Below are 72,089 nucleotides of genomic sequence, written 5' to 3'. Positions count from 1 at the left end.
TAATAAATCTATATGCAGACATTAACCACTTGTTAATATAATTTATACCTTTAAAGGGTAGCACTCACTTGCAGCTCTGTGAGTGTTCTTTGTTGGTAGTTTAAGGAATTACTATGGATGATGCTCATAAAACACCCCAAATGAGGCCAAGGCCTTAGTTTCCCTATAAAGTGTGAGTTTGTTTCACGTGGAAACGGATTAGCGATGTACGACAGTTGTCCTTGAACCCAGGATTTCAAAGTGTCCTCACCTTTTCCATGGTTCTACTGCGGGAGAGTAAGGAACAACCAACCCCAAGATTAAAGTGCCTTCACTGGGGCTCCTATCTGCTTACCCTCTTGGGTATTATAGATAGTTTAGGAACTGGTTCCTTATTTCAAGGGAAGACTGAATAGTAACACTAACACCAATAACAAATATGTACAGTGTAGTCTTCCAAAGGCTTATATACATGTACATATACATCTAAAGCCCTCTTCTAAAGGCTTTTGACCCATGAACCCATTTAATCTTTGCATCAACACTTTGAGGTAGGCAATATCATTTTTACCCACTCTACAGGTGAAGAAACTGAGTCCAAAGAAGTTTGTGACACCTCACAGATCCACTCATTTACCAACGGACAGATCTGGGTTTCCAAGGCAAATTGACTGGTTTTTACCATTTTCCCAAGTTTCCGTTGGGCAAGGTAAGTTCTGGAGAAATATGATGTTAGTTCACAATGCTGTCTTGTATGCTTAAAATTTGCTAAGACGAGTGTGGTTTTCTGATTATTTAACTTGATAGAAGGATATAGTTAGAAATTCTAGAGAAATGCATATTCCTCAAGCAACTGTTTTGAAACCTAATCATTTTGTTGTCTAACGGATACGCAGTGACTCATTGTTGAGTTTAAGTCACAATTTGATAGCAGACAATTTGAGATTAAAGTTGCTACCAAGTTGCCCTTAGAAAAGTGACTCCCATGAGAAATTTATGGTTTAGATTTCAGTCCTGTAAAAAATTGGATTTCTACCTGTTTTTAGAATAACTGACATGGCCAGTATTCATCAGCTGCCTGTAGAACCATGCACATCTGAGCTCAGGTCAACCTGGGCCTGGGGAAATCACTCCAGACTCTTGAGAAATATTTTTGTTTGTGGGTTCCTTTCATTCACATTTGATTCACAGAACATACATGTTTTCTTCTTCCCGAGGGAGGTAAACTATTTATCCCCTCTCAGGAAAAAATAGTGGCTGAGAAATCTTAATTCATCAAATATTTGCATCCTTAACAAATGCAAACATGGGAAGGCTTGCAAATAGCAACTGGCCAGAAATAATACACAGTCTTCACACTTGAGAACTTAGTCTAGAGATTCTTTGTTGTAAAGGCATTTATAGATGCACAATGAGGATTTTATTTACCCTGTATGAACCTTGGAAATTATTTAGGCAATGTTATATGTTCACTTTTGTCAGAAAACATCTTCCCTCTACAGATCGATCGATCGATCTAATTATATATAAATATATATAATTATATGAGATCGATCAATCGATCTAATTATATATAAATATATATAATTATATGTCATACTGTGTGTGATACATAGTATATTTTATATAATATCCAGAGTTCTCTTATAGAAATATTTCTACAATTCCTTTTTTCCCTTTCTTGGCTAAAAAAGATTTTAAATGCTTTTAAAAATAGACAACCTACCAATATTTTTAAAGAGATTTAAACATCACAGACTGGAATAATATGATATTGCCCACGGAGCAGTTTAAGGTGCTTGATTTATAAAGAAATAAGTATTGAAAAGGCACCAAGCCAGAGACTTTCCAGAGCGGACCGTCCCCCACTCCTGCTTCTTTTGTAAAGAGGGAGAAAATGAGGTCGATTGGTACCTTTTGATAAATTGCCTACAGTGAATCATGGTGAGGGATAAAGTGTTTCCGTTTTTGTTTTTCCTTGAAAGAGGTGGCATTTTAACTAGTAGGCGTAACTTCAAAGCATTTAAATATAAATAAAAGTGAATTTGCACATAGAAAGAGAGAAGAAAGGAAGAAGACACAAGCACCAAGGGAGTTTTTACATTAAAAAGAAAAATTCGCCTGGGTAAAATGACGGAAGACTGAAGTGTGGCTACAGTTCCTTAATGGGAAAAGCAGGTTTGAAGGAAAGTGGAAACAGGAGTCCAGAAATGGTCTCATCAGTGAAGTGAGGTGATCGCTGCTGAGAAATGAATCGGCAGGTGGATTTTAGCACTAAGGGGAAAACTTCCCATAAGCAGAAAATAAAACAAATTTGCCAGAAGTAAGCTTTTTAGAAATGTTTACCAAATGTACATTTAATAATACAAGCTGCATTGATTTTATTTTGTTCATTTGTATGGAAGAAAGGCTTTCACAGTGTGTTTGCTAATACAGAGCAATAACATAAAAGCTGATACGCTTTTAAACATGATCAGACTTGGGGGACCTGGGGGGGGGTCAGCCAGTTGAACTTCAGACTCTTGATTTAGGCTCAGGTCATGATCCCAGGGTCATGAGATCCAGCCCCATGTTGGGCTCTGCGCTAAGCATGGATCCTTTGAGATTCTCTCTTTCTGTCTCTCTGTCTCTCTCTCCCTCTCCCTCCCTACATCCCTCCCTCTGCCCCTCTCCCCAGCTCATGCATGGTCTCTCTTTCTCTCTAAAAATAAATAAATAAAAATAAATATAATCAAACTTGCTCTCCTCAAAGACTATATGCTCAAATCTGTGGCAGATCATGGACCTTCAGTATACAGATATTAAATTATTGTTTTTGGCAAAATAAGAGGAAAACAAGTTTCAGAAGATAATCATATGACAAAACATAATTTGGCCACTTGTAAATAAGCAGATCCTTATGTAATTTGAAGTATGAAATTAATTCCCATCCTAGACATGATAGCAATATCCTTTTCAGTGGCTATGTCTTATTTTATTAAAAAAAAAAACTATATATATATATAAATAAATATATATATATATTATATATATAAGTATATATATAAATATATAGAAATATATATTTCTATATATCTAGAATATATAGAAATCCTCAACATTTCTGGAATGGTCCTTGAGAGTACAAAAGACTGAGCAAGACTTTGGAGAAAACATTCCTGAATGTTAAATACTGAGGAGCTGGTGTACCAGTAGTCAGTTACCAAGTCGAATACTTTGCATTGACCCATGTCATAGGCATTTCACTTCTGTCCCTTCAGAACCTCAGAGAGGCAGCAGGTACACAGTTTATCCTCTTCCAAGTATTATTCCCAGGACTCTGGCCCCAGGGAGAGTGAGTTAAATGAGGTCCTGCCCTGGTGAGGCCAGCATTCCCTCAGGATAAAGAGACCACAAGCAATACAATGAATCCAAGACACCTAAAATACATGTCAAAGTGATTTAATATTTAAATTAAAGATTAGGATAATTTTAAGGAATTTTGTTCCATTCCTATTTTAAATAATACAAACCATGTTGTTGTCAACTCCCTCCCCGCAAAAAAACAAAACAAAACAAAAAAACCCAAAACAGGAGGTAACAAATCAAGGTGTTTGTAGTGTTTATAATGACTCCCTTGAATATCAATCAATCTTCTTTAAATTGATGAAAATCACATCACACTCCTACTTGGTTCAAACCATGAAGAATCGATAGGAGTGCCATGTTTTTGTAATTTATGTTCATATCTAATATTCTATCCTTAAGGAAAGAAATAACCTTTCCTAGCATTCTCTGCTTAAATCTTAAAATAAAACTTCCAATGGAATTAGCACAATTTGCACCCTGTAAGTTGGACACTTGCTAAGACTCAAGAAGCGGGACCAATTAGTTTAAATATCCCTGGCGCTAGTTTAACTTCCTCAAACTGAATGCAGGACCTGACAGGAGATTGAGACAATTGGTGAATAAAAACTGGCTAAAATAGTACTATTGGGAAAAAAAAAATCTTGTAAGAAAAACTGAAGATAAATGATACCTTTGTTTTTATTTTTCTATTTTAGAAAGAGGGTGAGAACGAGCAGGGGAAGGGCAGAGGGAAAGAAAGAGAATCTTAAGCAGGGGCCACACTCTGCATGGAGCAGACGGGGCTCAAATTCACAAACCGTGAGATGGTGACCTGAGCTGAGGTCAAGAGTTGGACGCTTAACCAACTGAGCCCCCCAGGCGCCCCATTTTTTTTTAATTTTTAAAAAGTGTTTATTTAAATTCCTGTTAGTTAACATACAGTATAATATTAGTTTCAGGCGTACAATACATGATTTGTTTTTAATGTTTATTTTTCAGAGAGAGAGAGTAAGCAGGGTACAGGCACAGAGAGAAGGGGACAGAGGGTCCCAATCAGGCTCTGTGCTGACAATACGGAGCCTAATACCGGGCTCAAACTCACAAACCTTGAGCTCCTGACCTGAGCTGAAATCGAGAGCCCGATGCTTAACACACTGGGCCACCCAAGCGTCCCTGAATGATACTTTTTGTAAATCGAGAGAAACGTAGGCTCCACTCAACTACAGACTTTTTCTATTGTTATTCCTTAAGATTAATTCCTCCTAATAGTAAGATTTCAAAAGCTGATGAAATTAACAAAGATTTAAAGTCCAAGTGTGTGGATTAAAAGCTCCAGGACCAATTTCCGTTCTAGCCCATGATTGAACTCCGTTCATTATGAACACCTATCTTCACTACTCTTAATAGGGAACATGAGTTCTCTTCCCTTTGATGGCTTTTTTTTTTAAACTTTTATAGCAAGCCTGAAAGCTTGGATATAAACCTCTGAAAAGGTTGGATATAATACTTGATGGATTTTTGGGACACTATGCTGTGTCTCAGTTTTTACTGAGAATTAAATCTAGGCCAGAAATAGTTGTCTTTCATATTTTTCAGATGGCAAGAAAGCAGGATCTAAATAACGTGTGTGGGTGATTTTTCTCAGCATATTCAACGTCCATGTATTGTGAAATATCTGTCCTATGCAATTTTAATTATCTTGCAACTAATTATATATATGAAATAATTTCTATTTAAAGCACAGTGCCTTACCAGGTCCTGTTAAACAGAGCGTAGGTCTCTTTCTTGCCTCCTTATGATACACATAATACTTAAGCCACAACTTCACCTCATGACACAATTTTGTAACCAGTTAATGCCTGTGGAGATCACTTATCTACCCCTTCATTTATGGTTTTCAGGAGTGAAACCTGGAGAACATAAATGTCTGTCTTTGTTACTCTTCTATTATTACCTGTCTTGTGAACCCTGCGAAGATCCTTCAAGTGTTCATCGTCACCAAGCTCTTGCCCAGGTCTTTGAAGGGCAGTAGTTGGTGACAAGGGCCCGTCGGGGATCATGGATGGCAGGGGAGTAATGAAAATGTTCATATTTTCATTCGGGTTCATAATGTATGTTTGGAAAGTGAGAAATGAAATTGTTTCCATACAAAATAACATTATTAACATCTTCTTGGTAGGTTGAGATACTGGCAAGATAGGCTTTAAGGGCTGCAAATCAACGATTTCCAGCTAGGGGTGCCGGGGTGTCTCAGTCAGTTGAGCATCTGACATCAGCTCAGGTCATGATCTCTTGATCCGTGGGTTTGAGCCCCACCTTGGGCTCCGTGCTGACAGCTCAGAGCCTGGAGCCTGCTTCCGATTCTGTGTCTCCCTCTCTCTCTGCCCCTCCCCTGCTCATGCTCTCTCTCTCTCCCAAAAACAAATAAACATAAATATTTTTAAAAATTATTTCCAGCTGGGAGGGGGAAAATATTTGATTTTTGTATTACCTGAAGGTGGTCTGGGTTACAAATAGCAGAGAAACGCTGATCTGGATGGTCTGTGCTTGGATATCATGATAAGGACTCTTCAATATTATGTTCAAATGAAGAAAAATGATTTACTCCAGAACTTTTTAATTTCTACTAGTGATACCATATATCATATTTTTTTTGCTTTGTTTTTCCTTCCATGGTAAATTTTCCTGAATATCTCCTGGTCCATTTTAAAAGCATGAATGTTCTCATTCTGTTTGCTCATATTCCTCCCCTTCCTCCTCCTCCCCATCCTCCTCCTCCTTCTTTTTCTTCCTCTTCTTCTACTAATGGAAGGGGTGTGTTTGGGATTAAGTAATGAATTCTTCTCTAATTTACCAAATGTATTTAATGTTTTAAATTGCACGTCTGTGTTTAATTCTGAGATATGATACAGAGAACAATTATATGTTGTTTCTGCCCTATAAGGGCTTTAATAATTTGGTGGGGTGACAGACAAGTAGTCACAGTAAAGGATGTGTAGTTTCGAGCTGAGTTCCGGTTCTCCGAGAGCGTAACGCAAACCCGACCCAGCCCTTGACCATGAGGTGCTGGGTGGTGGGGCGCTGCCTGGGATATCCCCTCTGAAAAGCCTTTCCTCTACCCATGACATTTGACCTGGAAGCGGAAAATAGCCAAACCTCTTAGCACAGAAACTTTGTTTGTAAATATAATGTGTAACTAAAGTATATATTCTTTCATTTCTAAACCAGAAATCATCACCAACTTACCATAGATACTCAGGTTTTGAAGTTTCAATTTAAATGAAGAGCCTGGAAATAATGCCTTAATTTCAGAACGGCAACTAGTGTAAACATTTGGAAATATCTAGACAGTAATATGAAAATACTTTTGATGTCAACGAGGAGTACAAAGTTATCGCTTCTTTGGTTTGCTGTCTACCTAACTGAAAGGAATACTGAATTTTAGGTAAAGCTTAGTGAAAATAAGTGCGTAATAATCTCCCCCCTTCAAGTTCACATGCCTCTTGAATTCTATCCACAGGCCTCTTCAGGTAAACAATCTGACACAGAAAACTTAATGATTCCTTTTAGCTGAGTTTACTTGCCTGTGGGACTTCCACAATTTCGAGTCAGTATCTAGACGGTTACCTTGTATGCAGCACTGGGATATTCTGAATAGTTTTATTCATCTTTATGTCTGTACTTGGAAGACTGATATCCAATATAGAGGTCCAATACCCATGCCATTAAAATTCCTACACAAAATATTTTTGTCCTGGGTGCCTGGATGGCTCAGTCAGTTAAGCATCTGACTCTTGATTTCGGCTCAGGCCATGATCTCACAGTTCCTGGGTTCAAGCCCTGTGTCAGGCTCTACACTGACAGTGCGGAGCCTGCTTGGGATTGTCTCTCTCCCCCCCTCTCTCTGTACCACCCCCCTTGTGCTCTCTCTCGCTCACTCACTCACTCTTTCTCAAAAGAAATACGTAGACTTAAAAAAAAACGTTTCCCCTAGACAAATTACAGAAACTTAGTTGCCACGATGATCAAATTGTAGAGGAGACATCCAGACTATATTTTATTGTAAACTTGGTGTAGTCAATTGAAAAATAACCTCGTTTCAAGAGTATTCTAAGACATCAGGTCCTCTGATAAAGAGAAGTCCTGTTTTATTACTGAAGACAATTCTTAGGTTATTTTAACCGTGTGACATGTCGACGTAACAAGTTAAAAGTATTCATTATTAGAACCGCATTTATTGAGATTCTGTAAAGCACCGAGTGCTACGTTAGATATTTTAAACCTCACAGAATGCCAGGCCAAGATGAAGGAGCTATTTTACAGAGGTGGACACTGAGGCTCGCAGTTTTCTGGCTCCCATGGTTGTTCTGACTCTTGGTGTGAAGGCGTTTAGTAGAAACCAGGCACTGAAATTAATTCTGTTCAGGGGCACCTGGGTGGCTCAGTCAGTTAAGTGTCCGACTCTTGATTTCGGCTCAGGTCATGATCTCACAGTTTGTGGGATCAAGCCCCATGTCAAGCTGTGTGCTGCCTGCTTGGGATTCTCTGTCTCCTTCTGTCTCTCCTGCTTCCCTCTCTTGCTCATGCTCTTCCCACCCCCCTTCTCTCTCTCTCTCTCTCTCTCTCTCTCTCTCTCTCTCTCAACAAAAAAGAAAAGAACATAAGCTGTAAAACAGCACTTGACAAGGTACAAAGCTCCTTCTCCCCTTTCTCCCTGTACTTTGGACACAAAGGCCTCCGGGTGGAGAAGATCCTTATGATGGTAGAGTCTTTCTTCAAGCACCTGGGGGATGTGCTGGTTCCATTTCAAGTTCCCTATAGTTAATGTCAACATTTTGTGAGTACTTGAAAGAACAGCTTTCAGAGAGAACTTTGTTGATTTACATTTATGTAAATTTAGTTGATGGACTTTGTGGTTGAGACCCTCCTCTGAATTGCCACTCTCTGTCTTCTCTCCTACATGAGAAGGCTGGATGTGGGGGACTAAGAATGGTGGCGGGAGGGTGGCTTCTCCCCCTCAGTCTGCCTTTCTCAGCCCCGCAGTACTCAAGCCCTCACGATAGACAGTTCTTTCTCTTTCCCTCTTTATTCATCCTGCCTGGTAGGATATCCCGTCAATTCTCTGGGATAAACATCAGTCACAACCTTGCCTGTGGGCCCCAAGTTGACATATGTTACTCCATAATTAACTTTTGCTCTTTTGGATGATACTTTCTTTAATCAAACATATTAACCCCCACCTCCAACTGTTCTTTGTTTGAGTAAATGTACCTATCAGTCTAGTCACAAAAATCATATAGTAGGAATCCTTTAATTTTTTTTTTTTTTTTATTGCTCTTTCCCCTCCAAATATCCATCCACAATCCTGGAAGTTCTGCCACCGAAAGATTTCTCAACACGTGAATTCTGTCCATCTCAGCTACCAGCAACGTACTCACTTCTCCTCAAATGCATGGATTTGAAGACATGTTAATACAACACCTACCCAATAGACCAGATATTGTTCTAGCCCCAAGAAATTCAACACTGAACAAAAGCGATGCCAACTCTCATGGGGTTTACAATAAACGTTTATCGATGACCTTCTATTTGTATCATGCATAACAATAATTCTATTGGAGGGAAAAACACTGCAGTGGTGTTTTGTTCTCAGTATCAAGTTCTGGTATTAATTATTGTCATTTCTTTGAATGTGAGAAGGTGGAACCAAAGTACTTTTCAGTTATCTCGCTGACTCTCACTGACTAGGTTTCAGGTAGGCTGTGATGAATTATTAGCACATGAAACAACCACGGTACAGACACTCACAGCTTTTGAACTATTCTTTAAGGAATTATAGCTCTTGACTTGATAATATTAGTGTTCTCTCTGCCCTCATTACTTGCATTATGTGTCATTTATGATAACCATCTTTGTAATATTCCTTTCTCTGTCGATTACAACATGATTATTTTAAAACAACTTGTATTGTTGCATATTCTCAAACTGTGATGTTAACAAAAAGGTTTTAGGTTTTCAAATGTCAGTCAACCTAGAAAATAGGCCAGATTTCACTGCTTGAGATCAGAAAAACGAGACAAAAAAGTAAGATAAAGTTTTCAAAAGTTGTCTAAGAAACTTAGACAAATATTTTACCAGAGTTTTTTGTTTTTTTTTTCTTTTTTTCTGGCAACTAGGTAATTTAACAACCATTAGGATTTTGACGAACGTGTTCTGGGTTTTTTTTGGACAAATTTCTGAAGCTAGTAAATTGGTAAGGTAAAAACTGTTATCATTCAAGACTATATATGCTCTAATATTTTGTTTTTTACTGAGTTTCAAAATACTTTGGTTAGTTCTGGAAATGATGGAGCAAGCAACAGATTAATTCTTAATAGATGATCAAGGAGAGTTCCAAAGCTTAATGTAATTGATATTGTTGAAATGAGGAAAATACCAGAAATTCAATTTTTTAGCTGTATATCACTATGTGAAGTATAATTTTAATCATCAACCTTCTCTTTGCACAGTCCTGATGAAGATTGTATTTTCCAAAATGCACAGGACCTTGACATGTATAGGATCATTAAAAGTTCTTCATATAGCAAGCATTTTTCATTTTTATTTGAACACGTATTTTCATAATCTCTCGTGTTACTATTTTCATTGATCAACTTCTTCATCTCACAGGGTTATCTTTTGGGGGTGATTTGCTACTTTAACAAAAAGTGTATCCGTTCTAACTGCATCAATTTACATGAAAATACCACTTTTCTAATTTGTAAAAGAGAAAAACGTGGTAGAACTTCAGCAACCCGTGTCCTAGGATGTCAATATCAAAACGTGAAACAGAACTCCTCTCCCTCCCTCAATTCCTAAGTATTATTTGTATTGTTATTCATCATCCATTGCTCTTAGATGCCTTCACCCAGTGCCTGGTGAGTATTGACAGCGTCATAATTATCTATCAAATTAGTGAAAACACCAGGCACTGAAGTTATTTACACTTCCAAAGAACTTGCATTTACTTTGCCAAATGCACAGGACACGATTGTAAGAGGGGGGTTGCGTATTATTTCATGACTTTTAAACCAAATCGCTAAAGCACAACGCGGTCAGCGATGTAAGTCACTTGATGGGACACGATATTTTCGTCTTTGTTTAGTCTTCTTGCTACAATCCTCGCGTGGTGCTCCACAAATTCAGGAGGCCCAAATAGGAACAGTTTTCTTTCTGATCAGTATTCATTTCTGCTCACGTTCTGTTTTTTGTTTTTTGGTTTTTTTTTATTCTCTTTACGAATTGTGTGTGTGTGTGTGTGTGTGTTGTTGTTGTTGTAATTTTAACCAACAGGAATTATGGTGTTAAGTTCTTGAGAGCTTTCTCTCCAGCAGCTACTTTACGGCCCTCCCTAATTTGGAGGACGCCACCCTGCTAGAAATGGTGAAAAGAAAGCTCTTTGGTGCTTCCTCCCCCTGCTGGCTGAGTTCCATATTACAGTCTGAGGTCCATCTGACACAGAAAGCTTTTAGGACCCACGGGTACTCCCAATTTTCTCTTGGTATTTGTTTACTTTCAAGTTCTTCCTTCATAAAAAAAAAAAAAAAAAAAAACAAAAACAAAAAAAAAAAAAAAAAAAAACAAAAAACGGGTTTAGTGCTATGGTCGCCTTGTTTGCCTCTCGATTCAAACAAACCTATAGTAAAATAGCATAATAATAGAAGTCTCAAAAAATGTGACGATGGAACGAGCAACAAGGGATTGTTAATTTTATTAACTTAATAATTACATTCTGATCATGTCAGAAAATGTCCACATTTTAGACATGTATGTTTATGTGTGCAGGAGTGGAACAGGATGCCTGGTGGCTGGTATTTGCTTCAAAATACCTTATCAAAGAACAGAGAAAAGAAAAAATTGATACTTGGATCAAAGGTACTATCACCAAATTTTGAAAAAAAAATTGATTCAGAGTAATCGGTATATGGGATTTCTTATACCAGTCACTCTAACTTTTTGCCTACCTGAGTTTATCTTTCAAATTAGAGTATAAAACATGTACTTCAGTGTGATTATTAGGAAACATCAACAGCTCTTCCCAAGTAGACATAAAATTCGTGTGCGTCTGGGACTAGAGAAGTAATTTAATTCTTCCCAAAGCTGGGAATATAAAACATACAAATAGCAGAGATATGGTCTTGGGTTTGAGGGTCATTTGGACATTTTGCTAGATTTAAAATGCCCCAGGCACCAGCCATTCCCTCAAAGTCGGTTCGCAGCTACATTGTGAAGCCAGATCAGAGCAAAAGGAACCTCTCTTAGGAGCGAAACAGGAAAGTGGGAACAGAACACAGGGCACCAGGCCTGCAGAGGACAGGGAAGGGGGTGCGGAGTGGCTACAACACCCGGGGAGCTCACATCAGACCCCAGGTCACAGCCAGGGGGCCCTGCTTCCTATTCACCTCACTCGTGTACAAATTTATAATTTGTTTCCATGTTACACATTATGGGGTTTAAATATACATTTCATCCCAAGACGTTCATTTAAACAAATCCAGAGCAATGCAGTCCCTCTTAGAGTGACTTACAAAGGCTCCTTGCAAAGGATTAGAAGTAGCATTTGCTTTCAAAGATGTGGAGGCTGGGATGCCTGGGTGGCTCAGTCAGTTAAGCATCAGACTGTGGCTCACGGCTCAGGTCATGATCTCATGGTTTCTGAGTTCGAGCCCCACATCTGGCTTTGTGCTGATAGTGTGGAGCCTGCTTGGGATTCTCTCTCTCTCTCTCTCTCTCTCTCTCTCTCTCTCTCTCTGTCTGTCTTCCCCTCCTCTGCTCATGCTCTCTCCCTTTCTCTCTCACAATAAATAAAAAAAAGAGAGAGTTTGAGAGAGAGAGGGGAGGGGCAGAGAGAGTGGGAGAGAAAGAATCCCAAGCAGGCTCCGCACTATCTAGCAGGGAGCCCGGCTCAGGGCTCCATCCCACGAACTGTGAGATCATGACCTGAGCAAAATCAAGAGTCAGACACTTAACTGACTGAGCCACCCAGGAGCCCCTCCATCATATTTTTGTCCGCATTATGTATATGTCTTAAGCATTGCCCTCAACTATTCTGCCTTGAATGGAGTCAAGCTCACAAAACACCTTTCTCAAGCCGCAGAGGCCTCTCTGTTAGATTTACTTAGACAAAGCCAGGTGTAAGCAGCCTCTTGTCGTCAGTAATAAGTACACTGATATAGAAACTGCTTTTCAGAGTAAACGCTGCACTTTTGTGAAGTGTCTTGTATATCTAAAAGCCTTGGATGTCTATAACTTGCAGAAGCTTAATTAGAGTTCTATTTGGAAGAACTGGAGGACATATTTTAATTAGATAGCTTTAAAAATATTTCTTATTCCAATCTTGCACTCACACAGGATTCCTCAGGTGCTGTGTTTCTAACTTGCATCTAAGTCAGAAAACAGGAGTGAATTCGAGAGCACTGACGTGACGGGTAATATGAAATGATAAATTCTGCTTCTTTGGGTGGTTACCATCAGCAGCAGCTGAAGAAAGAGAACGCAGGTATCTTCCTGTGAGTTAATAATGATTTCAAAATAAAGGAGTTTCAAAATCTTCTTTTTCAAAAAAAAATGTAATGTTTTATCTAATTTTGAGAGAGAGAGTGAGAGAAATAGAGTACGAGTGGGGGAGGGGCAGAGAGAGAGGAAGACACAGAATCGGAAGCAGGCTCCAGGCTCCGAGCTGTCAGCACAGAGCCTGACGCGGGGCTTGAACTCATGGACTGTGAGACCATGACCTGAGCCAAAGTCACACGTTTAACCTACTGAGCCACCCAGGTGCCCCTCTACTTCTTTTTAAAAAACTTATAAATGTAAAGGTCAAGAGATTCAGGTCAGGAAAATTGAGTTAATCCTTCAATTTTGCATAACTGAAAAGTTGCTGGGAAAATAAAACAGTAAATAACAGAAAATAAAATAAATAACTGAAAATAAGAACACTTTTTAAAAACTGAGGGAAAAAGTGCCATTGCTAAACAAGCTTAAGTTAGAAGTCAGCATTATTCATTTTTTAATTAACAGAAGAAATGACTCAAAGAAATTTCTGAGCTGACAAATACACGCGTGAAAATTTTGTGGTAAATTATTTTCATATGATGTCAGTAAGTCTTTCATGATGAAAGCAAGAGGGATTATTTCTAGGTGTTTGAAAATACAGTGTTCAAAACCTGTTCTGTGCATGTGGGTTGTGTGTATACATTTGGGTCAGAGCAGCGACTGATAACATCACTGGGGCTGAATGCCAGAGCAAAATATTCAGTATTTTGAATTTGAGGCAATTACTCCAGAAAGGAGATAAAATCAGAACTCCCTCATGATGGCAACTTTATTTCTGAGGCACAGATTAGTTTAATCCTCTTCTCTATTTTAAAAATATTCGAGGGGCAACTGGCTGGCTCAGTCGGTTAACGCTCAGGTCATGATCTCACAGTTCGTGAGTTCGAGCCCCGCGTCGGGCTCTGTGCTGACAGCTGGAAGCCTGGAGCCTGCTTCAGATTCTGTGTCTCCCTCTCTCTGTGCCCCTCCCCCTCTTGCACTCTGTCTGTCTCTCTCTCTCAAATATAAATAAACATTTTTAAATTTTTTTTTAAATTTAAAAAATTTTAAAAATTAGAAAAAACTAATGAAGAAAACTCTTTGTTTATTGCAAGAGGTATTTTTTTCTTTAAAAAAGAATAAAACAGACTTGCTAACTACAATCAGCCTGGTGTTAAGAGGATGATAGTCTTGAGAAACTTTTTCCTTTGGTGTTCTCCAATTAAACGCTGATACCTGCTTAATCATTTAATGTCGAGGAGGTCAAGATTTGTCTGACCAACACAGGAAGACGACTTTGAGGGTAGAGAGCTTCTAATGTTAAATCACAAAATCACAATCCTTTGAGGACGGAAATGGCTCCTAAGTAATGGGAATCTTTTTGTGAAAACTACAACATCGAAGGAGTAGCCTACGTTTTTATTTAAAGGTCTCCTTGTTAATGGATCCACTAAGAAAAGCTTTTCAATTATAAGCAAGTCATGGAGGGGCGCTTGGGTAGCTCAGTCGGTTAAGCAACAGACTTTGGCTCAGGTCATGATCTCACGGTTCCTGAGTTCGAGCCCCACATCCGGCTCTGTGCTGACCGCTGGGAGGCTGGAGCTGCTTCGGATTCTGTGTCTCCCTTGCTCTCTGCCCCTCCCCCACTCATGCTTTGTCTCTCTCTCCCTCTCTCTCTCTCAAAAATAAATCTCTCAAAAATAAATAAACATTAAAAAATTAAAAAAAAAAATAAGCAAGCCACGAAATATGCACATAAAAACACCACCAGGAAAAAATACCCGTTGAATTATGTGTTAGAGTTTGGGAGTCTGGGGTCTGGAGGGGATTCTTGGTTAAATTTCTATCCGTCCACCTCAGTGGCCATTTCCGCTGGCAGATCATTTCACTTCTCTGTGCCTGGGTGCCCTGCACTGTAATATGAGGATACGGGTGGTGGGATACTCCCCGGGTGTTGTGAGTATTAACTAAGTTAATATATGTGAAGTACTTAAAGATCTGGCACATAGTAAGTCCTCAGTAGCTGTGAAACCCACTTTTTAATGATGCGTTCCTGTACCAAGGGATATTTGTACCAAGGGTACCAAGTTACTTGTAATTTGTACCAGGTACCAAGTTATGTGATGTTGAGTTATGCCTGCATTGAGAGGTGTTGGCCCTTTTATACTGTAAATACAACTCTTCAGTTGCCTGTTGCCCTGACTGTCCACTTAGGGCAAGATTCTTCTCCCTTTTTGGCATTAGGCTTTTGTGGAAAGTGAGGAGTAGACCAGCCCCACCTCATCTGCAGGTGAAACCCTTGTTACACCATTTCTTGCCTTTTAGTTTTTCTCTGTACGATTCATCTAATGTTCGGTAGATTTTATTTAACTGTCAGGCACTTCACCTCAGAAATTGGTGTCCATTCGGTTTCTGTATCTCCAGGACCTCAGCCAACACTTGGGGAATGCATGTTTTTGTATGAATCACACAGGTTTTGTGAATGAGTAGAAGGCAATAAGAGATCTAAGGTATTAAAAGTCCCCAAAAGTTGGGGCCCCTGGGTGGCTCCGTATGTTAAGCATCTGACTATTGGTTTGAGCTCAGGCATGATATCTGTTGGTGAGTTCAAGCCCCGTGTCTGACCCTACGCTGATAGCTTTGGAGCCTGTTTGGAATTCTCTGTCTCCCTCTTTCTCTGCCCCTCTCCCCCCCACTCACCAAAATAAATAAATAACCATTTAAAACTGTTTGCCAGGGGTGCCTGGGTAGCACCGACTAGTCAGTTAAGCGTCTGACTTCAGCTCAGGTCATGATCTCACAGTTCATGTGTTCAAGCCCTGCGTCCGGCTCTGTGCTGACAGCTCAGAGCCTGGAGCCTGCTTCGGATTCTGTGTCTCCCTCGCTCTCTGCCCCTCCCGTACTCACACTCTGTGTCTCTCTCCTTCAAAAATAAATAAACATTCAAAATTGTTTTAAAAATTAAAAAAAAAATAGAAGTGCCCAAAAGTCAAGAAATCTTAAGAACTGAAGACTGTGCTGTCATTTTCCTCTATTAATTCAAGTTCTAGTAAATGTTTACTTATTTGTATGCTGATCACTGGACGAAGGGGTTGCAGACGTTTCGTTATCTGACCAGTGTTTATGACCACACGTGATGCTATGGAATCTATTACTAGTTTAATCTTTTCCTGAGCTGAGTATGAATTGATTTCTGTGAAAGTTTTCTTTCTTTTTAATATGTTCTGCACGTTGCGGGCAATAGTGTCGCAAAGCCAAAATCCTACCTCTTTGCCTCCTCAACTGGAGCGGGGAGTCGTGGCACCTCAGTGAGAACAGGGGAACAGAGGAGGGACCCCACCCAGCTCTGCAGGGAGAATGTCATCTTCAACAGGGAGCTGGGATACAGCCCATAGAGTCGCGTTGGGAAAAGCGTAGGGATCAGAATGCTAGTGCTCGGGGTTGCATGGTCAGTGTGTCTAAACCACTTAATCTGTTTCTCCATTTCCCCATCCATGGTGCCCCTGGAAATGGTGTAAGGAACAGAGAGTTAATAGATTTCATAAAAATCTATGGACTCAGTGGCCATGCAAAGGTAATTATTACCTTTATAAACATATTCTCATTCTCCATTTCTGCTGAGTCTCCTTTATTGCTTTTTTAAGGTCTATAGATTTATTTTGAGAGAGAGGGAGTGAGGGCCAGAGAGAGAGAGGGAAAGAGAGAATCCCAAGCAGGCTCTGCACTGTCAGCACAGAGCCCGATATGGGGCTCAATGTCACAAACCGTGAGATCTTGACCTGAGCTGAACTCAGGAGTCAGTTGCTTGACTGACTGAGCCCCGCAGGTGCCCCTGCTGAGTCTCCTTTACCATAAGAGCTTAGATCACGAATCTTGGTCTGCTGTTAAATTTGGCAAGCCTGGCCTTGTCTATATATGGGCTCACCTGTATGAAAATATGAAAGGGTCAGCTGAATCGAATTTCAGGAGAAAAAGAAACTTTCCCTGGATGGCAAGATCATCCCACCATCTGCTTGTGATGCCTTTTATTTGTTAACATGAGACCAAAGGTGCCTCTTGTTGTTTTTGGTTTTTTTTCTCTTTCCATAATGGAAGCTACAGCTAAAACCACAGATGTTTCTGGGCAAAAGTAACCCCGTATCTCAAGTTCTCCAAAAAGATACAGAAGTCTCAGCTCTTCTGAAGACAGCCAGCTGGGGAAGACCAAAACTGAAGACATCATGAGGATACGTATGGGAAGGAAAGAGTAATGAGCAACAGGAAATGGGGGGAGGGGGTAAAGGTGGGCCATCTAAAGGTGTTGCCTTATCAGGAAAAGTACCATGTGAGCCAACTCTTGGGGAGGCCACTGTCACGATTTTTGACCTCCTACAAAGGAGTTAATTCCCCCTCCTTCCCTGTGTTCTGCCCCTTTCCTGTGCGGCGCCCCACACACCGCCTGCCCCAACGTTCAGTAGAGGACACCCTTATATCAAAACCCTCATGTGCGTTCATGCGTTCCTTCAGACGGGATTTGAATGTCTGTGAAGTATCGGGTGCTGGCTAGGTGCTAGGGACCCCGAGACAAATTACACGGACAGGATTCCTGACCTCTTGGAGTTTCAAATCTGGCAGCAGAAACAGATGTTAGCATTCTTGGCCAACACCTCACGTGCTCGGACGCGGGTCCAAGCACTTGGTCTGCATGGACTCATTCTGTCTTCACAGGAGCCTTACGGAGCAAGTCACGTTCTTCTTATCATCACCCCCGCTTTACAGACGAGGAAAATGGGCCACAAAGGGTTTGTACAGCTCGTTCAGATTTATATTGCCAGTAAGCAGAGGGACCCAGGCAGGTTGTGCTCTTAAGCTGTTCTGTGGGGCCTCAGATTTCAAGAAATAATCAATAGAGCAGCCTCACAAATAGATATAATGTGGCATGTTTTCTGTTGTGGAAACAGGTGTCAGTAGCTCACTGTGGGTGAACAGTTACATTTTGATTTGAATATTTTATTTATTTTTAAATGTTTATATTTGAGAGAGAGAGAGAGAGAGTGCATGAGCAGGGTGGGGCAGAGAGAGAGGGAGACACAGAATCCAAAGCAGGCTCCAGGCTCTGAGGTGTCAGCACAGAGCCAGATGCGGGGCTCGAACTCACAAACCGTGAGATCATGACCTGAGCCAAAGTCCAAGGATTAAGTGACTGAGCCACCCAGGCTCCCTGATTGGAGTATTTTAAGACGCAGAGTAATTTTATGTTCTATATCATCAGATCTTTGCAAGCACCTTGTGGTATAGAAAAGGCAGATTTGTGAATTACAACACAGCTGGTAAAGCTAGAAATGCTGTTTCCTGACTCTAAATCTACTATCCTTCCTCTGGTGATTTTATTTTGTCTTGCCTTTAATTTCCAAACAGTACGCGCATTATGCCAGTACCAAATGAATTAAGTACAAAAGAAGTCTTGGGGATACCTAAGGATTAATCTTTATGAGAAACGCGACCGCAAGGCAGAGAAAGAATATGCATCAAACCTCAAAAAAGACTAGCTAAATATGTTAGCACTTATTACATTTGCGGATCTTGTCACGAGTGTCCTTTCTGAATATAAAAATAACAACCTATAAGATACCTTTAATGACTACTTTATAAAGGTAGATCATTGATACTCATGAAAAGAGAAAAAAAAATGAAAAGAAAAGAAAATCATCCTGCCCAGACTCCGATTGTTGACCTTACAACCAAAGCATACTAAACACTTCATTTCAAAAGCATATAAATCAGGTGGAGTGACAAGAAATTCTATAAAACTACCTGCTTTGCATAAACACCCAGGAACCACTCTGGTAGCTGTCCTGCTTTGTCAAATACAGAAAGCCCTTTCATTTCCCTCCCCCCGCCATGTATTTATTAAAGTAGACATTGAATTTTAGTTTTTCAAGTCTTTCAGAATTCTCCTGTTAGATACAGGTTGATAGCCCTCCGGAATTACTTCTTTTTTTTTTTTTTTCCACTGATTAAACGAATGCCAAAAAGTACTCCCGAGTAATATAGATCAGCAAAAATAATGAGCAAATTCTTTATGCCAGACCCTAAGGGTAAGAAGAAAAATACCACCCTTACCCACCAGGAGTTCACACCTAGGAAGAGACATAAATAAGCAAACATAATTTTGCTGCACTATGATGAGCGCTGGAGGCGGAAAGAACGAGGGTTTTAGGGGCACCTTGTTTGTCAGAGTCGAGTGGTCACGGGAGATAAAGGTGGCAGGAGAAAATGGCACGGACGACCTACAAGGGAGGTCGGGCTGACATGGGAGGATGAGTTCATATGATCAGCCAGGGGAGGACAAGGGTGGCTGAGGGTGTTGGGGGTTGAGATGGTCCAGGGTTTTAAGCGATGGCAAGTTCAACGCCAGGGCAAATAGCATGGTTTTCACGGGGAGATCTGTAGGTGTGCACGTCCGGAACAGACGACACGCGTCACACTAAAAATTCTTAGTCGTCTTCTCACAGGAAGTCGGGTGGAGGATAATTTGAAACATGAAAGTGAAATAGCAAGATGTTTATTTTTAAAGGATCACTCTGAAAGCATGGAAGATAAAGGCTGAGAGGAAGGACGACGAACTTGGAAAAGAAACACGCATCCATGAGGAGGCCTCTAGGTGCGCTCTCCTGAAACCTTGGCTCACATCAGAGTCAACAAAAAGGAAATACTTCTATCAGCCGGCAGTGCGCCGGGCACCCGTGCCCCAGAGTTAGTTCTCTCGGCTCTACCTCCTCACTGCACTGGTTTGTCTTTAGACCAGCTTCCCGTCTTGTTGCAAGCAGGTTGAGGGGTGTTGCCTTGACACTGAGAACCATGTGGAGTCGGATGCTCTGGGCTGACATCTTGTGCTTGTGCCCAAGCCAACTGTGGTAGAAGGAATGGCATTGCCACCCCTGGCTGTGACCAACTGGGATGTGCCTCTGCACCCAAGGATGAGGACAATTCTGTAGCGACGTGGCTTCAACGGACACTAGAAGCAAATTAAGATTGGGGCCAAGGGGCGGCTCAGTCGGTTAAGCGTCTGACCCTTGGTTTCAGCTCCGGTTGTGATCTCACGGTTGGTGAGTTCCAGCTCCGCATCAGGTTCTGACTGTGTGGAGCCTGCTTGGGGTTCTCTCTCTCTCTCCCTTTCCCTCTGCCCCAACCCTGCTTGCTCTGTCTTTCTCTCTCAAAATATATAAATTAACTTACAATTTTTAAAAATTGCACAAAAGCAAAGTAGGATTCTGTCAAAAAAGAGGGAAATGGGTGATGAATAGGAAATGGAGAATACCCCATGAAGTCTCTAAATTCATTTGTGTATATATGTATGCATATATGTAAATACATATGTACATAAATGCAGTCTGAAATTCTTAATTAATATATATATATACACCTATATATATGTATATATGTATATGCACAGATCTTCCTCTACTTACGAAGGGGTTATGTCCTAATAAATTCGTCATAAGTTGAAAATACCGTAAGTCAAGACACATTTTAATAAACCTGACCTTCTAGGCATCATAGCTTAGCCTCGCCCACCCTCAACCTGAATGTGCTCAGAACACTTAAACATTAGCCTACAGGTGTGCCAAACCATCTAACGCAAAGCCTAATTTATGATAATTTTCTATAATACATGCAATGTATTGGATACTGTACTGAAAATGAAAAACAGAATGGTTGTTTGGGTGCAGAACGGTTGTCAGTGTGTTGGTTGTTGACCTTTAGCGACTGTGTCCTTGCCGGGGATCCATGGCCATCCCCGCCCAGCTTCACAGGAGAAGATCTACCTACCCATATTGCAAACCACCTGCCCAGGAACAGATCCGAATTCAGAATTCCAAGTACGCTTTCTACTGAAGGCATAACTTTCATACCATCACAAAGTCAAGAAACTGTAAGTTGAACCACTGTTAATTAGGAACTGTCTGTATCTGCAGGCATGTGTGTATGTGTGTGTATGCTACACACATATGTATACATGCAGTTCACAGTTATTAGGACGACGCGTATAGTCCTGTCCTTATATACACTCTATAGAGTCATACATATGCTACATATAGTCATATTGTATATGTGTGTGCACATATACACATACTGAGTTTACACAGTTAGTTATGGTTTATATATAGTAACCAATCACTACAGTGATAGAGGGGAAGACCAGAGCCATTCAAACAATTTTCTTTTCTTTTCTTCTCTTCTCTTTTCTTTTCTTTTCTCTTTTTCTTTCTTTCTTTCTTCTTTCTTTCTTTCTTTCTTTCACAGCAAAACTCATCTGGTACAAAAGCAAACTCACTCCCCTCCGTCAAATCTGTCACGTTCACTCCACCTTGGTTACCCTTCAGTAGTTACCCCTCGAGGTTACAGTAACATTAATTCAAGTGCATCTCCCCGTCAGTACTGATTGTCATGAGCTCTAAGTAAGTACATAAATAAGTAAATAACAAATAAATAAGTAAATAAATAAAACCTACGACGAGAGAAGGAGAATATATGAGATCTCTTTAGGCAAGTTTACCAGCTGGTCTTCCTAATTCTTACTGTGGGATTTCAGCCAAGCTATGAGACTTTAGACTGTTCATTTTTATTATTGAAATGAAGAGGTTTGATAATGTTGTGCTGGGTTTTCTCACTCAGGAGACCTTAGGAGTCTGGTCCACGTAGGGCTAACCTTAGAAAAAGTTTCCATTATAACAAGCGAGTTTGGGAAGGAGTGGGAGAGGATGGAAAGTCAGGGTGGGAGAATGACTGGGGTTTGGGGAAGGGACAGAAGCCAGAGGCTCAGCAGGCTTACAAGTGACGTGGGGACCCAGGGGGAGCACGCTTCACTGTGGTCCTGGCTAAGGGTGTGAGCACAGCTAATTCCTGGTGCCTGGATGCCTGGAATGTTTGCTGTACCTTTTTCTCTTCCTGGAAGTGATGTGTTTCCCGATCCCTTGGCTAAAATAAATCTACTTTGCTCTTTGCCAGTGTATTCACAAAAGGCCACAGAGGGTCGTTTCTACAGATTTCAATATCTACATAATGAGATGAGCACAAAGAGATGAGGCCGAATCTGACCATAAATTGCGAAATGAACCACTGGGGTTAAGCAGCGAAATTAGCCGATGCAAAGGAAAAGCCGATGCCAAGCCAGTGTTATCTCCCCAGGGCCACAAGATGGCTTGTCAGTTTTACATTTGTACCCTGTAAACACAATGAACATATTTCCTGATTTATTTTAGTGGAGAATGGGTTCATGGGGAGAAAAGAAAAAAAAAGCCAAATACCTTTCTTGTGATATCCACTGAATCAGTGAACACGCTTTTTGAGTCTGATGAGGAAGATAGCATTGTCATTCACCTCAAGATAAATCTATTATATTTAAGACTGGAAAAAAAGAAAAAAAAAGCTGCCAACTTGAACGTGTTAAGATTTGGAATTTTATAAATTCTTTAAGAAATATGAAATTTATCTTGGCTGTGGATATGTATATTCGGAAACCTTGAAGTAGTGTGTCTAGAAAATTCATTTAGACATAAAGATTTCTCTTACTGAGCAGAGGCACCCCCGTGGAGAATAATGGAGTGGATCCACTCACATGTAACACTTTGAACCCTACTGAGAAGGAAAAGTACTTACTGACAATTTTATCTTGTAAATTAGCAGTTAACCATATGTATAGATTATAATTAAAAAGTAATAGAATTTAAGACTCTGGAAACGTTGGGTTCATTTAATCTATGCCTCTGCCTTTAGGTCAGAGCATGTATGGTTTGGCCAAAGCAAAGATCTCCAAGGACTTTCCTTGAGGATAATTAGTTATAACCTGAAGTAATTTACTTCTATGCTAAATCTAAATCACAGCATGTCTATACGAAACAAAAAATCCCTGATGTAGGAGCATAAGACCCTTGTCCCTTTACTATTAGGATCTGTCTCTACTCACAGAACACTTCATCCATCTGTTTTTGTTTATTTGCTTGTTTTGGTTTGTTTTTGCTCAACATACTTCCAACATCAAATGTGTGGTTTTTTCCCTACTTCAGGGAACAATTCTCCAAATCTCCACAGACAGCAGCAGGATGTCCTATCATTTAATTCAAGTCAGACACTTAACTACCTGGAGTTAGCATCAGATCCCACAAGGGCTCAATCCCACAAGGTTGCCCCCACATGAGATGCCGATTGAACATCTGGGCCACCTACTGACTGACCAGCTAGAAGTCTGGGATTCCTGTGACCTCCTTGGGTCTGATAATTTGCAAGAATGGGTCGCAGAACTCAGGGAAACGCTTTATTCACATTTACTGGTTTATTATAAAAGATCTAAATAAAAGCCAGATGAAGAGCCACATAGGCGAGGTCCAGAAGGGTTTCAAGTTCTTCTTGTCCCGGTGGAATTGGGGTGGGCCACACCACACCCTGTGGGCCCTTGACATGTCCACCAACCAGAAAGCTCTCTGACCTCATCGTTTAGAGTTTTTATGGAGGTCCCATTACATGGACATGATTGATCAAACCATTGGCCATTGGTGATTGACTCAGCCTCCAGGCCCTCTCCTCCCTCTAGAGATTGGATGTTCTAGCTGAAGGTTCCAACCTTCTAATCACATGGGTGACTCCTCTGGCCACCAACTCCTGTTTCGAAGGTCTATAGGGGTCTGTCCATGGAAGGTCACCTCTTAAGCATAAACTCAGGTATGGTTGACCGGCCACATGAATAACAAAAGGCACTCCTCTCCCTGTAATTACTCAGGAAATTCCACGGGTTTTAGAAGCTTTGTTCCAGGAATCACATGCTCTGTATGTAGATTTCAATTTCTCCACATCTTCACCACCGATTTTTATTTATTTTTATTATTACAGTCATCCTATTGAGACAGTATCTCTTCGGGGTTTTATTTGTATTTTACTAATGGCATGATGTTGGGCATCTTTTCTTTTTTTCTTTTTTTAAACTTTTTAAAAGTTTATTTATTTTTGGGGCACCTGGGTGGCTCAGTCGGTTAAGCGCCCGACTTCGGCTCAGGTCATGATCTCGTGGTCAGTGAGTTCAAGACCCGCATTGGGCTCTGTGCTGACAGCTCAGAGCCTGGAGCCTGTTTCAGATTCTGTGTCTCCCTCTCTCTGACCCTCCCCCGTTCATGCTCTGTCTCTGTCTCAAAAATAAACATTAAAAAAATTTTTTTAAAAAAGTTTATTTATTTTTGAGAAGGGGAAGGAGGGGCAAAGAGAGAGGGAGACACACAATCTGAAGCAGGCTCTAGGCTCTCAGCTATCAGCACAGAGCCCAAGATTGGGCTTGAACTCGAGGACGGGGAAATCATAACCTAACCCAAAATGGGATGCTTAACTGACTGAGCCACCCAGATGCCCCAGGCATCTTTTCATGTTTATTGGCCATTCTGTATATCTTATCTAGAGAAATATAGAGTCACATTGCTCATTTTTCAGTTTAGTTCTTTGTCTTTTTATTCCAAGGTATATTAATATGTTCTGGATACAAGTACCTTATCAGATATATGATTACAAATATATTCTCCAAATTTGTTATTGTGTGTTCACATCTTGATAGTGCCTTTTAAAACAACATTTATTGATAATGATGAAGTCTTTTTTTCTTTTTTACTCTTCCTATGTTTTCATAAATATTACCTAACACAATGTTAAGAAAATTGCCTCCTATGTTCTCTTCCCTAAGATTAAAAAAAAATTCATCTCTTGCATTTAGATTTTTATTTATTCATTTTTAATTTTTTTAATGTTTATTTAGTTTTGACAGAGAGAGAGAAAGAGAGAGAGAGAGAAAGTGTGAGTGGGGGAGGGACAGAGAGAGAAGGAGACACAGAATCTGAAGCAGGCGCCAGGCTCTGAGCTGTCAGCACAGAGCCCAACGTGGGGCTCAATCACGAACTGCGAGATCAGGACCTGAGCCAACGTCGGACGCTTAACAGACTGAGTCACCCAGGCGTCCCTAGATATTTTCTTTATTTTGAGTTATTTTTGTGTGCAGTAGAAGGTAGAGGTCCAACATCTTTTTTTTTTTTTTTTTTTTTTTTTTTTTTTTTTTTTTTTCTGTAGCCAACTAGCCCAGCATCATATGTGGAAAAAAGTCTATTCTTTTTCTACTGAAATATCATGGTAACCCTAATGAAAATAAATGACTGTGAACATCTTATTTCTGATTTCTTTTTTCTATTCCTTTGACCTCATGTCTGTCTTCTGCCAGTACTAAGCCATTTTGATTACTACGATTTTGTAGTCATTTTATAATAAGGAAGTAGTTTTCTTCCAACTTTGTTCTTTATTTACAAGACTGGCTCTTCTAGGTTTCTTGCATTTCCAACTGTAGGATTAAGCTTGTCAACTTCTGCAAAAATTGAAACTGGGATTTTATAGACATTGAATTAAATCTTCACATAACTGTGGGGTATATTGCCATTTTAACAATATTAAGTATTTTGTGTCATGAACATTGGATTTTTCCATTTATTTAGGTGTCTAATTTACTTCCACAATGTGTTATAGGTTTAAATACACAAGTTTTGACCTTTCTTTTAAGTTTATTTCTAAGCATTTTAATCTTTTTGATGCTATTATAAATGGGATTGTTCCTTAATTTCATTTTCAGGTTGATAATTGCTAGTGTATAGAAATATAAGTAATAACATTAGGACATATTAGGACAGATCCTCTGTCCTACAACTTTCTTAAACATGTTTGTTGTGTCTAATAGGACTTTGTAATTTTAAGGACTTTCTATATCCAAGATTTTCAGTTCCCAATAGAGATAGTATAACTCCTTCTTTTCCAGTCTAGATGCCTTTTATTTCTTTTTCATGCCTAATTGCCCTGACTAGAAACCTGGGTAAAATGTTGAACAGAAGTGACAAGAACAGAGATCTTTGTCTTTTTTTCTGATCTTAGGGGAAAAGCCTTCAGTCTTTCTCCATTTAGAATGAAGTTACCTATGAGTGTTTTATAAATGCCCTTTATCAAGTAGAGAAACTTTCCTTCTAATCCTATTCTGTTAAGTGATTTTATCATGGAAGGGTGTTGGATTTTGTCAATTTTTTTTGGAGCTTTGTAAGATTGCATTAATTTTCATGTTAACCAACATTGCACCCTTGCATAAAACTCACTAGTTGTGGTATATAATCCTTGATAGATACTGTTGGATTCAGTTTGCTAGTATTTGTTGAATATATATTTATAGGAAATATTAGTCTGTAAGTTTTCTTGTCATCCTTGGCCTGTTTTTTTTGTTTTTTTTTTTTAAGTTTATCTATTTGTTTGAGAGAGAGAGTGAGCAGGGAAGGGGCAGAGAGAGAGGGAGAGAGGGACAGAATGCCAAGCAGGCTTCAGCCGTCCGCACAGAGTTCTATAGGGGCTCCAACTCATGGAACCATGAGATCATGACCTGAGCTGAAATCAACAGTCATATGCTCAACCTACTGAACCATCCAGGCACCCCATGTTCCACCAATTGTTTAAAGAGGAATCCACGCAAATTCTTCACAAACTTCTTCATAAAATAGGATGAAAAACTTCCCAATTTGTTCTATGAGGACAGAATTACCCCAGTTAAAAAACAAACAAACAAACAAACAAAACAGGAGTGCCTAGGTAGCTCAGTTGATTGAGCATCTGACTTCGGCTCGGGGCATGATCTCACTGTTTGTGAGTTTGAGCCCTGCAACACGTTTGCTGCTATCAGCATGGAGCCCACTTCAGATCTTGGATCCCCCTCTCTCTCTGCCCCTCCCCTGCTTTCACTCTCTCTCTCAAAAATAAATAAAACCTTAAAGAAACTGGAGGAATTTACTAGCAAATCTATCCGGGCCTGGGGTTTTTCTTTGTGCTAAGTTTTTTGGTGAAAAATTGAATCATATTATTTGTTGAAGGTCTATTCAGATTTATGTCTTTCTTTCTTTCTTTCTTTCTTTCTTTCTTTCTTTCTTTCTTTCTTCCTTCCCTCCTTCCTTCCTTCCTTCCTTCCTTCCTTCCTTTTTTAGTTTCAAAAGCATCTTATTCTGCTCAGGAGGCAATAACAAATTACCATAGACTGGAGAGAGTTGACAAGAAACATTTACTTCTCATATTTTTGGAGGCTGGGCAGTCCAAGATCAAGTCACCAGCAGATCCAGTGTCTGGTGTGGACCTGCTTTCTGGCCTGTTGACGACTGTCTTCTTCTTTTTTTTTTTTTTAACGTTTATTTCTTTTTGAGACAGAGAGAGACAGAGCATGAAGAGGGGAGGGTCAGAGAGTGAGGGAGCCACAGAATCTGAAACAGGCTCCAGGCTTTGAGCTGTCAGCACAGAGCCTGACGCGGGGCTCGAACTCACAGACCGCGTGATCATGACCTGAGCTGAAGTCGGATGCTTAACCGGCTGAGCCACCCAGGCGTCCCACGACTGTCTTCTTATTGTATCTGCACGTTGGCAGAGAGTAGAGAGAGAGATGGCCAGCTCTCTTTTATCCTTTATAAGGACACTAATCCCATTCATGACGATTCCATCTTCATGACTTAATTATCTTCAAAAGACCCAGCTCTCAATATATCACACTGGGGGGTGAGAATTCCAACATACGAATTTTGGGAGGACAAACATTCAGTCAAGTAGTGTGTGTCTTTTTAGAAATCTGATCATTTAAGGACGACTGTGTGGCTTAGTCAATTAAGCATTGGGCTTTGGCTCAGGTCATGATTTCGAGGTCCATGGGTTCAAGTATCCTGTTGGGCTCTGTGCTCACAGCTCAGAGGCTGGAGCCCACTTTGTATTCTGTGTCTCCCTCTTTCTCTGCACCTCTGCTGTTTTAACTCAGTCTTTCTATCTCTCAAAAATAAATAAACATTAAAAAACAAAAATTTAAACAATAAGAAATCTTATAATTTAATCTGGAGTATCATATATGTTGGCATAGAGTTATTTATTTATTTATTTATTTATTTTCTGAAAGTCTGGTAATCATATCTCCTCTTTCACTCCTGGATTTTGTAATATGAGTTTTTATTCTTTATTTTCTTGGTCACGATAGGTAAAGTTTTGTTGGTTTTGTTAATCCTTTCAGAAATCCAATTCTTGGTGTTTTTTATTTTCTCTATTGTTACTCTATGCCATAGTTCATCCATTTATACTCTAATCTTTATTATTTCCTTTTTTCTTTTTTCTTTTGGTTTAATGTCCTTTCCTTCTAGTTTCTTAAAGTGTAATGTGTTGTTGATTTATTTTAGATCTTTCTTTTAATACAGGAATTTGCAGCTATAAATTTCCTTCTAAGCATGTTTATCTTTATTCACTGATTTTTTTTTTTTTTTTTTTTTTGAGTGAGCAAGACCAAGTGTGGGAGAGGGGCAGAGAAGAAAGAGAGAGAGAGAAACTTAAGCAGATTTCATGCCCAGCCCAGAGTCCAATGCAGTGTTCCATCTCACAACCGACTGTGAGATCATGACCTGAGCCGAAATCACGAGTCAGATGCTTAACATCCTCAGCCACCCAGGTGCTCCCTAGAATGTTGTTCAAGTTTTCTATTTCCTAGTGGATTTTCCCCCTGGATTTTTTATCTATTATTGAAATTGTGAAATTGAAGCCTAAAAATTTTTGCAAAATTATCCATTTCTCATTTAAGTTCTGTTTTGGCTGTATGTATTTTTCACCTCTGTTGTCAGGTATATATATGTTTACCATTGTTATGTCTCCCTGGTGTAATGAAAAATTTATGATTATTAAATATATTTCTTTTATTATTTTTATTTTACAAACAATTTTTTTATAATGTTACTACACCTACTCCTCTGGTTACTATTTGCAAGGCACATTTTTTTCCATAGTTATACTTTTAACCTATTTGTGCCCTTGAATGTAAAATGTATCTCTTTTAGATAGTTTAGAGTTGTTTTTTATCCATTGTATCAATTTTTATCTTTTGATTAGTCCATTTAATTTATTTATGCTTAATGTATTTCCTGATAAAGTAGGATTTATATTTTCTGTTTTCTTTGCCTTCAATGTGTCTTATGTATTTTGTTCCTCTATTCCTCCATAATAGATACATTCTTGTGTGCTGTTTTAATTTTCTAGTTGTTAATTTTAGGACACATTTTTAATTAACTTTCTTGTCCTCATCCAGAGGATTACAATTTGCATTTTTAAATAATCTTATTTATATTAATAGCAACTTTATTTAAGCAATATGCAAAAAATGTATCACCTGTGAAGAGCTAACCTTCCTATTTGACATTCCTGTGTCATATTTTTTGTTGTTGAAAAACAGACATTTTAAATAATGTAATGTGGCAACACTGTGCACTAAATCTGCCTATATTTAAATTATCGTCGCTGCTCTTTGATTATTTGGTGACTTTCCTGGTCTCATTCTGTAAAGTCTAATTTTTTCATATGATGTCTCTTAAGTCTCTGTTTTGTTAGCTTAATGGGAAGTGGATGATTGGACAGCTACATCAAAATTATGAATTGAAAATATTGAAGGGCACCTGGGTGGCTCAGTCGGTTAAGTGTCCGTCTTCAGCTCAGGTCACGATCTCATGGTTTGTGGGTTGGAGCCCCATGTCGGGTTCTGTGCTGACAGCTCAGAGTCTGGAGCCTGCTTCCGATTATGTGTCTCCCTCTCTCTCTGCCCCTCCCCCACTTGTGCTCTGTCTCTGTCTCTCTCTCAAAAATAAATAAACATTAAAATTTTTTTTTTAGAAAAAGAAAACAATGAAAATAAATCTGGGCTTTGGTATTTTTAAAATTATAAATATATTTGAAACCTTACTTAAAGATTAAAGTTTTGTTATTTCTTTTTTATTCATCTAATGGAAGTGTTTACAACTCTGCTTTAGCTTTCATTTTCAGCTTGTACAGAGACTCTTGGTCAGCCAGACATGAGACAATATGTTCTTAGGTCCTTCCTGGGCATACACAAGCCCTCTACATGCACGTTATCTCTTTGATTCCCAGGAATACATCATAACTTTTCAAACCCCTCAACGATCATCTGATTTCCAAAATAAAAATTTTTATTTTATTGCAAGCATTTTGTTTGCCATTTCGTGCAACTTTACTGTTAAGCAATCACCCCTGATTCCTTGTTCAACAGTTACCCTGGGCAGACGGTTTCTCACTGAGCAAACACTCAGTCAAATCAAATAAATACAAGCTCTATGAATGAGAATTTTCCTGGAAACTGCAAGGAAGGTCAAATAGTGAAAAAAATCTGGGATTGGGGCCTTTAGGGGAGATCCAAGCTCATTTTACCCCCTTTAGTGACTTACTCACTACTGGGTTTCTCAATTACTTTGGAACTAGGGAGAGGGATATAAAAATAGAGAAAATTAAAATGACACAAAGCCCATTGCTTTTACCAATATCTAGACATTTTTATTTAATAAATAATCTTCTAGTTTTTGCTGCCTTTGGTTGACCTCCAGAATTCTGAATAGTTGAATGTGACCATTTAGCCTGTGTTGTCATTGCTTTTATGAAGGAGTGGGATTTCAGAGGCCCTTACTCTGCCATTTCAGAAGGGCTCCCTATTATATTTTATTTATAGCTTTTATGTTGTTCAGCTGGGAACAGGTGTGAATGAGGTCAGACCCTGGGAAACAGTAGTCATCTATTGACTGTATCCTGACTATAAATTGGAATCCCCTGTAAGTCCTAAAAAAAGTACTGATTCTCTGGTCACACGTATTTGCCTTAGAGGGAGGCTCAGACTGTAAGGAAAACTTTTCAGGTAAATCTAATGTGCAACTAGGACTGAGAAAAATAGTTTCAGGTAAAGAGAACGAGGTTTGTAACATCTTAGACAATGGTTCTCCCCCCCCCACCCCCCGCCCCCCTGCTGCCCCCGGAAGGAGTAGAAGGTACTCTAGGGAAGTTCCTTCCATGGAGGGACCAAAAAGAGGAACTTACAATAAAAAGATATGTGGTTTAAAAGACTTAACTAGTCAAAGGGATATGATTTAGGTCCTGGGCCTAAATAGTTATAAACATAGGTTTTAAAACAGGAGATGATTTTAATTCTCTAGTTCTCTGAGTACTGTTTGGGATCCACATAGCTCTAAGGGAGGAAAGGAGAAAAAAAATTAATAAAACCAACTGTAATGATCACCCCCAAGGGAGCCCAGATCCCTTTTAAACCTTAACATACCTAAGTAAAACTAGAGCAGTACTCCACAATGAGGACAAAGGGCTCTAGCCCCGGATGGCCGGGATCTTCTCAAAATGGTCATGAAAGTGTGAAGATATTTGGGACAAGACCAGGAAGATAAACACAGAGTGTTCAAAACATCAGTAAGCTACATGATACCATTGCCGCTGTAGGAGATGGGGTATGGTGTGTGTTGAGGGATTTGAGGCATGTAATTCTAAAGGCATATACAGTAAGATGACATTTATATGATTTGGTGACTGACTGAAGGAAGGAGGTGACAAAAGTAAGGACTAGAGGGAAAAGTAAAACAAAAAGTTTAAGACTAGCTCAGAACCATGTAAAGATGTCTCTTCTGAAAAAGGAAATTCTTCCAGGCATTTGGGCAGGAGGAACAATTCAAAAAATTTTGAAAGGAAATTCAGGTTAGATTCAGACTTCAGGTAACAATTAACAGGAGAAGACAATGGAACAGTGTATAGAAAGAAAAAATAAAGGAACAGAAAAAGAAAGTGTGAACAAAGAGTCCTCTCAAAATGCTCGGGGTAGGCAGAAAAGATCAGCAAAATGTGATTGTATTAATTCTTAATATTTCTTGGAATGAAATGATATTGTGCTAGTTTGAATATCAAGGGAAGAAAGTCTACACATAGCATTTTATTTATTTTTTTTAAATTTTTTTAACGTTTTATTTATTTTTGAGACAGGGAGAGACGGAGCATGAACAGGGGAGGGTCAGAGAGAGGGAGACACAGAATCTGAAACAGGCTCCAGGCTCCGAGCTGTCAGCACAGAGCCCGACGCGGGGCTCGAACTCACGGACCGCGAGATCATGACCTGAGCCGAAGTCAGCCGCTTAACCGACTGAGCCACCCAGGCGCCCCTACACATAGCATTTTAAATAATGAAAGCAACCGGGGCGCCTGGGTGGCTCAGTCGGTTAAGCGTCCGACTTCGGTTCACGTCATGATCTCGCGGTCCGTGAGTTCAAGCCCCGCGTCGGGCTCTGTGCTGACAGCTCGGAGCCTGGAGCCTGTTTCAGATTCTGTGTCTCCCTCTCTCTGACCCTCCCCTGTTCATGCTCTGTCTCTCTCTGTGTCAAAAATAAATGTTAAAAAAAAATTAATAATGAAAGCAACCTGTGGGATAACTAAAAATAAGTGTAATTTCTAAACAAATCAGAGATGGGAAGGAAGAGGCCCTTCTAGGAAGTGTTAGTAACAAAATGCTCTCCTCTTTGACCATGTGAAATCATACCTGTTTTCTAAAGTGCTAAGATGTTGGGTGAAATACACACACTGCGGCTCATTCTTGTTAAAATTAGACTATAAACTTTCCAAATTGCCAGTAGGAAAATGTGTGCCCCTCAACACATGCATGGAAACAAAGAACAGAAATTACAATCTTTATAGGAGAAGTGACAAAATCAGGGAACATTAAAATCATATAAAGTGGCAAAATTAAATCAAGCACATCACCTTTATAAAGAAATATAAATGGGGGCACCTTGGATGGCTCAGTCAGTTAAGTGTCAGACTTCCGCTCAGGTCGTGATCTCACGGATTGTGAGTTCAAACCCCATGTCGGGCTCGGTGCTGACACCTCGGAGCCTGGAGCCTGCTTCGGATTCTGAGTCTCCCTCTCTTTCTGCCCCTTCCCAGCTTGGACTCTGTCTCTCTCTCATTCACAAATATCAATAAAAATGTCCCCCCAAAAAAAGAAATATAAATGGAAATATATACATGAATATAGATATTTGGATATTAGAAGGAAAAAGGGGGCGCTTGCATGGCTCAATCAGTTGAGCCTCTGACTCTTGGTTTCAGCCAAGTCATGATCCCAGGTTCACGGATCGAGCCCTGCGGCAGGGCCTGGAGCCTACTTGGGATTCTCTCTCTCCCGCTGCTCCTCTCCCCCACTCATGCTCTCTCTCTCTCTCTCCCTAAAATAAGTTTGTTTTAAAAAAGGAAAAATGGACCTGAAGTCATGTAAAATGTAAAGTCCAAAGATAAACAGCTTAGACAAAGTAACTTAAATGATTAAAAGGACAGGCAAAATAGTAGTGAATGAGAAACCCGTGATGCTGTTATCAGTCAGGACTAAGCTTAATTTAAAGGATACTTAGAAGACAAAGGGTATCGCCCTAAGTGTCAGGTCCTGACAAGAATAGGTGGCCTGTTCAAACTGAAGTAAGTCGAAAGGTGCTTGATGAGGGAAATAGGTGTTAAAATGTGGGCAGAGGGGCATCCAAGGACCAGTGTGTGTGTTACCTCAGTGCTAGCCGCAGCACAGCCCAATGCCCTCAGGTGTAAAATTTGAGAAGGGGGGCAGTTAGATCTATGGGGAGAGACCAGACGTGCAGCAGGCCCACCCACAGATACCTTGAACTTCCAGACTCACCACCATCCGGAGCGACCCTCTGAGACGGACCCTGGTGAGCTAACCCAAACTCGCCTTCTTCCCTCTCTCCGATCTCTGGCAAAACTCAAATGAATAACAGAAGGCGACAGAGCCCAGTGAAGTCACCCCCACAGACCACCCTCCAGTCACAGAGCCACGGAGGATGTACGAAGAGCAGAGCCAAGCAGTGGTTGTTCAGCACCACGGTAAAATAGAGTGCACCACGCAGGGAGGGTACAGCCGTCGTCAACGTTTATGCCCACGTCATGCTGACATTTGAGAAGGCAAAAGTAGGAAAGCTCAAGGATGGCAAAATCACGGTTGTATGAGAGAGACTTCCGATTCATCTGTAACACATCAAATAGATGAAGAACTAAGACAGGATATAGACAACTGAAATTGAATTATATTCGTTATTATACCCTGTTGACAGCATATTCCTTATTTCAAGCATCTGTAACATGTTTTACAACACAGAGAGGAAAATCATCTCTGTTGAATAGAGGCCAACCCTGCTTGGCTGCTGGTGGCATGGCTGTAAGCAACGGGTCACATGAAAATGGGCTTCCCAGAAGAAAAAGATGGGGGAAAATCCGTATGACCCACCACCTGGAACATGGGGGATTCTCACAAACGAACAGCTGTAGGTGAGTCAGTGAAAATCCGCAAGCATCTAGAGAGAAATACAGTCCTCTATGTTTGGAAATCCAATATCAAAATTGTGCCAAGCCCATGATGGCTCTACCAATTTACACAATTACTGAGGAGAAGCACCGAGGCAGATGTCGATACTTGGGGAAATCGTTCACACCTGAGAAATGAACATCTCTAATGTTTTTCTACATTAATTCAGATTACTTTATATATTAGCTCACCAGCTTGTGGGATGAAAGCTCAATGAGACGCACATCGAAAGAGTGATGATAAATGATACCAAATTAAAGCAAGACTTCGAAACGTTGGCTCTGTGGCTGATTTGCATGTGATGATATACACAAGCGTGTTAATTTGTTTTGATCCTGCAGCACCCGAGCATGTTTTCCGCCCGCAATATTCACACAAAACGCATGAAATGGAAGAAAAGCACTTCAGGTTCTTTTTTTTTTTTAATTCAGTAAATTCTGACAGCTACGAGTCCACTGTAATTACTTAAAAGATCTTTAATGAGTTTACAAAAGCATATTGAACAGGACTCCAGAATACTGTGGTTATTTTATAAACCTTTCAGCAGGTCTAACTTTATGAAAGGTTAGCACAGTGATTACCTTTAGCACTTTGCAATTTGCCATCCAATTTCACTGATATTATGTTGTCTCTGATGATCCCCACACAACCCAAGTTATTGTGATGTTACTGTCCTTATTGTACCTGAGGAAGCCGGGCTTGGCCAAATTAGGGACCTAGCCGGAGGGAAACAGCAGATAGGCAACTGGACATCAAGGCCCTCTTTTTTTTATTTTTAAGGCTCCTTTTTTAATTTCAAATACCCACCCTCTCCTACTAGGCGTAATTAACCAAATACGAGGACACCAGCTGTGGACAAAACATTGACATACAACAATAACAATGAAAAAACAACAACAACAACAAAAAAAAACACCTTACATCCCTAGAACACTATATAGTTTACTAAATGCACAGGCATACGTGCAGCATTTTATATTCATATCAATAACGTGGGAAAGAAGCTGGTGTTCTTGTGTAGACAGTTTTACAGGCTGGCGGGGGAGATAGCACCTTAACCTGACCTGGATGTAATCCACTCTGATTCTTCTTGTACCCTCAGTCTCACTCCTGCTGTCTCTTTATCCGTGTCTTTCCTCTTGATTGAGCATGATGAGGGACCGTAAGGTGAGCTGAGGGGACAAGCACAAGCTCACACCCCACACCTCGCCCAGGGTGGGACATGTGTGCTCCTCCTCAGGTGCTCCTGGCCACCCAAGAACAAAGGAGAGGAAAGGATAGAAATGGCTAACTGACAGAGACCACAGCCCTGCAGGACACGAGTCTCCATCAGTTTACAAATGTCTTAGTAAATTACAAGAGAAAGACCATCTTATCAGTAGCCTCACCTCCATGAAACCTACAGACTCCGTTTCCTGGAGCCCCAACATCACCCCTCCGTAGCGATATGGGGGGCAAAGGCAAGAAGGAAATGGCAGGTAAAATTAAATCTCCTCCTAACCTGCATCCCAACGACAAATACTTCTGGCAAATACAGAAAGAATATAACATTTTTCTGGGAACGCCCTACTGTCTTAATGTTAATGATTTGCCAGAGGGAAAAGCAACCTTAGCTTGACAATAGCTAGGCTTCCAGTAATCTGTGAGTCTTTAGCATATGAAAGTCTCTTTGGAAACTTCCCTTTTGACTTTACTGCCCCCAAGTCCGCAGTGTGTAACCAGCCATTCTGCACAACCCCAGTGCAGAGGTTCTGCCCAAGGTCCCGTCCCGTGCTTTAATAAAATCACCTTTTTGTACCAAAGACGTCTTCAAGAATTCATTCTTGGCCGTCAGCTCCGGACCCCACGAACACCCCATCACCCCAAAACCTCATGAGAGCTGACACTTTCTTTTGCACTGACTTCCTCTGCCACATTTTTGAGACTCAGATGAGGAGAGGGGACACGGATGCGTCATTGAGCATTGACACCGTCCCCAGCCCTGGTAAACCATAATTTCATTTATTTCATGAAATTTCCATATGTCACACATCTTGAGCGACTTGTGGTGGTGGTGGAGCGTTTAACTGAAGGAGTCAATTGCCCAGCATTTCCCGTATACTCTGGATTGTGCTTGGTGCCATGGGTGTGGCCGAAAAGTCGTTGCTATCCTTCAGGGCAATACTACCATATTAGTCTCCCCCGTGCTTCTCTGGTTATTTCCTGCAGATAAAATTTGCTTTATTAACAGGACCAAATTTAGTAAATTATTGACATGTTAAGAAAGATTAGGTGACACTGAAGTCTTTCCTAATTTTGGTTATGTAAAGAGTTAAGTATCAAAAAAGAGGTACCCACCCTAAACACAATGTCTATGCTAATAAGAATCATTCTTGATGGCTTTTAACGACTGCTAGCTCAATCCTTTGCTAATAGTCCATTGATAACTCTTTTGCAACTTGAGATGCTTTTTGTAAAATAAATTCCACTGGGCTAAATTGCTGTTTCATTTTTGAGCCCAATCTCAAAATATCTCCTTAGATCTGATAGGCTTTATGGGAGAGCATGGCATTTTTTATGCATTTACAATGAAAAATAGTTTGGATTAAATTTACATTAACTTTGCCCTTTTCAGCATTGCATAAATGTGCAAAATGCATTTAAAAGATAGTACTTAAAACTTGGGAGTTTGGAACCTTATTTTTAAATGTAAATATTTTGGCTCATTTTAGTCCCAATTGTTCTGACTTAGCTCGAGGTTTGTTTTTTTTTTTTTTTTTTTTTGGTTTTGTTTTGTTTTGTTTTGTTTTGTTTCCTTCAGGTCCCTGAAGTGAGGTCCGCAGTTCCCCAGTTCACTTGATTTGCAGACATTTGAACAGAGAAAGCTATCTGACTAAGCACGTAAAGTGTATTTTCCTCTCTGGCTCACATAGTGTAAGAAATGAAAATGATTTGCCTCTAGTTCTCTCTCCTGGCCCATTTCCCATCTCCTCCCCTGCCCCTTCCCCATCAGAAATAATTTGGAGAGGTTAGAAAGTAGGTTTAAAAAGTGGGAATTCAAAACAGGTTATTTCAGGAGGTACACACACTTGCGAATGTAGCCTAAAGCTCTCTTTGCTGGTACATCTCAGAACATAGCCTTTCTGTCCCCCTCATCGCTTGGAGTGCTGGGGGAGCCAGGCTAATGCTGCACATTTACGCATCGGGGGCTATTGCACAGGTAAGAAACACCCTTCCCTGGACACCCCCTTTCCAACGCTGAGCTATGAACCCCAATCCCTCCTGGTGGCTTTCCAGGCTCTTTTTCAGTCTTGCAGTGTCAGGACCCTTGGGTCAGCCCTGTCCGTTTCCACTGACTCCATGCCCCTGAACCCTTCCTCCCCCTCTTTCCTTATCCAGCTGCAATTCCTATCCCCTCCCATGAACCCTCGCTGACCCTTCCTCTGTAGCCATGGTCCTGGTTCCCACACTGTCATCTCTCTGCACCTAATCAGCAGGGCCCATATCCAGTTTTGCCCCCAACCATAGCCCCAGGCTCCCGCCCTCACACCCCATTCTAAAGTTGACCTTGGCTCACCTGACCACATGTGTCCACCTGTCTCCACCAGCACCTGCAGGACAGACTCGAAGCCTTGGAGACGACACCTGTGCTGTGGGTCATGACCCCTCCCGAGAGTCCAGCCTCATTCTTACCATGTCCCATGTCCTTCCATGCTTTCTCTAAAATGCGTTTCCCAATGAAGATGCTGCTTCCCCAGGGAGGTGTCTGATTTTTCTCCCTTCCCACACTTCTTATGCCCCTGATCTCAGAGACCCCGTAAGTTTTGCCCCTAATCCTCACTCCTGCTTGCAGATGGACCACCATCCCCACTCTTGCCTGCAAACACTTTCCCTCTGAAGTGCAACTACTCCTGTATTCCATGGTCACCCCCTGCTTCGCCTATTGAGAATCTGGCTTCTGGCTCTGAGTATGGCCGGGATATTGTCACTCTTGATGAATTCAGCAGCCACACACTGTCTCACACGGGCTTTCCATTCGCTGATGGATGGTCTCCCCAGACACGCTGGTGGTCCTTTCCCACCGGTCCTCTGAACAATACTGTCAGAGCTCCGCAACTGTCCTTCCCCCGACTGAGAGGATGACCTTCTCTGACCGCAACCTCCTACCTCTGATATCCCTTCTTCAAAGATGCCACTTTGAGCAAATATTTACTGTCACCAAGGCTTCTGATCCATTGGGCGATCAAGCTCTCTCTACCCCCTACCCAGCTCAACACTCACTCCCCCCATATCCAGCTTTGATACCCTGGTCTCTCATTCATATGGTTCCTCCCTGTTTACACACTTCCAACTTCTTTGTCTTCAGTCCATAATCCCTAAACTAAATCTGTTTTTGCCAATTCTGGTGCCATCAAAATACCTGGAAACTGTTGGAGAAAAAATACACAACGGTGTTGGTTGCTTTCGTTTTATATTCATGACTACACAGTTCACATGGTCCCTTGTTGTCTGTCAGTCCTGCCATGTGTTTCTAGTCAAATTCTTTGCCATAAATGTTTCATGCATCGCCTGTCTTCTAACTACCACACCTCCCTTTCTCCCCCGTCTGATGGCCTTACTTCTTATTTAACTGACAAAACAGAAGAACATTGTTAAGAGTCCCTGTCATACTTTTCCCTACCTTCTCCTCCAAAGTCAGCTTTTTCAAGGTCACTGGTGAATTACATGTTGCCAAGTTCAATGGAATTTGTGTCTCTGTTTTACTCTGCCTTTCACCATTTGACACAGGTAACGACCTGCTTTTTCTTTGAAACACATTTTTAAGTTGGCTCCTGGGACCATACCCGCTCGTGGTTTTCCTCCCACCTCACTGCCCACTCCTTAACATCCTTGATTACACCCCACATCTCTTCTTGTTCCCTAAACCCTGAATCGCCCTAGGGCTCATTTCTTGGTGCTCTTTTCTCTTCTCCCTCTGTGCTCCTGCACCTTTGAGCCCATAGTGGTTCTTAGGCTTTACATAGCATCTTCACATGGACCACTCCCGAATGTTACATCTCAAATCCCCATCCCTTTGCCCACCAGACATCTCCACTTGTACAGCTCATGGGCATCTGACTTGTCGAAAGCCAAGACATATGGGTTGGGTAGAGTGAACCACCTCCCCACCAGTGATGTGGGTGGGATTCAAGGCCTCCCCCGGACCTCTTTAACTGAACCAGAGCCCATGAAGCAACCAAATCTGGGCTTTGGCAACTCTTCGGCTCATCTGTCCAGTCTCTGTCTCTGTACTCCCCATCTTAACGTAACACTTCCCTCCATAATTGCCTTTTTTATACCATTTGACACCCCTCTGAGAGAGAGAGGTCATTTCCATTGTGTAGATGAGGAAACTGAAATCGAAAGGACTTCACTTATTTGCCTGATGCCATGCAGCTCATTAGTGAGAGGGAAGAAGGAGGATGTGGCCCAGATCTGACTGCCTGCAGGCCCGGGGTTCATCCCACCCCATTGCCCTAGGGTGCTTTGGGGAGGAAGAATAGCGTCCGTGGTGTAGACTTTGTCTCAGGGACACACAGTGCTAGATGTCAAGGTGGACACACCTACCCCAGGGATACCTTCCCTGGCTCTTTCCACACAACAGCCAAATGCTGTCATCCTCACCCTTAGTAATGAAGACTCCTGCCCCAGGCAGAGGACCCCCTCAGGTAGACCTGTGGATCTTGTGGAATGGCAGCTTGACCTTGGGAAAGAGATCGTCTCTTTGGGCTTCAGTGCACTCAATGGCAAAAGGATTGGGTGGATGTGTGAGGGTTCTCTCTGCACTTCTCAGCCCTTTGGCTAACCTCAGAGGCCTGAGGCTGTTCTTGCGCGCATGCTGATGAATGTATGCACTGTCTGTCCTTAGGAAGCCCCAGAAGGTCCTGCAGAATCCTGCCCCCACCCTCTCTCTGACCTCATCTCCTGCCACTCTGGCCCTTGCCTCAGCTTTCCAGCCAAGAGAGCTTCCTTGCTCTTCCTCACATCTTTCACGGTGCTCCCAGCTAGGCCTGCCTGTTGGACTATCTCCACTCTCTGCCTGAAATGCTCTCCTTGGATATTAATATCCCTCAGCTCTTCAATATATTTTTGTTCCTGTTCAAATACCATCTTTCTTGATAAATCTGTGAAAATGCTCTCCGAAAAAGCACTCCTATCATTTTGTTTAAAAATTTGTCTTCCTAGCATTTATTGCTACTGTAACTTATATATCTATTTGTTTACTTTTTATTGTCTGTCTCTATTTCTCTATTGCTCCATAAACATAAAGAGTTTTTATTTTTATTCTCAGCTATTTTGGGAAGTAATTTCAATAGCTTCTCAATAAATATTTGTTGAATGGATGAATAAATGTTATAGCCCCCACTGACCTTTACACTATGTGATATTAATGAAAATTAAATTGGCAGTTTGTATAGTCCAAACCAGAAGGGAGTAAAGAATTTTAGCACGGGGTCCAGTTAGAGAGCCATTGCAGTAACTCACCTGTAGGTCGATTGCGACCAAAATAATGACGGTAGAAGTAATGTCATAGGGCCTTTTTTAAAAATGGAAGACACACATTTTTATTTTGTTTTATTTGTGTTTTTACTTCATTCTCCATTTTCCACATTGAGAAGAACAAAATAAGAAAAGAGAAAAAAAAGACATTATCTCCAGTGATGAAATGGAATAGCTCTGACTTCCAATCAACTACGATATATATATATCTCCTAATATTGTAAATGTGAGTCAAAATAAAAGAGAGAACTTGAGACTTCGTAGCTAAATCGTCAAACCTCAGGTGGAATAAAATATATTTACTTAAAAATAAGGACCAGTGTCCTAAAGGTGATCTTTAGTCAAGAGTTATCTTTAGGATATGGATGGACCATGAAAGAAATTTGTGCTGATCATCTCGAATTTCCTCGTGACACTTCTGGAGAGTGAGAATTGCCTGACATACAGTTTTTACACCATGGCCTTCAAGCTTAGGGAAGTTTCTATGGGCCCAGGAATGTGAAGGGAAGATATGTAAAAATTGAAGACATCAGTCTCTTACTCAGGGGTTTTGCTATAAACCTTACCAATTTCTTGAATACCAAATACTGAGGGAGATACTCTTTTGTGTCAATGACTAGTAGATAATTCGTGAAGAATTGTTTGTAAAGATCCTCAGTTGCCGTTATGAACTGTGTACCAATTGTTTGCCCTCCGTCAAACTGAAGCACAATCTTACAGTTACGGAAATGAAAACTGCATTAGAAAAACAGAAAAAATGGAGTGGATATACAACAGAAAACTACACTAATTCCATGGAACATAGGTGACTGTTCGTGGGTAATAATGGGTTTTAAAGCAGTGATATCTTTGGAGGACAAAAGAGGTCTAATTCTTAATGTTCTCAAAAACAGGATAGAACAATGAAACAGGGGGACAAAAAGGTTGGAGATAAAAAAAAAAAGCGTTCCTGAAATAGTTTGTATCTGTAAATGGAAAGAACACTAAACATCCAATTTCCTATGGAGGTGGGGTACAGAATCACGGTAAGGAGTGAGGGAAGAGAGGAGAGCCTAAGTACTAATTTCCTCACTGTTCGTAGCAAGGAGAAAATCATATGGTCTAATGGTGAAATGTTCACTTCAAAAACCGTAGTGATTACAACCTTAATATTTTTTCATAATTTTTGAAATCAGAGGTACCATATCATAGTTTCTCTTATTTTTAACAAATTTTGTCTGACACTTACAATTCATTCTTTTTACTACATCCCTATCCCTAATATAAATTCAATAAAAATTTTAAATTTTTAAATATTTAATTTTTTTCATTAAAGATAAAACTTTTATTATTTTATTTACATATGCTACATTTTTTATATGAAATTTATTGTCAAATTGGTTTCCATACAACACCCAGTGCTCATCCCAACAGGTGCCCTCCTCAATGCCCATCACCCACCCCCATCAACCCTTAGTTTATTCTCAGTTTTTTTTTTTAATTTTTTTTTTAACGTTTATTTACTTTTGAGACAGAGAGAGACAGAGCATGAACGGGGGAGGGTCAGAGAGAGAGGGAAACACAGAATCTGAAACAGGCTCCAGGTTCTGAGCTGTCAGCACAGAGCCCGACGCGGGGCTCGAACTCACGGACCGCGAGATCATGACCTGAGCCGAAGTCGACCGCTTAACCGACTGAGCCACCCAGGCGCCCCTATTCTCAGTTTTTAAGAGTCTCTTATGGTTTGGCTCCCTCCCTCTCTAACTTTTTTTTTTTTTGTCCTTCCCCTCCCCCATGGTCTTCTTTTAAGTTTCTCAGGATCCACATAAGAGTGAAAACATATGGTATCTGAACTGGAGGGTGTTATGCTAAGTGAAATAAGTCATACAGAGAAAGACAGATACAATATTTGATATTTTAAAATCTTATTTTTTGTCTATTCATTAGTCTACCTATCAAGATATATGGATCAATATGTAAAATGATGTTTAACACATTTTAATGACAAGTGCTTCTGCACAGTGAGTTTTATGGTGATTTTTTTTCTCTTTCCCTTTTTTTCCATCTAATTTTACAAAATAATAAAAAAAAAAAGTTGTTGAATAGGATGGAACTAGAGAACTATCAGGAAGTCCTAGGAATGATTTAAGATCAGTCAGCAAAGCAAGATCGGTCTTGATTATTAACCCAGGGAATCTGGAGAGGCTCTATCCTGTTCCCTTGATCAGTTTTCCTACTTAGTGCACCAACACCACACTTTCTTACTTATTCTGACTGTAGAGTAACTCTTGAAACATTGCCAGTCCCCTGACTTTGTTCTTCTTCCTCCCTATTGTGTTGACTATTAAGCCTTTGCCCTTCCATAAATAAATAAATAAATAACTAAATAAGAATTAGTTTATTGATATCCACAAAACAACTATTGGGATTTTGTTTCAGACTGCATTCTATCTATGGATGAACATGGGAAAAACTGACATCTTGACCATATTGACTCTTCCTACACATTATTATGTACTATCTCTCCATTTATTAATATGTTTATTGCATGAGAGTTTTACAATTTTCATTGCCGTAATTTGGGGCAATTTTTTAAAGATTTTTTTTTTAGATTTTGTACTAAATTATTTCATTTCCTTTGTGCTATATAAGTGGTATTGTGTTTTTAATTTCAAATTGCAATTGCTCCTTACTGGTATATAAACATTAATTGACTAATCTAGTATCCTGTAACCTTGCATTAACCATTTATTTGTTCCAAGAAGGTTTTATTTACTTTTTTTTTGAGATTTTCTACATAGACCACCATATCTACATAGACCACCATATATATATATATATATATATATATATATATAGTCTAAAATAATAAAATAAAAGAAAATTTACTTCTTTTTCTTGTGTAATTAAATTCTACGGGAATTACAGTATGATGTTTCCAATCTTAGGGGGAAAGCCTCTAGCTTCTTACCATTAAGGAAAATATTATCTGTAGGTGTTTCATAGTTGCTTTCTGTCAACTGGAGAAGATACTCCTCTACTGCTAATTTTCTGGGATTTCTTTTTTTTTTATCGTGAGTATTGAATTTTGCAAAATGCTTTTTCTGCATTGGCTAAAATGGTCATATGATTTTTCTATTTCAGCCTGTTGATGGCATGGGACAGGCCTTCATTTCGGAATGTTGGTCTAGCCCTGCACACCTGGTGTCAGTCTCACTCAGTTGTGATTTATAATTCTTTTTACACGTAGATTTTGATTTGCTAATATTTCACTGAGAGTCTGCATCTCTGTTCAGGACAGATTTTGGTCTCTCATTTTTCTTTCTTATAATATCTTGTCCAGTTTTAGTATTATGGTGATGCTGACTTTACAGAATGAGTTAGGACGTATTTCTTCTGCTTCTGTTTTCTGGAAGAGATTGTAGAGAATCGGTATCATTTCTTCCCTAAATGCTTGATGGAATTCACACTGAAAGCTTCTGGGCCTGTGCTCTCTGTTTTGGAAGGTCATTCACTCTCTCTTCCCTTTCTGTAACAGAAATATGCCTTTTCAAATTGTCTATTTTTTAAAAAAATTTTTTTTAACCTTTATTTATTTTTGAGACAGAGAGAGACAGAGCATGAACAGGGGAGGGGCAGAGAGAGGGAGCCACAGAATCTGAAGCAGGCTCCAGGCTCCGAGCTGTCAGCATAGAGCCCAAAGTGGGGCTCGAACTCATGAACCATGAGATCATGATCTGAGCTGAAGTCAGATGCTCAACCAACTGAGCCACCCAGGTGCCCCTCTAATGCTTCTTATGTAAATTTCAGTTTCTTTCGAGGAACGGGTCCACTGTTTCTAAGTTCTCAAATTTCTGGACATAGAGTTATTCATATTTTCCTTTATTATCCTTTTAACATTCATGGGATCGGTAGTGGTGGGCCCTCTTTCGTGTCTGATATTATTAATTTACATCTTTGCTGTTTTGTTTCTTCATTAGCTTGACTAGATGTCTATCAATATCATTGATCTTTTTAAGGAAAAATCTTTTGGGTCTGTTGATCTTTACTGATAGCCTGTCTTCAATTTTATTGATTTCTGTTATACTGTATCCTTTCTTTTCTCGTGTTTATTTTGGGTTTAGCATGCTCTTTATTTTCTAGTTTCCTAATGTGGAAACTTAGATTATTGATTTTTGATCTTTATTCTTTTCTACTATGCACATTCAATGCTATACATCTCCCTCTTGGCACGGGTTTGCAATATACATTTATAAGTATTTCACATCTACTGTCAGATAAAACTATACCACCTCAGAGGTGCTGTGGGTGTATCAGGTGTTCCTAATTCCTGCCTCTGTCCCTTATAACATTGCTGTCATCCTTTTCAGCAATCCGTAAGCTGGAATTACTAAATACATCGTCACTTTTGTTATGGCAAATTATCTGTTGTATCAATTAAGAATCAAATCAATAAAAGATTACTTTCCCTTCATTTATGCTTTCTCTCACACTCTTTCTTTCTTTATGTACTTCTATATAGCTAAGATTTGAGTTTCTGAACTATGTCATTATCCTTCTTTCCAAAGAAATTCTTTTAAAATAATTTGCAAGTCGGTACTACTGGCAACAAATTATCTCATTTTGGGTTTGCCTGAGGAAGTCTTTATTTCTGTTTGACTTTTGAAAGACAATTTCCCTGGATACAGTCTTAATTCTAGGCTAGTGGTTTTGTTTTTTGTTTTTCTTTTTACACTTTCTTCCTGCTTATTGGTTTCTGAAGAAAAGTCCCTGATAATTCATATGCTTGTTACTCTACCGGTAAGGGGTTTCTTTGTCTTCATTCAAGATTTTCAACCTAAATTTCATTTTCTGCAGAATTGCTAGGCCTCAATGTGGCATTTTGGCATTTATCCTGTGTAGTTTTCTTAGATTTCGGGATCTGGGATTCGGTGTCTGTCATTAATCACTTGAAATATTTCTTCTGTTCCTTTCTCCATTTCTTTTCCTTTTTGTCTTCCCACATGCGTTTGTTAGCTCTTGGGTGATTTCACGGTTCTTAAATATCCTGTTCCGTTCATAACTATTCTTTTCATTTCCTCCATTCTTCTTTCTCTCCGCTTTTCAGCTTGAGAAGCATCATATTCATACGTTGAAGCCCTAACTCCCAGGAGCTCAGAATGGGACCGGATTTGGGATGGGGCCTCTAAAGAGACAATTAAAGGTGAATGAGGTCATTGGGGTCAAGCATAGGGGTTGGCAGGTGTTTGAGGTTTGTTAGAGCTGTAGCTGGCTAAGGCTAGATGTCCTCCGGGGTGATGTCATTCTGTAGTCCTGCCTCGAGTTCCCCCCCCCCTTTCTCTGGGCCCCCGTCTCCAGACAGAGACCTTCACAGGCGCTTCTCAGCTTTCCACCCAGTCAGGGAGGGCAGGCCACAGGGAGATGCCCAGCTGCAGGGGAGGGGCTGCTTCCCTGCCCCCCGGCCCCGAAGGCTCCCTCAAACAGGTGTGCCCAATAGCCTCCTTTGAGGGCAAGGCCTTTGTTGATAACAGCTCTCTGGGCTTATTTCAGAAAGATTACTTTCCCCTCCCCCTGCTGGAGGCGTGAGGGGTGATTCTCTGATCTGAGCACTTGATGGGGCTCCTGGCAGAAAATCCAGGCAAGGCTTGGGGTGGGGAGCGGCTTCAGGGGGCCGGGGCAGAGTCCTGATCCCCCAATCCAGCCCAGGTTCAGGCTCCAGCAAGCACCCCCCACCCCTTCAGTGTTCCCAACGAGCCCCAGCAGCAGCTTCCTCTCCAGCTAGGCCTGCGTCTACCCGCTCGCCTGTGCCTCCTGTTTGCCTGGTGGTGGTTTGTCCCGTGACCTTGTGTCTTTGGGCGAGTCCAGGAAGGACTGTAGATGCTCAGTGCGTGAGGCTGTTTTCTTCTTGCGAGGGTGACCCTGGGGATTTGCAAGCCCCTCATCTTTCAGACCAGAGGCCGGAAGTCCACGGCGCTGCCTTTCCAGGTAAGTCTGACCAATACTTGGTTTTGATTTCCTGCTGTTACCAAACCGGAAAAGGTGGCTGAGCGTCTGAGTGTAAAAGGTAAAAGGCTGGTTCACACTGCAAGGTGTTTACGACATGAGGGAGAATCGGTAGCAGGGAGGTTTGCCTCCTCAAAGTGGGGACAGGCTCCCCACCCCCAGCCCCTGGAATCGGCAGTGGGACACAGTGAGTCAGAGGCACTAAGGGTCCCTGTGCTTGAGCTGTGGTGGCAAAGCTCTGAGTAGCCCCCAGATTCGCGAGATTCTAATGCAGGACTTCTCAACTTTGACCACAACTTAGAATTTCCTGGAGATATTATGCAAATTCAGGTGCCCATAGGACACTCGAATTCAATTGACAATTATATCAGATTCTCTGAGGGATCATGATGAGGTTTATCAGTATATTTTAAAGCTCCATAGATAATGTTTACTCTCCAGGGGAGAATGGCAATTACTGTTCTAAAATATTCCAGGAACAAATTGAAATTGTGGTGAGCATTAACCAAGTTTTAAGTTAGGGTTTTTTTTTTTTTTGATGTTTAGAGAGAGAAATAGAGTGGGGAAGGACAGAGAGGGAGGTAGAGAGAGAGAGGGGATCCCAAGCAGGCTCTCTGCTGACACCAGAGAGCCCAATGCAGGGCTTGAACTCACAAACCATGAGATCATGACCTGAGCCAAAGTTGAATGCTTCACCGACTGAGCCACCCAGGTGCCCCCTAGGTTTGATTTTCTTTTTTTAATTAAAAAAAATTGTAATGTTTACTTTTGAGAGAGAGAGATAGAGCATGAGCGGAGGAGGGGCAAAGAGACAGGGAGACACAGAGTCCGATGAAGGCTCTAGGCTCTGAGCTGTCAGCACAGAGCCCAACATGGGGCTCGAATTCACGAATCGTGAGATCATGACCTGAGCCAAAGTTGGATGCTCAACCGACTGAACCACCCAGGCACCCCTCCTAGATTTGATCTTTTTTTTATGTTCGAGGCAAAAATGTTTGTTTACCCCATCCCCAGTGACATGCACGTGTTCTTGAGTGGAAACACAACCACACACAAGCCCTTCTCCTTGATAGCAACTTACTGGTTTTTTGGTTTGTGGTGATTCACTTGGAGAGGTTACATCCCTCAACTCCAGAGTAAAGTGTCAATGGTGGGGCCATCCTGTGGGTGGTGACCTGAAATGAGCAAATGCCATCAACATGATTCTTTTTTTTTTTTTTCTTTTAATTTAATTTATTTTTTTTTTAAATTTACATCCAAATTAGTTACCATATAGTGAAACAATGATTTCAGGAGTAGATTCCTTAATGCCCCTGACTCATTTAGCCCATCCCCCTTCCCACCACCCCTCCAGCAACCCTCAGTTTGTTCTCCATATTTATGAGTCTCTTCTGTTTTGTCCTCCTCCCTGTTTTTATATTTTTTTTGTTTCCCTTCCCTTATGTTCATCTGTTTTGTCTCTTCAAGTCCTCATATGAGGGAAGTCATATGATTTTTGTCTTCCTCTGACTGACTCCTTTCACTTAGCATAATACCCTCTAGTTCCATCCACGTAGTTGCAAATGGCAAGATTTTATTCTTTCTTATTGCCGAGTAATACTCCATTGTATATACAGACCATATCTTCTTTATCCATTCATCCATCAATGGACATTTGGGCTGTTTCCATATTTTGGCTATTGTTTGACACATGACATGGTGGGATAGGTTAGGAACAGGCACTTATTCCCAAGACATCAATAAATGTGGCAGAAGGACTCCAGAGACCCTGGTAGCTGACAATAAAATTGGAGGTACATGATTTTATGAAGGGGACCTCATAGTCTCACACACACACACACACACACACACACACACACACACACACACACAAGCTGAACTGGTACCTAAAGAATGGGAATATGAAAAGGCACCAAATGGTCAGCTGTCCAGGGAACTCTGTGCCAACGTTAGCACAGGAAGAATGGCGTCTGCGGGATGTACTCGTGTGCAGAGGGCATGAACATGAGCAAGATAAAGGGAATGGTGGCTGCTGTGGGTAACATTCTGATGCCAGGCTTTGTTAAACCTCTTGTACTTTGTGGGAACCATAGTGGCAGTATGGAAACATCACATGGGCAGGTTACAGAAAGAGCCGAGCGGGTGGCTTATCTTTAGTGTAAACCGTATGTGAACCCTCAATCTGACAATGCCTGGGGCAGTGGGAAGCTTGGGACTGGTTTTCTCTGGTTGTGACTGGACCTTAGTGGCAAGTGAGGGTGGAGGCTGGAGCCAGGAAGGAGCCGAGAGCACAGAACACATGTCTTCCAGCGGTCCTGTCCCCAAACATCCCTCCATCTGTGAACAAGATAGCAACTGTGGGCTTGACTTTGCTTTTTTTTCTTTTTAGTATCTTATCAACTAGCATTTCCATCTTGTCTTCTGGTTCTTCTTCTGAATCATAACCGTGATAGAAAATAGAATCCCCAGATTCTCGTGATGCCGGGTCAGACCGAAATACTCTTAGGGTTCTGCCCATATTATTTTAAAGGCAATTGTAAATGAGATATTTCCAAAATGCTTTCTTAAACTATTACAGTTTTTGTCGACTTTACACCCAGGGTCGTCTTTGTCAAAACGCATCATCCTCCCTAAGCGACGAATGCCATTTTTATTTTATTCTCTGCTCCATACGTAACACAGAAATCATGCCTCCATCCCGTCTGAAAATATTGCCCCGAACGTAATAATAAATACTAAGAAAAGAGGCATCTGGTTAGTGAATTTGGTGAATGCTGGCTTAAAGAAAGTTAAACAGGTTTTTCTTTTTTTTAGTATCAATTAATTTTATTTTTCTCAATATATGAAATTTATTGTCCAATTGGTTTCCATACAACACCCAGTGCTCATCCCAAAAGGTGCCCTCCTCAGTACCCATCACCCACCCCCATCAACCCTCAGTTCAACAGGTTTTTCCACCGAAAGCATGGAACACCCCAGCATGTGTTGTGAATCATGGAAAGAACACCTAGTAACTAGAGCTAATCATGTTAACTATATAGTTGTATACATAACTATAATATATTGTAGAATATAATTTATATGTATTTCAATTATATTTTAATATATTATAAATACACTGATGAATATAAATTAAAATATATATAAATATATTTCACATATACAGAATATATCCCTGAAGTCCTTGGAATCAGAAACCTGTTTCGTAAATTTGACAAACAGGTGATTACGTTTGAGAAATCCATCCTTCACTTGTTTCTAGGCATGAATATTTCCTTTACAATATATTCAAGCTCTCCTAGCTATCGTACCTTTACAACGGGAAGATGCTTAAACACATGTGATCATCTCTTTTCTCTATGAAGATTTGCGGCCACTTAGAGGCCACAGATCCTGATCGTCACCACTGGGGTTCAAGCCACATGCTCGTCAGGGTTCTAGTCAGATGACCTCATGCTAGGGACTTCTGACTGTCAACACCCTTAATTCTCCGTGGAAGCAGCTGATAATCATGCTGCTTTAAGTGAGTTAGTAGCACCAGGGAAATGAGAAGAGTTGCGGAGGGAAAGAGTTTGAAGTTGTTCAGCGTTTCACCTTAAGCTGCTGCACAATGACGTTTTTAGCAAGTGCTTTAACCATAACTCTCTATTTCCTCCTAATTCCCAACCGCATTGAGACAGTGCATTGAAACAGCAGAGAATCAAAATCAAGGCTGAAGGAGAGGGGGTAGACATTTCATATGGTCTCAATCAATACTGAAGATACAGAGGGAAAGAAAAGCAGAGGCTGGTTACCCACGGACGGGGACGGTGGGGCACCGCACCCAGGGGAGGGTGCATGCCTCCAGAAGTCCCGGATCCCTTCACATACTCACCCCTCGCCAACTCACGATTCCTCAGTTCAAACTTCACGCCGGTGATGTGCCTTCAGGGGCCAGTTTATTTGGGCAAACTGATCAATGGGCTGTAGAAATCTTACATGTGCCAAAGTTGTATTAGGAAACGAGTTAAGATACTCCCATATCAATGTAAAGTCCATCATTAATGACATAGGTACTGATTGCTCGTTATGTGCTCACAGTCGAAATTGATCTGTTTTAATGTACAATCTTACTAAAATGTTAGTGCAATACGTGTGCATGTGTGTGTGTTCGATTTCCTAGAATTTATAGACTATATTCAAACCAAATTCCTCGTTAGGTATTTAGGAAGTTTATAACAGGCCTAAGGAGTTAGGGCAGTAATAAGTTCATTTAAATCCATTAGAGATCCTCTGTGTAAATACCTCCAACAAAATAGAGTAATACATCTTCTTCGTATATAAAAATGTAAATGATAAACAGTGCATTTTATAGTCTGTGGATTAAACTATTAGGTGTCATTAGACTCTAATTTAGTAAACGAAAATGAGCTCAGAGTAGGTATCGTTTCTGATAGCAGTATCTGGAGTGTCTGAAAATATTGTTGATTCAATGGGAAAGGAACTTATCCTTTGTGATTTCAATTGTATGTGTGCAAATTTAAGGAGACAGAGATGGATGTCTGGAATATGAAGTGGGTTACATAGTTTCCTTTTCTTGTGGTGCAGACTTTCTCCTCTTCTCGCGGGGTCAGTAGGGGCTTGCCTGCATTCTACTGTCCGTCACTACGAACTTGCCTGGTCTCCAGATTTCACGTACATGGAATCATACAGGACTTGTCTTTTTGTACCCGTCTTCTTTCACTTAGCATAATGTTCTTAAAGTTCATCCGTGTGGTCACAACTATCAGAACTTCATCCTTTCTTACGGCAGAAGAATAACCCATTCTCTGTATAGACCACACTCTGCTTATCTGTCCACCCATCAATGGACACTTGGCTTGCTTGGACCCTTTTGCTCTCATGAATGATGCTGCTAGGAATGTTGGTGTGCAAATATCTGCTAAAGTCCCTGCTTTCAGTCCGTTTGCCTCTGTATCTTTTAGTGAAATCTGAGTCCTATGGTAAGTCTGTTTCACTCTTTGAAACACGGTTTCCACGGCAATCTACATTTTACATTCCCACCCGCGAGCTATAAGGATTTTATTTTTTCTCCTCCCTCTTTCTCTTCTCTATTATAGCCATCTTAATAGGTATGAAGAGGTATCTCATTGTGGCTTTGATTTACAAAGTCACTTCCCTAGTGATTAATCATGCTGAGCATCTTTACTGGGCATATCTGACTGTTTACATATCTGACCGCTGCTTTTGCTGATTCACAAAGTTTGTATTTCTGTTTTTACTCATCTTGAGGTATTTTCCCATTTCCCTTATGATTTATTGTTTGGCCCGTTGGTGGATTCTGTATCCCTTTAGTTTCCATATATTTATGGATCCCCCAGTTTTCCGTCTGTTGCTATTTTCCAGTTGTATTCCACAGTGGTTGGAAAGGGTACTTTGTATGATTTCAATTCATTTTTTTAAGTGGTTATGTAGTTGAGAGAGAGCGCGCACACGTGCACATGCGTGGGGAAGGGCAGAGAGAGAGGGGAACAGAGGATCTGAAGCAGGATCCGTGCTGACAGCAGAGAGCTGGATGTGGGGTTTGAACTATGAGGTCATGACCTGAGCTGGTGGAAGTTGGATGCTTCAACGACAGAGCCACCCAGGAGCCCCTGTATGATTTCAAATAAAAAAAAGTATATCGGCACTTGTTTTGCAGCCTAGGTGACATGTGGTCTGTTCTGGTGAGTGCTCTGTGTGCACTTAGAACATGGCGTGTTTTGCTGCTGCCTGTTGGATGTTTCCAGAAACCTGTACATCTAATTTGCATACAGTGTTGTTTACATTCTGTTTCCTCACTGACCTGCTTGTTCTGTATTGAAAGTGGGGTTCTGATGCGTCCAACTGTTGTAGAACTAACTCTCCCTCTCCCTCTCCCTCTCCCTCTCTCCCCCTCTCTCCCCCTCTCTCCCCCTCCCTCCTCTCTCTCTCTTGAATTTGGTCAGATTTTTTCCTTTGCCTATTTTGGGACTTTGTTGTTAGCCACATGCAATTGTTACATATTCTTAATGGATTGCAACTTGTAACAATAGATAATATACTTCTTTGTCTCTTGTGGCTTGTAAACTTATACTATTTATGTCTTTCCCTATGTCTGTATTTATCTTTTTTACTTAAAATCTGTTTTGTCTGCTAATATAATTCTTTGCTTTTGTGACCGTGTCCATAGAATATCTTTCTCCCTCCTTTTATTTTCAAATGTTTTGTCTTTGCATCCAAATACTCTCACACAGTCTATAGATAAGTGAGATTTTTTACTTACTCTGTCAATCTCTGCCTTATTTGGAGAGTTGAATCTATTTCATTTTAAAGTAATGTTGATAACAAAAATTCACTTATACCATGTGGCTATTTCCTTATGTGTGTCTTAATTTTTTCCTTTTTTTTTTTTTGTTCTATCTTCTATTATTCCCTTTCCTCATACGTAGTCAGTGTGTGTGTGTGTGTGTGTGTGTGTGTGTGCATGTGAGATCAGTGGTTATCTTGGGGAAGCAGTCACTTGGTCACCTTATATCAACCTAGTTCCAATGATACCAACTTAGTGTCAAAATTATGCAACACTCTGCTTCTGTACATATCTATCCCTCCCCCTTATATTGTTATTTTCACTGCTTACATCCTTCTGCATTGCATGCCCATTAATATCGATAGAAACAATACATTGGTTTGTGTGTTTGCCTTTTAAATCAGAGGACAGATGCTGGTGAGGATGTGGAGAAACAGGAACCCTCTTGCACTGTTGGTGGGAATGCACACTGGTGCAGCCACCCTGGAAAACAGTGTGGAGGTTCCTCAAAAACTTAAAAATAGATCTACCCTATGAGCCAGCAACAGCACTGCTAGGAATTTCCCCAAGGGATACAGGAGTGCTGATGCATAGGGGCACTTGTACCCCAATGTTTATAGCAGCACTTTCAGCAACAGCGAAACTATGGAAAGAGCCTAAATGTCCATCAACTGATGAATGGATAAAGAAGATGTGGTTTATATACACAATGGAATACTACATGGCAATAAGAAAGAATGAAATATGGCCTTTTGTGGCAACGTGGATGGAACTGGAGAGTGTTAACGCTAAGTGAAATAAGTCAGTCAGAGAAGAGGACAGACACCATATGTTTTCACTCCTATGTGGATCCTGAGAAATTTAACAGAAGACCATGGGAGAGGGGAAGGAGAAAAAATAGTTTCAAACAGAGAGGGAGGCAAACCATAGGAGACACTTAAAAACAGAGTACAAACTGAGGGTTGATGGGGGTTGGTGAGAGGGAAATGGGTGATGGGCACTGAGGAGGGCACTTGTTGGGATCAGTACTGAGCGTTGTATGTAAGTGATGAATCACGGGAATCTACTCCCGAAGCCAAGAGCATGCTGTATACACTGTATGTCAGCTAACTTGACAATAAATTGTATTTTAAAAATATAAATAATATAAATAAAAAAAAACAAAAATAAATCAGAGGACAAATGAGGAGTTATAAACCCCAAATGCATAATATTAGTTTTTGTATTTACTTAGGTGGTTACCTTTGCCAGTGTTCTTTATTCATCCATTCTTCTTGTATTTAATTACTGTCTAACATTCTTTCATTCCAACTTAAGGGGCTATATTAACATTTCTTGTATGGTTGGTCTAAAGGCAATAGAATCCCTTGGTTTTGCTTATTTGGGAATGTTATGATTTCTCCCTAATTTCTGAAGAGCAATTTTTATTTCAAATTCTTTGTTGAGGGGTTTCTTTTTCCCCTTTCCACACTTTAATTATGTCATCCCACTGTCTTTTGGCCTCATGGTATGTTAAGAGAAATAAGCTAGTAATAACACTGAGGATCCTTGTGATGAGTCACTTTTGTGGCATTCAAGATCCTCTCTCCTTGTTTTTAAGTTTTTATTTAAATTCTAGTTAACATACAGTGTGATATGAGTTCCAGGTGTATAATCAAGATCCTGTCTTTGTCATTGTCTATAACGTGTCTTGGTGGCTTTTGATTTAGCCTGTGTGGAGTTCATTTGAGCTCCTTGGATGTTTCATTCATTTCCTTCATCAAGTTCAGGAATTTTCATTCATTATTTTTTCAAATGGTTCCTCGACCTCTTTGTCTGACTCTTCTCACAGGTTGGTCTACTTAACGGTGACCCACAGAACCCTTGGGTTTCATTCCATTTCCTCCACTCTTTTGTCACTCTGCTCTTCAGACTCGATTATTTATCTTTGAGTTCACTGATCCTTTCTTCTATAGAATCAAATCAGTTGAAATTTGCTTATAAATTTGTCCAGTTGTTGTACTTTGTAATGAGAGAATTCCTTTTAGTTTCCTCTTTGTGATTTTTACCTCCTTATTGATATTCCCATTTTGTTCATCCATCATTTTTCTGGTTTACTTTATTTCTTGCCTATGGTTTTCTTTAAATTTTTGAAAATATTTAAAACAGTTGATTTAAAGTCTTGGTCTAGTAACTCCAAGGTCTAGGGTTCTCCAAGGATGGTTTCTGTTCATTTCTTTTTCTTCTGCATGGGCTGTCTTTTCTTACTTCATCGTATGCTTTGTAATTTTGTGTTGTTATTGGTGTTGAAAACTGGACATTAGAATATTATTCTCTGGTAACTCTGTAAATCAAATTTTCTCCCCTCCTAGATATTTCTCTTCTTGATGGCTAAAAGCTGACCCCTTTGTTCAACTAGTGTAATGTTAAGATAAAGACTTCCTTCAATCCAAGAGCAAAAAGCTAAGCGAAGCAAAACAAAACAAAAAACCCAGAAGACGAAAGTATTCTTCTATTCTTTGTGGCTTGACTTTGTCACTTGTGCGGAGGCTAGAGATCAGTTTAGGGTCTTCTCTGGTCTTTTGTGAGCACGCATCCTGCCCTGGGTATATCTGTGGTTTTCTAAACTCCCGCAGTACCCATGGGTGCTTTTGGATGTCCCAGTATCCCCAGAGAAATTTCCTCCAGGCCTCTGAGTCAACCATATGTCTCAACCATTACCTTCTGCCCCACATATCTGTGGGTCTTTCTTTGCCATCCAAGTGTTTTTGAGCAATGTCTGTCATTTTCTGCCCCCAGTGGGTTCTGTGTTCGGTGAAACAGAAATGGAAGGCTTGCATCAATCGTTCCGGTAGTTTCCAGACTGATTAGGATAGACAAGCAGAATGAGTTATGGCTCCCTCTGAAGCCAGAGACCAGGTTCCCACACAGGAGCCAGGGAGGGAGGTGGAGCAAGGGCAGCTAAGATGGCACAAAGCTTTCAACCATTTTCAAGTCATCTTATCCTTGATTCAGCATTTGTCTGATTGCTCTGAAGGTTTGGCTGTTTTCCAGAGTCCTGACCCTGTGGGTTCAGTTTCTGTGCACTTCTCCTCTTCTCTCTTGGGGGAGGGGAATTTGGAGCCATCCAGTCCTCCATTTTTCCAAAGTCACTCCCGTTGACTTCACTTTTTTTTTTTATGTCACTTCACTTTCAAACCCCAAATATCACAGTTTCCATGAATTCCCTGGATTCCTTCCACTTTCCCATGTTTTTGTGTGTATACAGTCAGATTGATCTAATACTCTTAGTGACAGAAATTAACATGATGAACATTACTTCACAATAACAGAATATTTATTAAATTTTCGTGGGCTAAGCAACATCTATCTTCCTGGAAGATTGCAGGTAGTTTTGAAAAAACATCAGATATTTGGCAGTAAAATACATATTTGGGCTTGTCTTTATAAATCTGATACGATCTCCAGCATAGAAATAATCTGAATCATTTTTGTTTGCTTTTTTTTTTTTGAGATATAATTGATATATGCCATTATATTAGTTTTGGGTGTACAACATAATGATTTCATATTGGTATATATTGTGAAATAACCATCACACTAAGTCTAGGTAACGTCTGTGTTAATATGCTTTTTTTAGCATTCAGGAAAAAGAAAATGGTCTCACTGTGTCTTTCTATTTCTTCCTGTCCCAGCTCTCTACTGGTTGAGTGTATGTACATACATCCATGAATAGATGTACACACACACAGATACATGCTCCCCTACACATACATCCAAATATTTTATTGAATTGTTTTGTTTCATGAAGCGTGCTTGTCTTTGTAACTTTTCTTGTACACAGTGTTTTAATTTTGCTTCTACTCCATATAGCACAATTTAAAGGCAACATGAAGGGTAAGAAAGAATATATGTTGACAAATCACTAAGCTGTGACATAATAATCTGATATCTAGGCTTCTGTCTGTCAGATGCAATCATAAATAAAAGATAGAAAGAAGCAAGGGATTGCTTTTTAAGGAAATTAAATTGTCTTGAGAATATTTCAAAAATGTGATTTGAAAGGGCATATACATGACATAAGTATTCTTCAGATTTCTATTCATTCCCGAATGATACCAGGTGAGATCAATTGTGATGTTCTTGTCTTGTGTCTAAACGCTCATCCAGGGAATAAACTCCTACAGAGCAAAGGGCCTTGCTCAAATCCCCAGAGCACCTGCTTGGCAGACTGTGACTCAAAGCTTTCTAAGGTGATTCAGCCCTTCACTGCACCCCCCGGGGCTCTCACGCGCTAGATGTAAGGTTCCCTTTTGTGTTATAAGACTTTTCTGTGTGATAATTAAGACAGCGACTAGTACAACATTTTTAGGCATCTGCCCATACACATAGCTCCTGAAGTGATGACTGTGGATGTCTTGAGGTTTTGTACATTCTCTCAGTGGGCCAAATGTCAAGACGCGAAATATCAAAGTTCTGGATTCATTGGAACAAAGGGAGGAAAAGCCTGCCACATTTGGAACTGAGAAATGGAAATCCGGTACAGACAGATAAAAGATGCAGAGCTGTCGTGTTTGTGTAGGTGGCTTTAAAGGCATTTTGCCACAACTAGTTAATAAATTTGCATATGCTTCTTCCAAAGTCTCTGGATTTAAGTAATTAGACATTAAGATTCTTATCAAGTAGCATTTTGCATTTTGTTCTGTTTCATGCTGTTTATGCAGAAGCCAATGGATATTTAGCCTCTGAGAAACCTGCATTAAATCAATATTACATTAGTGTTTTAATGGCATTAGCTCAATAGCCATATGCCCAGATATTGTCTCCATTCAGAAAGTTAGGAATCAGTAAATAAAAATGAGATAATTAACCATGAATACCTGCTACTCACATTTTATGTGTACAACATTATCTCTTTCCATTCAAAGCTTGACATTATTACCTATCATTCAAGAAATGTAAACCCACATTCCATATATTGCATAGCAATGGAGCTCTTGTGGTGACCTCACATATGTTTCCATGGTAGCATATTCATCTGAAAATAGCACAGCACTTTGATTTATAGATGGTCAAAGATGGACTCCTGAATGATGCTCATTGAAAAGCCTAATTTCAAAACAAATTCTTAGGTTGGAGATTTTGCAAGGCAATATTATAAACTAACACGGTGTTTATATTTTTAATGATTATGCATTTCTACTTCTGAATTTGAAGTAATATTTTCACCATCCAAATGCCTTGCAATTCGAATATTTACCGGCAAGGTAGATATTAGCACCAGAGTAAAGGAATAGAGTTTTGGCAACTCGCCATTCCCATTGGCTGCCTTGCCAACTGACCCCAAGGGTGTTAGTGTATTTGGGCTGTAGACTGGGCAGCTTAAATGATATAAAAAAGTTATTTTCTCATAGTTCTGGAAGCTGGAAGTCCCCAGATCATGGCCTGGTTTCCCCTGTTGGTGAGGACTCTTAGCTTGCAGACTTAGCCTTTCCTGTGAGCACCTGCAGGGAGAGAGAGAGAAAGCGTGAGCTAACAAGCAGGCTCTGGTTCCTTTTTAAAAGGACACTAATCCTATGAGATCAGGGCCCACCCTTAGAACCTCATTTAACCTGAAGTAGCCCTAAGTACTTTCTTAGGGGCCGATCTCCAAACGTAGCTGTACTGGGTTTTGGGGCTTTAGCATATGAACTGGGGAGAGGGCCACAAACATTCAGTGCCCAACAGCAGGCCTCGTTACCCCCATCTTCTCAGGGCGCTGGTATCTGCATTGTCCATTCTAACAGTGGGATAGATTTGTACCTCCTGAGATCAAGCGGCATGTCGGGATCACTGGGTGATTGGTGTCACCGTAGATCATTCAGTTGCTCCAAAGTTAACTTTTAACTTCAGCAAAGCAGTAATAAACTAGAGATGAATATTGATTAAAAAAAAAAAAAACACCAAAAAGCAAAACTCTTCTGCGGTAACATACAAGTAAAGGTAAGAGAGTAAATGTTTTCCTGTGTTTTGTGGGAAGGCTTTCACGTGCCCAGGACTATGAAATTGGCTGGAAACTCCAAAACCTCAGCATTCGCTTTGACCCTTCCCGGCTCCTTCTCACCTGCTTTGCTCAGTGAATCGGGGCGATCACATTCACTGACCCCAGGCCTGACCTGTTTCTACAGGCAAAAGACGTGAGGAAAGGGATGCCCATTACATAACCTCACAATATCTCTGAAGGATCCATACTTTTAACTCAGAGTCTGGATTGTTGAAACGATTTAAAGTTATTGTTGTCAGCAGAGACCCTTGGAAATCGGAATAATGCTTACCTGCAGCAGCATAAAATAATGTAAAGTACTCCACATGTGTTCTGAAAAACTCTGTATTCTGCAAAATCATGGGCTAGAACACAGGGTTTATGAGGAAAAAAAGGTCAGCAACAACTCTTTTAAACCCTTGGGGACTCCACATCCAGAGCCCTAATTAAAGCAATAATGATACTCGGGTGAGTTCTAGCCCTTTCCATGGCCATCACCCCTCAGAGCCATCACCTGTGCATCTTTACAGGCCCTCAGAATTACGGGGCTTTGAAGACATTGACTTCTAGTAGAGACCATGTGATCAAAGTGAAAACTCCAGCTCAGGGGTGACCTTCTTCATCAGTTAGTATTTGAATACAGGGAGAAATTTCCTTGCACCTTCTCTGTCTATCCTTACAGCTTCCCAGGTAGCTTATGCTGGAGAACGAAGACTAAGTCACCGATTTCTTGTACTGGAGTAGGATGCTTCTAGCAGATTTTGCATGTTTTTTCCTTCAGGTCTTTATATATTGCTGATGTTTTTATCTTTAATCCTGATCTGACCTTGAACCATAATCCCTTCAAATTATTAACGTGCCAGGAGAAATTGTAGATGAACCGGCAGGATGTATACAAACTCACCTTATTTTCCTGTGTGTATAAGTTAATTTGAATCAAATAACAGGGGCACGTGGGTGGCCCAGTTGGTAAAGCGCCCGACTTCAGCTCACATCATGATCTCACGATTTGCGAGTTGGGCTGACAGTGTGGAGCCTGTTGGGATTCTCTCTCTCTCTCTGTGCCCCTAACCCGCTTGTGCCCTCTCTCTCTCTGAAATAATTAATAAATATCAAAGAAACAACATAGGCAGCAGAATAGACTGTATTTGGGTGTATGATCAAAAATTAAAAAAAAAAAAAAAGAACAGAGACACCATGTAATGGATAGACCACCCATTACCTTATGAAGATGGTCTATGCTTCATACAGCCCACTGTCCCAGAAATTAACACACACACACACGCCTGCAATCCCTGTTTCTCTATTCAGTGACTCACTCTCAGCTTCTTCATATGTGAACACTCTTGCCTTCTATCCCCCTTCTTTAGATTTCATAACCCTTCAGGCTCTGCCCTTGTGCATGAACCATTTCTGTCCCACCAATTTGACCTCCTTCTACACCTTGAAAGAGGTCGTACCCCAGCTCTGCACCAGCTCCCCGCTAGAACAGAGCCTCTGACCACATGGCTGAGCTTCTGCTCTTTGGCAGGAGAAGAGGGTTGGTTTGCGATCAGAGCAGGGAGTTTAGGAAGCAAAAGGTGGGCACTCACATTTGGAGAAAGACATTGAATTCTGAGTTAAGGAGGTCTTGTATTCAAGTGACGAGACATACTTAAACCTTTTGAATTGCTGAGAAAAAAATTTCTGGAAAAAGCATTCATTCCTTTTAATTCCAGCCAAGTGAATATGTGAAGGAGCCAATGAGGGTGTCTGAGAATAGAGGGAGAGTAGGAAAGACCTAAAGTACAGGGTGCCCCAGGGATGTAATGAGAAGAGTGGAGCCTGCTTCTCACTTGGAATGCTACCTGAGCATCATGTACCACAGGCTGAAGGAGAGGGTGCTGTGGTCTGAATGTGGGTGCCCCCTCCAATTCATATCTTGAAATTCTAACCCCAGTGTGAATACTGGGAGGAGGGGCTTCAGGGAGGTTCTACCTCATGAGGGTGGGGTTCTCACGAATGGGATTAGTGCCCTCAGGGAAGAGACCCAGACGGACCCCTTCCCCCTCCCACCATGAGAGGACATGTAAGTCTGCCATCTGGACCCAACCACGCTGGTGCCTTGATCCTGGACCTCTAGGCTCCAGAACAGTGAGACTCAGCTCTGTGTGCTGGAAAGGCCCCCCAGTCGGTGGCACTCGGCTGTGGCAGCCCTAGCAGATGGGGGCAGAGAGTGGCCTCACCTGCCCTGGCTTCTCTCTGTACTGGTCACAGAAGACAGTGCTCTGCTGATACTCCCAGCCCTTTCCTTCCAGCCGGCTTCTCAAAAGTGGTCCCGTGTGAAATTCCACACAGAAATGCCTCCCTAGTCCTCCTGACTCCTTACCTTCCTTTCTGATTCCTGAAAAGTCAGCTAAGGTATCTGATCTTCCCATTCTTTTAGTTCTTCTGCCATCACTTACAGGACTTTACTGTTTTCTTTTGTAAATAGGAATCTTAAATTGCATGGGGCCCTGATTTTAGAATATAGACCTGTGTTCAAGGTAGGGTTCAAGATCCCTTATCATTTCTTGTGATTCCATTCCAACTTGTAAATTCCATTGCTGGTTATTTTTTCCAAAACAAATTCTGTTCGTGGCGGAGAAGGGGGACACGTCTTCTGTAGGTTGTACCTGAACACACCTTATCTGTTCTCCTCTTTTTTCTCCACTGGAACTGCCATCCCTCCCAAAACCACTTCCATCCATGGCAGGACTGTTAACATAATCTTCCTTTCTGAGTTCCACACCACATATGTTCTATCTACCCCTCCCACAATGCCCCCTTCCAAAATGCATGCCCATGCAGATTCTAATGGGGTCATGTACGGTGACCCAGTCTTCTTCCTTCCATATATATATTTCACAAAATATTTATTCCAGTGGATATATGCAGCAAACAACCTAGACATGAAAGTTCAACAAAGTAATAGGTGAAGGACGTAATATAAATAATTTTATGTGGAATTATTGGTGTTCAATATTGACTCATTACTGAAAAAACCTAGAAACTAAATCCTTTTGTAGAGGTAACCACATTGTTGTATAACCAACTCTGTGCACAAGGGTACCTGAAAGTATAAAATGATTTCATGTAGGTAGAAGGATAAGAAGGGAAAAGAGAGTTCGGGCCATTTAGAACAATCTAGCAAAGCGTGAGCTTTAAACACGGTTTCATGGTAGTAAGGTCTGAAAATAACCCTTAAACTACTGAGGACTTGAAGAAAAGTGAAACTTGAATTTACACAGTGGATATTGAACATTGGGATTTTCTTGCCCAAAGATACGGGAAGAATAATGGGACTGGCGGGGGGGGGGGGGGGGAGTTTCCTCAGTGGATATTGTAAATCCTGTAACCTTCATGAAAGAGTTAAACCCATGAGATAACAAATAATGACTATTTCTCCATTGACACAAAGCCTCAATTTCACTTCTAAATGGATGGGCATATTGTAAAGAATAAAATGGTTCCATCTTTTACATTTGTTTTTGTCCAGCTGTGAAAGTTTTCATTTATAGTTTCAGATCTCTAGAAACCTCTAGAAGGTAGTTTCCTCTTAAGTATTTCTCCCCATTTATACTTCATCTGAATTAAGACAGACACTGACTCTGTTTCCATCAGCAGGAGAGCCGAGCTGAGAGAGTTTAAGCTCTGGAATTAGAACAATGGCATTCAAAGCTTGGCTTCACCACTGGCTGGTCGTTAGGTCCTACATATGCTTCATCTTTCTTTTCCTCAGATTTACATACCAGGTCAAGAGCAAGACACATGTATTTCCATATAAGAAAAATAAAAGTATTTACCTCAAAGGATTTTTGTGAGGATTAGAAGAGGTCCCAGATATAGAGAGTTCTTGGCACTCAGTAAACACTCATGAAATGATGGGTGTTACTATTACCTAAAATAAAGCACTTAAATAGCATCAAGAAAGCAATTACTCTTGTGCCAAACCTGAGGAGCAATGTGATTCAGACAGTTGTAACTAAGTTGTGGGTCAAAAGGAAGAAATTAAGTTTCTGTTTGGCCAAATAATTGTTGACTGGGTCAGGTAGCATCAGGAGACAGAAACCAGGAACCCGTGCTGATGTCCCTAGAGAAAGGTAAAGTCTCTGTGGAAGCCCCAGGCCCTTAGCACAGACTGAAAGGTGAAAAGCAAATGTTCGAGGTGAACGATCTCAGCCAAGACTCACATGCACCAAGAAGCATTAAAATATAGATACTTTAATACAACTTGTTACACTTATCATGTCTTCCAATTTTCATAAAATCCTATGGACCAGGAATTATTCAGTTGGACTGGGGGAAGAAGTCAGGTTCCTGAAGGATAGGTGGGCAAATTAATCCTGGGAGGGCACTCCAATATGCTGGGTGACCAGTAGTCTACCTTCACTGCTAGCTCCGGGTGGAAAACAACACAACACACAGAGGCTCAGGATGGGTGGACATTCAACAGTGTTGTTTTCATAATTTGTTATATACTCAATGGAAAAACAATTTATATACTAACTCTATTAAAAAAAAAAGGCATTCTAGGCATTTCCATCAAGGCTGTTGTGGGCTGTTACTATTTTCCTTGGCATCTGTCTCCTCTTCTCTGCCAGGATGTTTTTCTCTGGCATTTTCCCCTCATTCACGTGTCTCTTTCTCACTGTGATTTTTTTTTTTTTTTTTTTTTTTTTTTTGCTGTTGCTTTTTGAGTCTCTGCGAGCTCTGTATTAATTTCTGCTCCTGCCCATTTGCCCTCAGTTTTCAAATTTTGAAATAAATGGTAAAACAAAATCTCAACAAATATCTGCAAGTTATAAAACAAAACAAAACAGGGGTGCCCGGGTAGCTCAATTAACTGAGCATCCAACTCTTGCTTTCGGCTCAGGTCATGATTTCAGAGTTCATGGGTTTGAGCCCCGCATTGGGCTCTGTGCTGACAGTGCAGAGCCTGCTTGGGATTCTCTCTCTCCCTCTCCCTTTGCCCCTCTCCTGCTTGCTTGCTGTCTCTCTCTCAAAATAAATCCATAAACTTTAAAACAAACAAAACAAATGGACATATAAATATGGAAAACACATCAGCGGAAGTTAAAAAACTCAAGAGATGACTCCAACAGTAGAGAAATGATGGAGGATGAAGCCAGTGAACTGAGATTAGAGTAATTCACCCAATCTGAACCACAAGGAAGAATTAGGCTGAAAAATAATGAACAAATCCTCAGGCCTGTGGGACAGTAAGGAAATATCCAGCATTTGTCTCTTTGAAGTCCTAGTAGGACAGAAGAGCGTGCAGTTGAAAGGTTTTGGGAGAGGGCACCTGGGTGGCTCAGTCAGTTGAGCATCAGACTCTTGATTTTAATGCAGGTCATGATCCCACGGTTGTGACATCGAGCGACATGTCAGGCTCTACACTGAGCATGGCACCTGCTTAAGATTCTCTCTCTCTCTCTCTCTCTCTCTCTCTCTCCCTCTCTCTCTCTCTCTCTCTCCCTCTCTCTCTCTCTCTCCCTCTCTCTCTCTCTCTCTCCCTCTCTCTCTCTCTCCCTCTCTCTCTCTCTCTCTCTCCCTCTCTCTCTCCTCTCTCCCTCTCTCCTCTCTCTCCCTCTCTCTCCCTCTCTCTCTCCCTCTCTCTCTCCCTCTCTCTCCCTCTCTCCCCCTCTCTCTCCCTCTCTCCCCCCTCTCTCCCCCTCTCTCCCCCTCTCTCCCCCTCTCTCCCCCCTCTCTCTCTCCCCCTCTCTCCCCCTCTCTCCCCCTCTCTCTCTCCCCCTCTCTCCCCCCTCTCTCCCCCTCCCTCCCCCTCCCTCCCCCTCCCTCCCCCTCCCTCCCCCTCCCTCTCCCTCCCTCCCCCTCCCTCTCCCTCCCTCTCCCTCCCTCTCCCTCCCTCTCCCTCCCTCCCCCTCTCTCCCCCTCTCTCCCCCTCTCTCCCCCTCTCTCCCCCTCTCTCTCTCCCTCTCTCCCTCTCTCCCTCTCTCCCTCTCTTTCCCTCCCTCTCTCTCCCTCCCTCTCTCTCTCCCTCTCTCTCCCTCTCTCTCTCCCTCTCTCTCTCCCTCTCTCTCTCCCTCTCTCTCTCCCTCTCTCTCTCCCTCTCTCTCTCCCTCTCTCTCTCCCTCTCTCTCTCCCTTTGCTCCTCTACCCCACTCACGTGCTCTCTCTCTCTAAAATAAAATAGAAAATTTAGAAAGGTACTGGGAGAAATAGTGACTGAAAACTCCCCAAATTTGGTAAAACATACAAATCTAAAGGTTCAAGAAGCTGAGTAAACCTCAAATAGGATGTACCCCCCACATACACACACAGACACGAATGCGGGAAGACACATCCTAGATAATTTTTTGAAAACTCAAGACAAAAAAATCTTGAAGGTTGCCGCCAGAAATGAGGCATTACCTGCAGGAAACAGGAGTTTGAAGGACAGTAGATTTCTTGTCTGAAACCATGGAAGCTGGAAGCAGGTAGCACCTTGTTTTTCATGTGTCCATTGCAAATTCAGTATCTGGTGAAACTGTCACTCAGAAATGAGATGGGAATGAGAACATTCTCGCGTAAGGGAAAAAGAAAGGAATTGGTCCCGAGCAGACCTTCCTGTAGAAACTGGCTAACGGGTGTTCTTCCAACAGGGAAGAGTAAAAGAAGGAATCTTGGAGCAGAAAGAAGGCACCGCAGGTAGAGCGGAAACATGGCTGTATGCAATAGAATATTCTCCTCCTGATTGTTATAGACAGTATTTCATCCCTGAGACAAGAATCACAGCCCCGTCTGATACTCAGCTCAAGCCTTTGCTGGGATTTTGATTAATGGAACATAGGTTCACGCAAAACCTGCACACAGATTTCTATAGCAACTTTATCCGCTTATAGCCCCAAACGGAATCAGTTCAGATGTCCTTCAACAGGTGAATGGTTAACTAAACTGTGATGTATCTGTAACATGGACAACTACTTAGCAATAAAAATAAATGCGCTGTTGATCCACCAACAACTTGGATGAATCTCCAGAGAAATACTGAGTGAAAAAAAGCCAGTCCCCAGAGGTTACGTACTGTATGGGTCCATTTATATTACATTTTGAAAGGCAAGGTTTTAGGAAAGAATGACAGCTTAGTGGTTGACAGAGTTTAAGAGTAGAGACAAGAAAGGAGGGTGTGTTAACTATAACTTGTTATTTTCTGCATTTTCTGATGGTTTGATGTAGGGAGGCCTTACTGACTCTGGAAAGATGGCCCCTTCCAGGGCAAGCAAACTCCTAGAGAGCAAACACCTTGCTTAAATGCACCCTTTGTATGCAAGACAACCAATCTAGCGCCCCACACCCCCTGACGACTTCCCTAATTGGGCCCTCACACCCCAGGCCACTCTCCAACTGCCCCACTCACCGCAGGGCAGGTGCAGACAACTCACAGTGACCCCTGTGTCCTTGAGCCCACTGAAATTATTCAGACCAGCCCATCCTGCACCCGCTTCCCCATCCTCAGCTGTTCCTTGCAGTGGAAACCACAGTGAAGCTCCTTCTTCCAGTCCACTGCTCCCTATGCTGCTGACTGGCCCCGGTGCCTCCCGATGTGGCCCTACAGGGGCCTCCTATTTCTAGAAAGCCGTGAGAATATATTTCATCCATCATGACCATCATTTCTAGGTCTGTTTGTCGCACCGTACCTCTGGAAAACAAGTCTTTGGTACATTTGAAAATAGGAGATGGTTGCACTGGCCAATGCCAGCAACCTCTGTGGTATCGATTCAGTTTCTTAACTGTGGTGGTGAATGCATGATGCGTTTGTGTGGAACTCGCAAACAAGTGCCAGGAAATCTCGGGGAATCTGAATAAGACCAGTGACGACATCACTGTCAGTATCCAGGTTGTGCTGTTTTACTGTAGCATGCAAAGTGTTTCTGTTGGCAGAGATGGGGAGCAAAGTAGACAAGGATTCTCTCTCTAGATCATTTCTTACAGTGGCGTCTGAATCTGCAATTACCTGGAAGCAAATTTTAAGTACAAATGTTGGTAAGGCCACGCTACAGAGTTTTATAAAATAATAGAACTCATTTAAATAATGCGGTCTAAGTACAGTTTCATGACTCTAAAATTCATTGGGTAATTATAGACACATTTGTGGATGGGAATTAGGTTTAGAAATATTTTGCTTAGGGAGCTGTCCAGAAGCATCACTATTTGTTTCTTTGGTTAAATTATTAATTGCTTAATTAAAAATGGCTCTCTGCCCCTCCCCCGTTCATGCTCTGTGTCTCTCTGTCTCAAAAATAAATAAATGTTAAAAATGTCATCGGTTGTCTGCGAATGAGCAGCTTGTTGGAGAAATTTTGGCAAAATAACGTTTGAGCGAAAGATGTAAAGACAAAGAGGCAGACGGAAACTTCTGTAATGATAGGAAGGGCACATTCTATTAACAGGGAAGAAAAAAAATCTCAAAATGAGCCAACCTGAAAGTGAGTAGGGTCGCGTCTTGGGGAAAACGGGTGATGCGGGCTCATATTTCCCAAAATAAAAACACATCTCAGGAGAGATCAGGAAGATTCCAGAGGGAAACAGGTTAGTATCCTCAGAGAAGAGCTAAAGTCATAGAGCTTGCAAACTACCGGTGAGGACTCAGCCCCGCCCATCCTGCCACAGAACCACAAATGTAGGCTCAGATGACAAGAGACTTGACCGAAGAGACTGGGGCAGCGGGAGGAACGTTCAGGCCTGGAGATGTGCAGGTGTCTCCCAGATCCGGTGGAACCGGGCACCTGCCGTGGGAGGGATGCACCCTGCTAGAATCCAGGGAGTGGCAGGCGATGAGCTGGATTGGCGAGGTGGTGCACCTCCGGTTCTGGAAGGGTTTTCTCAGAGGGGTGGGGTCTGTTCTAGGTGCCAGTGCCCCTGTGTGCCCCAGTCCTGCAGCCCGTGGGGCTAAGAGCCATGGCTAATGGCTGGCAGGTTCAGGAGAGCAGGTGTTTTGCTGGCTTGCTCAGCGGGCAACAGTTCAGCTATTCTTATATGAGAAGAACAGAAGGAAGTTTGGAGGGATGTGTCTGGCCTTGTTATAGGCCCGCAAGGGGCCTTTCTGAATCTTACTAAGTTGGACAAGGGAAGGCAGCTCTTTGCAACAGGTGTTTCCTGAAACACAAAAGGCAGAAGGTGTCTCTGCACGGTCACTGTGTCCAGAGACTATGTGGCTCAAGAAAAGGTCAACAGGTTTCCCCAGAGCCTGGTTCCTCATTTTTACATATTGGACTACCTCACTACCCGGGCTACTGGGAAGGACTGTCCTGCAGGGGAGGCCTTGGGGACGGCAGGGAGGGACTAGAAGATGCAAAGGAAGGGCCCCTGCGTGGCTCAGTCAGGTAAGCAGCCAACCCTTGGTTTCCACTCAGGTCGTGATCTCATGGTTTGTGAGCTCAAACTCTGCCTTGGGCCCCATGCTGTCAGTGCAGAGCCTGCTTGGGATTCTCTCTCTTTCCCTGTCTCTGTCCCTCCTCTCTCTTTCTCTCTCTCTCAAAGTAAATAAATAAAATGCAAAGGAGTTACAAAATAATGACAGAGATGGTGAGCTTGAGGGGGACAGCAAAGTCTAGTAAGTCTTGCACCGAGAGGGAAAAGGTTACAGGAAAAGGGCCAAAAAGCTACGGTGTTCTTGGAAGTACGGAAGTACATCCCGTAAGTGGGCTTTGCAACAGAAGGTGCTTTGGTTCGTGTTTTTTTCCCCCACGTTTGGCTTCTTATTCTTTCCTGAACATTAGGCTTTTATGGTGGTTGCTATAGACCGAAAGAGTGTGTCTTCCCCAGATTCCTGTGCTGAAATGCCGATCCCCAAGGTGACCGTCTTAGGAGGTGGGGCTTTGGGGAGGTGAGAATATGCCATGAGGGTGAAGCCTTCATAAATGAGGTTAGCGCTTTTATAAAACAGACCCCACAGAGCTCCCTTGCCCCTCCCACCATGCGAGGAAGTGGTGAGAAAATGACCTTCATCAGACGCCTAATCCGTTTATGCCGTGATCTTGGCTCCCCCAGCCTCCGAAGTGTGGGAAGTAAGTCTCCGTTGTTTTTTTAACAGCTACCCAGTTTATGGTATTGAGGTTGTAGCAGCCTGAACTAAGAGAGTGCCGCTGTTTCTCTGTATCGACCATGGGGTCCCCCCAGCACACACACCCCCATCCCCATGGCTTAGAGCCACTGGACCCAGAGAGTGTAGGGGAGACTCAAGGGGGGTGAGGGGCAGTTCCCCCAGGGCTTCATGTTTTTGCTAAAACTGAGGAAAGCAGATCTCAGACTATCCGGTGCACACTTCCCCCACATGATATTCCAGGCGGGAGAACCGTTTCCTAATAAAAGTGATGGAAGCTCAGTCACTTTGACATTTCAAGCTAGACTGTACCAAGCTCCAGAATTGTGATAAAGGAAATTCTTGTCCTGGCAGGCAAAAGGGATTAAATCAACAAACTGGAAGGGGACGGGAGGAAGGCAGTAATTCTCTCTGCTGCCTTCTCAGGCTGTTCCCTCGCTAACAGTGGCATGCACTCTTTGCCATATTTCTGCACATTTCATTTTTGCAACACGAACTAAGCATTTTATTAGGAGAGACAAACTTCTCTACCTGCTTTACTTCTAATTTTATTAGCGTTTATTTATTCTCGAGAGGGAGAGACAGAGTGTGAGGGGGAGAGGGACAGAGAGAAAGGGAGACACGGAATTGGAAGCAGGCTCCAGGCTCTGAGCTGTCAGCACAGAGCCTGATGCGGGGCTCGAACTCATGAAGCATGAGATCATGACCTGAGCTTAAGTCGGACGCTCAACTGACTGAGCCACCCAGGCGCCCCCACCTACTTTATTTCTAACTGAAGAAATTATTTGTATTGGAAGGGGGGCATTTGGGGGGCCATGGACTGTTATCTGCAAAAAAAAAAAAAAAAAAAAAAAACACGTACACACACACACGCACACACTTACAAATTATTTGAGTGATCATCTAATCACCTGAAAACAGTGCATAGACCCAGGTTAAAATCCCTTCCCTATAGTATTAAAAATCTCAACTTCACTTGCCCATCTGGAAAATTTTCTGAAATGATTAGGAATTTCACTATTTTTTTTATGTTTTTAAATGTTATTCATTTTGAGAGAGAGTGAGTGTGAGGGGTGGGGATGGGAAAGGATAGAGAGGGAGGGAGGGAGGGAGAGAGAGAGAGAGAGAGAGAGAGAGAAAGAGAATCCCAATGGGTTTGGATCCTTGGGATCATGACCTTAGCCGAAATCAAGAGTTCGAGGCTTAACTGACTGAGCCACCCAGGTGCCCCAGGATTTTTAATATTTTGAAGGAAGATGTTTTATAATGCGTTCACAATTCTTTGTTTCAGTGAGTTAGCATTTTCCCACTAGTACCAATTTCACATCTACCTTTGAGAAGCACCTTAGTCTACTCACCAGCGTGCTAGCAGGGGCTGTGGCTTGGACAGGTCCGTGGTGACCCCCGCGTCTCCTTTCTTTATGTAAGCATCATCATACCGATGACCAAGGCTCCCATGAGGGCTGCATGAGGTCGAGTGCACAATGTGTAGAATGAAGGGACTGTGCTGCGTGATGTCTAGTGACCTCTTCTAATCGCATCTTCTTCTTATTTCAAACAATGACAGTTTATAGCATTTCCTGTTCATAAACGGGCTTGGCCCTGTCACCTCCTTGACTGCCACAATCGTGGCCACCCCGGTTACACTAGGTCGCCCCTCAGTGTTTGCAGTGACAAATGGCTGGGAACGATTTCCACATCTCTTTGTTAATGGTACTGGACCTACTCAATAATAATAAATATTTGTGCTGACCTTTTAAATTTCAATAGTGTTCTCCCATCTAGTACTTACTATGCTCTCAAAATTACCTGGAACGTGGGCGGATATTATTGGCCTAGTTGTTGCAAGGAAATTAAGAAATTAAGACCAAAGAAATTTATAATGGGAAGTGACTTTCCCCAATCCTCACAGCCGGCTGGTGGATAGGGAGAATTTGGAGCTGGGCCGGCTTACTCTGCATTCATTTCCTTCCGCCTCTACCTTTCCGTGATGCCAGCTCTACCCAAAAGCAGGCTGAAGCCAAGGTTCTTCCTCCAGATTCTCTAATCACATATTCCACTCAGCTGCTGGAATATTCCATTTATTTATTTACTGTTTGTTTCTTTATTTTGAGACAGCAAGGAGGGGAGGAGAAGGGGTACGAGGAAGAGGGAGAGAGGGAGAGAGGGGAGGAGGGAGGGAGAAAAGAGACGGGGAGAGAGAGAGAGAGAGAGAGAGAGAGAGAGAGAGAGAGAGAGAGAATCCCAAGCAGTTTCTGCACTGTCAGCACAGAGCCCAACTCACCAACCCTGAGATCATGACCTGAGCCGATATCAGAAGACCACTGTCATAATAGATGCCGTTTGCAAAAGATTTTGCCCTTTCACTAACAAAGACACAGTTGGCATTTGTAACTCAGAGCGTGTGGGTTTGCATTCACACGTGCATGCGCGTGAGTTGTCACACTTGTCACGACTGGGAACACACTCTTGGAATCTGAAGCAAATTCATGGATTTGGGTCTAATCAGAGCATCTGGCTAAATTGAGGGGTGTCTCCTGACTGAAAATAGAAGTGTCTACTTATTTTCTGCTGCAAGGCTTGTTGGTAAGCGTTGCAATATTGGGGGCCTGGGTCCATCTGACGTCAACAGTAGTCCCCCCCAACTCAACTTCTGCATGCACTTGAAATCCCCTTCTTCAGTTAATTTCCTGAGAGCCCCCAATATCAAGCTGCTTTCTCTGATCTGAATTAGCTTCATAAACAGTGGTGAGAGGAGAGAGGAATAAGTCAGTGCAGAGATAAACTCTGAATCACTCCCGAAAAGCTTCTTTGAACATGATTCCAGTGACAAATTGCTCAATTCTCCAAACTATTGGGGAGACTGATACAAAAATGTCTTAATGGACATGCAAAAGTTTTTTCATTACCTTTGGTGTGAGGTCACAGTCCTGAGCTACAGATTCCAATTTCTACTCCCATTTGAGGACTGTCCCGTGGGGATGTGTCTTCGAGATCCATGTAATTACTGTTTAGATGGACGTAATACCTATCCTCAGGGCCTATGGACGGCCATTCTCCTAGAAGACGTGTAAGCATGGTTCCAACGTGTCCTTCC

General features: G+C 41.4%; 1 long non-coding RNA gene across 1 annotated transcript; it reads right to left on the bottom strand.

The window, feature by feature from the left end:
- Positions 1-36,139: 36,139 nt before the first annotated feature.
- On the bottom strand, positions 36,140-57,846 carry LOC122216825. Its single transcript, XR_006201140.1, has 4 exons — positions 57,799-57,846; positions 47,703-47,796; positions 40,625-40,736; positions 36,140-36,322 (listed from the first exon to the last, which is right to left on the bottom strand). It is a non-coding gene; the product is annotated as an uncharacterized LOC122216825 (long non-coding RNA).
- Positions 57,847-72,089: the final 14,243 nt, after the last annotated feature.

This window comes from Panthera leo, chromosome B1 (genome assembly GCF_018350215.1).
Source record: "Panthera leo isolate Ple1 chromosome B1, P.leo_Ple1_pat1.1, whole genome shotgun sequence".
Taxonomy (NCBI): domain Eukaryota; kingdom Metazoa; phylum Chordata; class Mammalia; order Carnivora; family Felidae; genus Panthera; species Panthera leo.
This window is presented reverse-complemented; position numbering and strand designations above follow the sequence as displayed.